Source organism: Patagioenas fasciata, unplaced genomic scaffold (genome assembly GCF_037038585.1).
Source record: "Patagioenas fasciata isolate bPatFas1 unplaced genomic scaffold, bPatFas1.hap1 Unplaced_2, whole genome shotgun sequence".
Lineage (NCBI taxonomy): Eukaryota > Metazoa > Chordata > Aves > Columbiformes > Columbidae > Patagioenas > Patagioenas fasciata.
In genome coordinates, this window is record NW_027288621.1 from 1,566,751 (window position 1) to 1,637,272 (window position 70,522).

Consider the following 70,522-nt stretch of genomic DNA (forward strand, 5'->3'; position numbering starts at 1 on the left):
TTGGTGTAATACACTGAAAACCAGAGCAGAAATGCTGAAATATTCCCATGATATGCATGGTCTCTGCACCAAACCACCATGACTCAGCCTAAGTACATCTGCCGCTTGTTCTTTTGTACTGCTAGCTGATTGTGAAAGTACAGTATAAAAACCATCTTTATGGTAAGATCTTTGTGGTTTAGACTTAGTCTAAGTGTCTCAAGTAGCCGGGGCTTTTGTTTGGGCCTAATCCATAAGGTCTGATGGCTTTCCTCCTCATCTCGATATGAATGTGGTAGAAAATATAAATCAAGGAAATCTCGTTTGGCCTAGCCTTGCCTTGCCTTGCCTTGCCTTATTTCCTTCTCATCCTGTTCTCTGTCCCAGCCTCTCTCACTAACCCCTCGTCTGGCTGCATGTCTCTTCTTTCCTCTCTCCTTTTCTCAAACTCTCCTGCTTCCTGGCTTTCGTCTTTCAATTCCTCCATTTCAGTCCTGCAACCCGGCACTACTTTTTTCTCTTGCCTCCCTTGGGCCTGCTCCCTTGGCTTTCTCCCTCTCTTCCATATCCATCTTCCTGACTTGTCTCTTGGAGACTTTTGGCCACTTTGGACCCAAGTCTGGGCATGTTTTGGAAACTTTTCAGAGGCCTCGCTGGTGACAGGGGGGACAGCAGGCAGTGACAGGCCCGGGGCTGACAGGCTCCCCCTCCCCTAGCGGGCGCTCGGCTGCCACACCCAGCTGACATAGAACCTTTGTCACAATGCTCGCTACCGTGGTGAGGATGCGGGCACTCTGCAGGTGACAGGGACCCAGCAGGACTTGCTGTCAGCTCAGCAATTGCTCAGTTCCCCAAAGAAGTTGAGTTTTGCAAATTGCTGCTTTGCTCTTGAAATGATGTCATCAGGTGGGTGTTTTGGTGTAATACACTGAAAACCAGAGCAGAAATGCTGAAATATTCCCATGATATGCATGGTCTCTGCACCAAACCACTATGACTCAGCCTAAGTATGTCTGCCGCTTGTTCTTTTGTACTGCCAGCTGATTGTGGAAGTACAGTATAAAAACCATCTTTATGGAGAGATCTTTGTGGTTTAGACTTAGTCTAAGTTCTCAAGTAGCCGGGGCTTTTGTTTGGGCCTAGTCCATAAGGTCTCATGGCTTTCCTCTCATCTCAAGATGAATGTGGTAGAAAATATAAATCAAAGAAACGTCCTTTGGCCTAGCCTTGCCTTGCCTTATTTCCTTCTCATCCTGTTCTCTGTCCCAGCCTCTCTCACTAAGCCCTCGTCTGGTTGCATGTCTCTTCTTTCCTCTCTCCTTTTCTCAAACTCTCCTGCTTCCTGGCTTTCGTCTTTCAATTCCTCCATTTCATTCCTGCAGCCCCGCACTACTTTTTCCTCTTGCCTCCCTCTGGCCTGCTCCCTTGGCTTTCTCCCTCTGTTCCATATCCTTCTTCCCGACTTGTCTCTTGGGGACTTTTGGCCACATTGGACCCAAGTCTGGGCATGTTTTGGAAACTTTTCAGAGGCCTCGCTGGTGACAGGGGGGACAGCAGGCAGTGACAGGCCCGGGGCTGACAGGCTCCCCCTCCCCTAGCGGGCGCTCCGCTGCCACACCCAGCTGACATAGAACCTTTGTCACAATGCCCGCTACCGTGGTGAGGATGCGGGCACTCTGCAGGTGACAGGGACCCAGCAGGACTTGCTGTCAGCTCAGCAATTGCTCAGTTCCCCAAAGAAGTTGAATTTTGCAAATTGCTGCTTTGCTCTTGAAATGATGTCATCAGGTGGGTGTTTTTGTGTAATACACTGAAAACCAGAGCAGAAATGCTGAAATATTCCCATGATATGCATGGTCTCTGCAGCAAACCACCATGTCTCAGCCTAAGTATGTCTGTTGCTTGTTCTTTTGTACTGCCAGCTGATTGTGGAATTACAGTATAAAAACCATCTTTATGGAGAGATCTTTCTGGTTTAGGCTTAGTCTAAGTGTCTCAAGTAGCCGGGGCTTTTGTTTGGGCCTAATCCATACGGTCTGATGGCTTTCCTCTCATCTCAAGATGAATGTGGTAGAAAATATAAATCAAAGAAACGTCCTTTGGCCTAGCATTGCCTTGCCTTGCCTTGCCTTATTTCCTTCTCATCCTGTTCTCTGTCCCAGCCTCTCTCACTAAGCCCTCGTCTGGCTGCATGTCTCTTCTTCCCTCTCTCCTTTTCTCAAACTCTCCTGCTTCCTGGCTTTCGTCTTTCAATTCCTCCATTTCAGTCCTGCAGCCCGGCCCTACTGTTTTCTCTTGCCTCCCTTTGGCCTGCTCCCTTGGCTTTCTCCCTCTCTTCCATATCCTTCTTCCCGACTTGTCTCTTGGAGACTTTTGGCCACTTTGGACCCAAGTCTGGGCATGTTTTGGAAACTTTTCAGAGGCCTCGCTGGTGCCAGGGGGGACAGCAGGCAGTGACAGGCCCGGGGCTGACAGGCTCCCCCTCCCCTAGCTGGCGCTCCGCTACCACACCCAGCTGACATAGAACCTTTGTCACAATGCCCGCTACTGTGGTGAGGATGCGGGCACTCTGCAGGTGACAGGGACCCAGCAGGACTTGCTGTCAGCTCAGCAATTGCTCAGTTCCCCAAAGAAGTTGAATTTTGCAAATTGCTGCTTTGCTCTTGAAATGATGTCATCAGGTGTGTGTTTTGGTGTAATACACTGAAAACCAGAGCAGAAATGCTGAAATATTCCCATGATATGCATGGTCTCTGCACCAAACCACCATGACTCAGCCTAAGTATGTCTGCCGCTTGTTCTTTTGTACTGCCAGCTGATTGTGGAAGTACAGTATAAAAACCATCTTTATGGAGAGATCTTTCTGGTTTAGGCTTAGTCTAAGTGTCTCAAGTAGCCGGGGCTTTTGTTTGGGCCTAATCCATAATGTCTGATGGCTTTCCTCTCATCTCAAGATAAATGTGGTAGAAAATATAAATCAAAGAAACGTCCTTTGGCCTAGCCTTGCCTTACCTTGCCTTATTTCCTTCTCATCCTGTTCTCTGTCCCAGCCTCTCTCACTAAGCCCTCGTCTGGCTGCATGTCTCTTCTTCCCTCTCTCCTTTTCTCAAACTCTCCTGCTTCCTGGCTTTCGTCTTTCAATTCCTCCATTTCAGTCCTGCAGTCCGGCCATACTGTTTTCTCTTGCCTCCCTTTGGCCTGCTCCCTTGGCTTTCTCCCTCTCTTCCATATCCTTCTTCCCGACTTGTCTCTTGGAGACTTTTGGCCACTTTGGAGCCAAGTCTGGGCATGTTTTGGAAACTTTTCAGAGGCCTCGCTGGTGACACGGGGGACAGCAGGCAGTGACAGGCCCGGGGCTGACAGGCTCCCCCTCCCCTAGCTGGCGCTCCGCTACCACACCCAGCTGACATAGAACCTTTGTCACAATGCCCGCTACTGTGGTGAGGATGCGGGCACTCTGCAGGTGACAGGGACCCAGCAGGACTTGCTGTCAGCTCAGCAATTGCTCAGTTCCCCAAAGAAGTTGAATTTTGCAAATTGCTGCTTTGCTCTTGAAATGATGTCATCAGGTGGGTGTTTTGGTGTAATACACTGAAAACCAGAGCAGAAATGCTGAAATATTCCCATGATATGCATGGTCTCTGCACCAAACCACCATGACTCAGCCTAAGTATGTCTGCCGCTTGTTCTTTTGTACTGCCAGCTGATTGTGGAAGTACAGTATAAAAACCATCTTTATGGAGAGATCTTTCTGGTTTAGGCTTAGTCTAAGTGTCTCAAGTAGCCGGGGCTTTTGTTTGGGCCTAGTCCATAAGGTCTCATGGCTTTCCTCTCATCTCAAGATGAATGTGGTAGAAAATAAAAATCAAAGAAACGTCCTTTGGCCTAGCCTTGCCTTGCCTTATTTCCTTCTCATCCTGTTCTCTGTCCCAGCCTCTCTCACTAAGCCCTCGTCTGGCTGCATGTCTCTTCTTTCCTCTCTCCTTTTCTCAGACTCTCCTGCTTCCTGGCTTTCCTCTTTCAATTCCTCCATTTCAGTCCTGCAGCCCCGCACTACTTTTTTCTCTTGCCTCCCTTTGGCCTGCTCCCTTGGCTTTCTCCCTCTCTTCCATATCCTTCTTCCCGACTTGTCTCTTGGAGACTTTTGGACACTTTGGAGCCAAGTCTGGGCATGTTTTGGAAACTTTTCAGAGGCCTCGCTGGTGACACGGGGGACAGCAGGCAGTGACAGGCCCGGGGCTGACAGGCTCCCCCTCCCCTAGCGGGCGCTCGGCTGCCACACCCAGCTGACATAGAACCTTTGTCACAATGCCCGCTACTGTGGTGAGGATGCGGGCACTCTGTAGGTGACAGGGACCCAGCAGGACTTGCTGTCAGCTCAGCAATTGCTCAGTTCCCCAAAGAAGTTGAATTTTGCAAATTGCTGCTTTGCTCTTGAAATGATGTCATCAGGTGGGTGTTTTGGTGTAATACACCGAAAACCAGAGCAGAAATGCTGAAATATTCCCATGATATGCATGGTCTCTGCACCAAACCACCATGACTCAGCCTAAGTACATCTGCCGCTTGTTCTTTTGTACTGCCAGCTGATTGTGGAAGTACAGTATAAAAACCATCTTTATGGTAAGATCTTTTTGGTTTAGACTTAGTCTAAGTGTCTCAAGTAGCCGGGGCTTTTGTTTGGGCCTAATCCATAAGGTCTGATGGCTTTCCTCCTCATCTCGATATGAATGTGGTAGAAAATATAAATCAAGGAAATCTCGTTTGGCCTAGCCTTGCCTTGCCTTATTTCCTTCTCATCCTGTTCTCTGTCCCAGCCTCTCTCACTAAGCCCTCGTCTGGCTGCATGTCTCTTCTTTCCTCTCTCCTTTTCTCAAACTCTCCTGCTTCCTGGCTTTCGTCTTTCAATTCCTCCATTTCAGTCCTGCAACCCGGCACTACTTTTTTCTCTTGCCTCCCTTTGGCCTGCTCCCTTGGCTTTCTCCCTCTCTTCCATATCCTTCTTCCTGACTTGTCTCTTGGAGACTTTTGGCCACTTTGGACCCAAGTCTGGGCATGTTTTGGAAACTTTTCAGAGGCCTCGCTGGTGACAGGGGGGACAGCAGGCAGTGACAGGCCCGGGGCTGACAGGCTCCCCCTCCCCTAGCGGGCGCTCGGCTGCCACACCCAGCTGACATAGAACCTTTGTCACAATGCTCGCTACCGTGGTGAGGATGCGGGCACTCTGCAGGTGACAGGGACCCAGCAGGACTTGCTGTCAGCTCAGCAATTGCTCAGTTCCCCAAAGAAGTTGAGTTTTGCAAATTGCTGCTTTGCTCTTGAAAGGATGTCATCAGGTGGGTGTTTTGGTGTAATACACTGAAAACCAGAGCAGAAATGCTGAAATATTCCCATGATATGCATGGTCTCTGCACCAAACCACCATGTCTCAGCCTAAGTATGTCTGCCGCTTGTTCTTTTGTACTGCCAGCTGATTGTGGAAGTACAGTATAAAAACCATCTTTATGGAGAGATCTTTGTGGTTTAGGCTTAGTCTAAGTGTCTCAAGTAGCCGGGGCTTTTGTTTGGGCCTAGCCCATAAGGTCTCATGGCTTTCCTCTCATCTCAAGATGAATGTGGTAGAAAATATAAATCAAAGAAACGTCCTTTGGCCTAGCCTTGCCTTGCCTTATTTCCTTCTCATCCTGTTCTCTGTCCCAGCCTCTCTCACTAAGCCCTCGTCTGGCTGCATGTCTCTTCTTTCCTCTCTCCTTTTCTCAAACTCTCCTGCTTCCTGGCTTTCGTCTTTCAATTCCTCCATTTCATTCCTGCAGCCCCTCACTAGTTTTTCCTCTTGCCTCCCTTGGGCATGCTCCCTTGGCTTTCTCCCTCTCTTCCATATCCTTCTTCCCGACTTGTCTCTTGGAGACTTTTGGCCACATTGGACCCAAGTCTGGGCATGTTTTGGAAACTTTTCAGAGGCCTCGCTGGTGATAGGGGGGACAGCAGGCAGTGACAGGCCCGGGGCTGACAGGCTCCCCCTCCCCTAGCGGGCGCTCCGCTGCCACACCCAGCTGACATAGAACCTTTGTCACAATGCCCGCTACCGTGGTGAGGATGCGGGCACTCTGCAGGTGACAGGGAGCCAGCAGGACTTGCTGTCAGCTCAGCAATTGCTCAGTTCCCCAAAGAAGTTGAATTTTGCAAATTGCTGCTTTGCTCTTGAAATGATGTCATCAGGTGGGTGTTTTGGTGTAATACACTGAAAACCAGAGCAGAAATGCTGAAATATTCCCATGATATGCATGGTCTCTGCACCAAACCACCATGACTCAGCCTAAGTACATCTACCGCTTGTTCTTTTGTACTGCCAGCTGATTGTGAAAGTACAGTATAAAAACCATCTTTATGGTAAGATCTTTGTGATTTAGACTTAGTCTAAGTGTCTCAAGTAGCCGGGGCTTTTGTTTGGGCCTAATCCATAAGGTCTGATGGCTTTCCTCCTCATCTCAAGATGAATGTGGTAGAAAATATAAATCAAGGAAACCTCGTTTGGCCTAGCCTTGCCTTGCCTTGCCTTGCCTTATTTCCTTCTCATCCTGTTCTCTGTCCCAGCCTCTCTCACTAAGCCCTCGTCTGGCTGCATGTCTCTTCTTTCCTCTCTCCTTTTCTCAAACTCTCCTGCTTCCTGGCTTTCGTCTTTCAATTCCTCCATTTCATTCCTGCAGCCCCTCACTACTTTTTCCTCTTGCCTCCCTTGGGCCTGCTCCCTTGGCTTTCTCCCTCTCTTCCATATCCTTCTTCCCGACTTGTCTCTTGGAGACTTTTGGCCACTTTGGACCCAAGTCTGGGCATGTTTTGGAAACTTTTCAGAGGCCTCGCTGGTGACACGGGGGACAGCAGGCAGTGACAGGCCCGGGGCTGACAGGCTCCCCCTCCCCTAGCGGGCGCTCGGCTGCCACACCCAGCTGACATAGAACCTTTGTCACAATGCCCGCTACCGTGGTGAGGATGCGGGCACTCTGCAGGTGACAGGGACCCAGCAGGACTTGCTGTCAGCTCAGCAATTGCTCAGTTCCCCAAAGAAGCTGAATTCTGCAAATTGCTGCTTTTGCTCTTGAAATGATGTCATCAGGTGGGTGTTTTGGTGTAATACACTGAAAACCAGAGCAGAAATGCTGAAATATTCCCATGATAAGCATGGTCTCTGCACCAAACCACCATGTCTCAGCCTAAGTATGTCTGCCGCTTGTTCTTTTGTACTGCCAGCTGATTGTGGAAGTACAGTATAAAAACCATCTTTATGGAGAGATCTTTCTGGTTTAGGCTTAGTCTAAGTGTCTCAAGTAGCCGGGGCTTTTGTTTGGGCCTAATCCAGAACGTCTGATGGCTTTCCTCTCATCTCAAGATGAATGTGGTAGAAAATATAAATCAAAGAAACGTCCTTTGGCCTAGCCTTGCCTTGCCTTGCCTTATTTCCTTCTCATCCTGTTCTCTGTCCCAGCCTCTCTCACTAAGCCCTCGTCTGGCTGCATGTCTCTTCTTTCCTCTCTCCTTTTCTCAAACTCTCCTGCTTCCTGGCTTTCGTCTTTCAATTCCTCCATTTCAGTCCTGCAACCCGGCACTACTTTTTTCTCTTGCCTCCCTTTGGCCTGCTCCCTTGGCTTTCTCCCTCTCTTCCATATCCTTCTTCCTGACTTGTCTCTTGGAGACTTGTGGCCACTTTGGACCCAAGTCTGGGCATGTTTTGGAAACTTTTCAGAGGCCTCGCTGGTGACAGGGGGGACAGCAGGCAGTGACAGGCCCGGGGCTGACAGGCTCCCCCTCCCCTAGCGGGCGCTCGGCTGCCACACCCAGCTGACATAGAACCTTTGTCACAATGCTCGCTACCGTGGTGAGGATGCGGGCACTCTGCAGGTGACAGGGACCCAGCAGGACTTGCTGTCAGCTCAGCAATTGCTCAGTTCCCCAAAGAAGTTGAGTTTTGCAAATTGCTGCTTTGCTCTTGAAATGATGTCATCAGGTGGGTGTTTTGGTGTAATACACTGAAAACCAGAGCAGAAATGCTGAAATATTCCCATGATATGCATGGTCTCTGCACCAAACCACCATGACTCAGCCTAAGTATGTCTGCCGCTTGTTCTTTTGTACTGCCAGCTGATTGTGGAAGTACAGTATAAAAACCATCTTTATGGAGAGATCTTTGTGGTTTAGGCTTAGTCTAAGTGTCTCAAGTAGCCGGGGCTTTTGTTTGGGCCTAGTCCATAAGGTCTCATGGCTTTCCTCTCATCTCAAGATGAATGTGGTAGAAAATATAAATCAAAGAAACGTCCTTTGGCCTAGCCTTGCCTTGCCTTATTTCCTTCTCATCCTGTTCTCTGTCCCAGCCTCTCTCACTAAGCCCTCGTCTGGCTGCATGTCTCTTCTTTCCTCTCTCCTTTTCTCAAACTCTCCTGCTTCCTGGCTTTCGTCTTTCAATTCCTCCATTTCATTCCTGCAGCCCCTCACTACTTTTTCCTCTTGCCTCCCTTGGGCCTGCTCCCTTGGCTTTCTCCCTCTCTTCCATATCCTTCTTCCTGACTTGTCTCTTGGAGACTTTTGGCCACTTTGGACCCAAGTCTGGGCATGTTTTGGAAACTTTTCAGAGGCCTCGCTGGTGACACGGGGGACAGCAGGCAGTGACAGGCCCGGGGCTGACAGGCTTCCCCTCCCCTAGCGAGCGCTCGGCTGCCAGACCCAGCTGACGTAGAACCTTTGTCACAATGCCCGCTACCGTGGTGAGGATGCGGGCACTCTGCAGGTGACAGGGACCCAGCAGGACTTGCTGTCAGCTCAGCAATTGCTCAGTTCCCCAAAGAAGCTGAATTCTGCAAATTGCTGCTTTTGCTCTTGAAATGATGTCATCAGGTGGGTGTTTTGGTGTAATACACTGAAAACCAGAGCAGAAATGCTGAAATATTCCCATGATAAGCATGGTCTCTGCACCAAACCACCATGTCTCAGCCTAAGTATGTCTGCCGCTTGTTCTTTTGTACTGCCAGCTGATTGTGGAAGTACAGTATAAAAACCATCTTTATGGAGAGATCTTTCTGGTTTAGGCTTAGTCTAAGTGTCTCAAGTAGCCGGGGCTTTTGTTTGGGCCTAATCCATAACGTCTGATGGCTTTCCTCTCATCTCAAGATGAATGTGGTAGAAAATATAAATCAAAGAAACGTCCTTTGGCCTAGCCTTGCCTTGCCTTGCCTTATTTCCTTCTCATCCTGTTCTCTGTCCCAGCCTCTCTCACTAAGCCCTCGTCTGGCTGCATGTCTCTTCTTTCCTCTCTCCTTTTCTCAAACTCTCCTGCTTCCTGGCTTTCGTCTTTCAATTCCTCCATTTCATTCCTGCAGCCCGGCACTACTTTTTCCTCTTGTCTCCCTTTGGCCTGCTCTCTTGGCTTTCTCCCTCTCTTCCATATCCTTCTTCCCGACTTGTTTCTTGGAGACTTTTGGCCACTTTGGACCGAAGTCTGGGCATGTTTTGGAAACTTTTCAGAGGCCTCGCTGGTGACAGGGGGGACAGCAGGCAGTGACAGGCCCGGGGCTGACAGGCTCCCCCTCCCCTAGCGGGCGCTCGGCTGCCACACCCAGCTGACATAGAACCTTTGTCACAATGCCCGCTACTGTGGTGAGGATGCGGGCACTCTGTAGGTGACAGGGACCCAGCAGGACTTGCTGTCAGCTCAGCAATTGCTCAGTTCCCCAAAGAAGTTGAATTTTGCAAATTGCTGCTTTGCTCTTGAAATGATGTCATCAGGTGGGTGTTTTGGTGTAATACACCGAAAACCAGAGCAGAAATGCAGAAATATTCCCATGATATGCATGGTCTCTGCACCAAACCACCATGACTCAGCCTAAGTACATCTGCCGCTTGTTCTTTTGTACTGCCAGCTGATTGTGGAAGTACAGTATAAAAACCATCTTTATGGTAAGATCTTTTTGGTTTAGACTTAGTCTAAGTGTCTCAAGTAGCCGGGGCTTTTGTTTGGGCCTAATCCATAAGGTCTGATGGCTTTCCTCGTCATCTCGATATGAATGTGGTAGAAAATATAAATCAAGGAAACCTCGTTTGGCCTAGCCTTGCCTTGCCTTATTTCCTTCTCATCCTGTTCTCTGTCCCAGCCTCTCTCACTAACCCCTCGTCTGGCTGCATGTCTCTTCTTTCCTCTCTCCTTTTCTCAAACTCTCCTGCTTCCTGGCTTTCGTCTTTCAATTCCTCCATTTCAGTCCTGCAACCCGGCACTACTTTTTTCTCTTGCCTCCCTTGGGCCTGCTCCCTTGGCTTTCTCCCTCTCTTCCATATCCTTCTTCCTGACTTGTCTCTTGGAGACTTTTGGCCACTTTGGACCCAAGTCTGGGCATGTTTTGGAAACTTTTCAGAGGCCTCGCTGGTGACAGGGGGGACAGCAGGCAGTGACAGGCCCGGGGCTGACAGGCTCCCCCTCCCCTAGCGGGCGCTCGGCTGCCACACCCAGCTGACATAGAACCTTTGTCACAATGCTCGCTACCGTGGTGAGGATGCGGGCACTCTGCAGGTGACAGGGACCCAGCAGGACTTGCTGTCAGCTCAGCAATTGCTCAGTTCCCCAAAGAAGTTGAGTTTTGCAAATTGCTGCTTTGCTCTTGAAATGATGTCATCAGGTGGGTGTTTTGGTGTAATACACTGAAAACCAGAGCAGAAATGCTGAAATATTCCCATGATATGCATGGTCTCTGCACCAAACCACCATGACTCAGCCTAAGTATGTCTGCCGCTTGTTCTTTTGTACTGCCAGCTGATTGTGGAAGTACAGTATAAAAACCATCTTTATGGAGAGATCTTTGTGGTTTAGGCTTAGTCTAAGTGTCTCAAGTAGCCGGGGCTTTTGTTTGGGCCTAGTCCATAAGGTCTCATGGCTTTCCTCTCATCTCAAGATGAATGTGGTAGAAAATATAAATCAAAGAAACGTCCTTTGGCCTAGCCTTGCCTTGCCTTATTTCCTTCTCATCCTGTTCTCTGTCCCAGCCTCTCTCACTAAGCCCTCGTCTGGCTGCATGTCTCTTCTTTCCTCTCTCCTTTTCTCAGACTCTCCTGCTTCCTGGCTTTCCTCTTTCAATTCCTCCATTTCAGTCCTGCAGCCCCGCACTACTTTTTTCTCTTGCCTCCCTTTGGCCTGCTCCCTTGGCTTTCTCCCTCTCTTCCATATCCTTCTTCCCGACTTGTCTCTTGGAGACTTTTGGCCACTTTGGAGCCAAGTCTGGGCATGTTTTGGAAACTTTACAGAGGCCTCGCTGGTGACACGGGGGACAGCAGGCAGTGACAGGCCCGGGGCTGACAGGCTCCCCCTCCTTTAGTGGGCGCTCCGCTGCCACACCCAGCTGACATAGAACCTTTGTCACAATGCCCGCTACTGTGGTGAGGATGCGGGCACTCTGCAGGTGACAGGGACCCAGCAGGACTTGCTGTCAGCTCAGCAATTGCTCAGTTCCCCAAACAAGTTGAATTTTGCAATTTGCTGCTTTGCTCTTGAAATGATGTCATCAGGTGGGTGTTTTGGTGTAATACACTGAAAACCAGAGCAGAAATGCTGAAATATTCCAATGATATGCATGGTCTCTGCACCAAGCCACCATGACTCAGCCTAAGTACATCTGCCGCTTGTTCTTTTGTACTGCCAGCTGATTGTGAAAGTACAGTATAAAAACCATCTTTATGGTAAGATCTTTGTGGTTTAGACTTAGTCTAAGTGTGTCAAGTAGCCGGGGCTTTTGTTTGGGCCTAATCCATAAGGTCTGATGGCTTTCCTCCTCATCTCAAGATGAATGTGGTAGAAAATATAAATCAGGGAAACCTCGTTTGGCCTAGCCTTGCCTTGCCTTGCCTTGCCTTATTTCCTTCTCATCCTGTTCTCTGTCCCAGCCTCTCTCACTAACCCTTCGTCTGGCTGCATGTCTCTTCTTTCCTCTCTCCTTTTCTCAAACTCTCCTGCTTCCTGGCTTTCGTCTTTCAATTCCTCCATTTCATTCCTGCAGCCCCTCACTAGTTTTTCCTCTTGCCTCCGTTGGGCCTGCTCCCTTGGCTTTCTCCCTCTCTTCCATATCCTTCTTCCCGACTTGTCTCTTGGAGTCTTTTGGACAATTTGGACCCAAGTCTGGGCATGTTTTGGAAACTTTTCAGAGGCCTCGCTGGTGCCAGGGGGGACAGCAGGCAGTGACAGGCCCGGGGCTGACAGGCTAGCCCTCCCCTAGCGGGCGCTCGGCTGCCACACCCAGCTGACATAGAACCTTTGTCACAATGCCCGCTACCGTGGTGAGGATGCGGGCACTCTGCAGGTGACAGGGACCCAGCAGGACTTGCTGTCAGCTCAGCAATTGCTCAGTTCCCCAAAGAAGCTGAATTCTGCAAATTGCTGCTTTTGCTCTTGAAATGATGTCATCAGGTGGGTGTTTTGGTGTAATACACTGAAAACCAGAGCAGAAATGCTGAAATATTCCCATGATATGCATGGTCTCTGCACCAAACCACCATGTCTCAGCCTAAGTATGTCTGCCGCTTGTTCTTTTGTACTGCCAGCTGATTGTGGAAGTACAGTATTAAAACAATCTTTATGGAGAGATCTTTCTGGTTTAGGCTTAGTCTAAGTGTCTCAAGTAGCCGGAGCTTTTGTTTGGGCCTAATCCATAACGTCTGATGGCTTTCCTCTCATCTCAAGATGAATGTGGTAGAAAATATAAATCAAAGAAACGTCCTTTGGCCTAGCCTTGCCTTGCCTTGCCTTATTTCCTTCTCATCCTGTTCTCTGTCCCAGCCTCTCTCACTAAGCCCTCGTCTGGCTGCATGTCTCTTCTTTCCTCTCTCCTTTTCTCAAACTCTCCTGCTTCCTGGCTTTCGTCTTTCAATTCCTCCATTTCAGTCCTGCAGCCCGGCACTACTTTTTTCTCTTGCCTCCCTTTGGCCTGCTCCCTTGGCTTTCTCCCTCTCTTCCATATCCTTCTTCCCGACTTGTCTCTTGGAGACTTTTGGCCACTTTGGACCCAAGTCTGGGCATGTTTTGGAAACTTTTCAGAGGCCTCGCTGCTGACAGGGGGACAGCAGGCAGTGACAGGCCCGGGGCAGACAGGCTCCCCCTCCCCTAGCGGGCGCTCGGCTGCCACACCCAGCTGACATAGAACCTTTGTCACAATGCCCGCTACTGTGGTGAGGATGCGGGCACTCTGTAGGTGACAGGGACCCAGCAGGACTTGCTGTCAGCTCAGCAATTGCTCAGTTCCCCAAAGAAGTTGAATTTTGCAAATTGCTGCTTTGCTCTTGAAATGATGTCATCAGGTGGGTGTTTTGGTGTAATACACCGAAAACCAGAGCAGAAATGCTGAAATATTCCCATGATAAGCATGGTCTCTGCACCAAACCACCATGTCTCAGCCTAAGTATGTCTGCCGCTTGTTCTTTTGTACTGCCAGCTGATTGTGAAAGTACAGTATAAAAACCATCTTTATGGTAAGATCTTTGTGGTTTAGACTTAGTCTAAGTGTGTCAAGTAGCCGGGGCTTTTGTTTGGGCCTAATCCATAAGGTCTGATGGCTTTCCTCCTCATCTCAAGATGAATGTGGTAGAAAATATAAATCAGGGAAACCTCGTTTGGCCTAGCCTTGCCTTGCCTTGCCTTGCCTTATTTCCTTCTCATCCTGTTCTCTGTCCCAGCCTCTCTCACTAAGCCCTCGTCTGGCTGCATGTCTCTTCTTTCCTCTCTCCTTTTCTCAAACTCTCCTGCTTCCTGGCTTTCGTCTTTCAATTCCTCCATTTCATTCCTGCAGCCCTTCACTAGTTTTTCCTCTTGCCTCCGTTGGGCCTGCTCCCTTGGCTTTCTCCCTCTCTTCCATATCCTTCTTCCCGACTTGTCTCTTGGAGTCTTTTGGACAATTTGGACCCAAGTCTGGGCATGTTTTGGAAACTTTTCAGAAGCCTCGCTGGTGACAGGGGGGACAGCAGGCAGTGACAGGCCCGGGGCTGACAGGCTAGCCCTCCCCTAGCGGGCGCTCGGCTGCCACACCCAGCTGACATAGAACCTTTGTCACAATGCCCGCTACCGTGGGGAGGATGCGGGCACTCTGCAGGTGACAGGGACCCAGCAGGACTTGCTGTCAGCTCAGCAATTGCTCAGTTCCCCTAAGAAGCTGAATTCTGCAAATTGCTGCTTTTGCTCTTGAAATGATGTCATCAGGTGGGTGTTTTGGTGTAATACACTGAAAACCAGAGCAGAAATGCTGAAATATTCCCATGATAAGCATGGTCTCTGCACCAAACCACCATGTCTCAGCCTAAGTATGTCTGCCGCTTGTTCTTTTGTACTGCCGGCTGATTGTGGAAGTACAGTATAAAAACCATCTTTATGGAGAGATCTTTCTGGTTTAGGCTTAGTCTAAGTGTCTCAAGTAGCCGGGGCTTTTGTTTGGGCCTAATCCATAACGTCTGATGGCTTTCCTCTCATCTCAAGATGAATGTGGTAGAAAATATAAATCAAAGAAACGTCCTTTGGCCTAGCCTTGCCTTGCCTTGCCTTGCCTTATTTCCTTCTCATCCTGTTCTCTGTCCCAGCCTCTCTCACTAAGCCCTCGTCTGGCTGCATGTCTCTTCTTTCCTCTCTCCTTTTCTCAAACTCTCCTGCTTCCTGGCTTTCCTCTTTCAATTCCTCCATTTCAGTCCTGCAGCCCGGCACTACTTTTTTCTCTTGCCTCCCTTTGGCCTGCTCCCTTGGCTTTCTCCCTCTCTTCCATATCCTTCTTCCCGACTTGTCTCTTGGAGACTTTTGGCCACTTTGGACCCAAGTCTGGGCATGTTTTGGAAACTCTTCAGAGGCCTCGCTGGTGACACGGGGGACAGCAGGCAGTGACAGGCCCGGGGCTGACAGGCTCCCCCTCCCCTAGCGGGCGCTCGGCTGCCACACCCAGCTGACATAGAACCTTTGTCACAATGCCCGCTACCGTGGTGAGGATGCGGGTACTCTGAGGTGACAGGGACCCAGCAGGACTTGCTGTCAGCTCAGCAATTGCTCAGTTCCCCAAAGAAGCTGAATTCTGCAAATTGCTGCTTTTGCTCTTGAAATGATATCATCAGGTGGGTGTTTTGGTGTAATACACTGAAAACCAGAGCAGAAATGCTGAAATATTCCCATGATATGCATGGTCTCTGCACCAAACCACCATGTCTCAGCCTAAGTATGTCTGCCGCTTGTTCTTTTGTACTGCCAGCTGATTGTGGAAGTACAGTATAAAAACCATCTTTATGGAGAGATCTTTCTGGTTTAGGGTAAGTCTAAGTGTCTCAAGTAGCCGGGGCTTTTGTTTGGGCCTAATCCATAAGGTCTGATGGCTTTCCTCCTCATCTCAAGATGAATGTGGTAGAAAATATAAATCAAAGAAACGTCCTTTGGCCTAGCCTTGCCTTGCCTTGCCTTATTTCCTTCTCATCCTGTTCTCTGTCCCAGCCTCTCTCACTAAGCCCTCGTCTGGCTGCATCTCTCTTCTTTCCTCTCTCCTTTTCTCAAACTCTCCTGCTTCCTGGCTTTCGTCTTTCAATTCCTCCATTTCAGTCCTGCAGCGCGGCACTACTTTTTCCTCTTGCCTCCCTTTGGCCTGCTCCATTGGCTTTCTCCCTCTGTTCCATATCCTTCTTCCCGACTTGTCTCTTGGAGACTTTTGGCCACTTTGGAGCCAAGTCTGGGCATGTTTTGGAAACTTTTCAGAGGCCTCGCTGGTGACAGGGGGGACAGCAGGCAGTGACAGGCCCGGGGCTGACAGGCTCCCCCTCCCCTAGCGGGCGCTCGGCTGCCACACCCAGCTGACATAGAACCTTTGTCACAATAACCGCTACCGTGGTGAGGATGCGGGCACTCTGCAGGTGACAGGGACCCAGCAGGACTTGCTGTCAGCTCAGCAATTGCTCAGTTCCCCTAAGAAGCTGAATTCTGCAAATTGCTGCTTTTGCTCTTGAAATGATGTCATCAGGTGGGTGTTTGGGTGTAATACACTGAAAACCAGAGCAGAAATGCTGAAATATTCCCATGATATGCATGGTCTCTGCACCAAACCACCATGTCTCAGCCTAAGTATGTCTGCCGCTTGTTCTTTTGTACTGACAGAAGATTGTGGAAGTACAGTATAAAAACCATCTTTATGGAGAGATCTTTCTGTTTTAGGCTTAGTCTAAGTGTCTCAAGTAGCCGGGGCTTTTGTTTGGGCCTAATCCATATGGTCTGATGGCTTTCCTCTCATCTCAAGATGAATGTGGTAGAAAATATAAATCAAAGAAACGTCCTTTGGCCTAGCCTTGCCTTGCCTTGCCTTATTTCCTTCTCATCCTGTTCTCTGTCCCAGCCTCTCTCACTAAGCCCTCGTCTGGCTGCATGTCTCTTCTTTCCTCTCTCCTTTTCTCAAACTCTCCTGCTTCCTGGCTTTCCTCTTTCAATTCCTCCATTTCAGTCCTGCAGCCCGGCACTACTTTTCTCTCTTGCCTCCCTTTGGCCTGCTCCCTTGGCTTTCTCCCTCTCTTCCATATCCTTTTCCCGACTTGTCTCTTGGAGACTTCTGGCCACTTTGGAGCCAAGTCTGGGCATGTTTTGGAAACTTTTCAGAGGCCTCGCTGGTGACAGGGGGGACAGCAGGCAGTGACAGGCCCGGGGCTGACAGGCTCCCCCTCCCCTAGCGGGCGCTCGGCTGCCACACCCAGCTGACGTAGAACCTTTGTCACAATGCCCGCTACCGTGGTGAGGATGCGGGCACTCTGCAGGTGACAGGGACCCAGCAGGACTTGCTGTCAGCTCAGCAATTGCTCAGTTCCCCAAAGAAGCTGAATTCTGCAAATTGCTGCTTTTGCTCTTGAAATGATGTCATCAGGTGGGTGTTTTGGTGTAATACACTGAAAACCAGAGCAGAAATGCTGAAATATTCCCATGATATGCATGGTCTCTGCACCAATCCACCATGACTCAGCCTAAGTACATCTGCCGCTTGTTCTTTTGTACTGCCAGTTGATTGTGAAAGTACAGTATAAAAACCATCTTTAGGGTAAGATCTTTGTGGTTTAGACTTAGTCTAAGTGTCTCAAGTAGCCGGGGCTTTTGTTTGGGCCTAATCCATAAGGTCTGATGGCTTTCCTCCTCATCTCAAGATGAATGTGGTAGAAAATATAAATCAAGGAAACCTCGTTTGGCCTGGCCTAGCCTTGCCTTGCCTTGCCTTGCCTTATTTCCTTCTCATCCTGTTCTCTGTCCCAGCCTCTCTCACTAAGCCCTCGTCTGGCTGCATGTCTCTTCTTTCCTCTCTCCTTTTCTCAAACTCTCCTGCTTCCTGGCTTTCCTCTTTCAATTCCTCCATTTCAGTCCTGCAGCCCGGCACTACTTTTTTCTCTTGCCTCCCTTTGGCCTGCTCCCTTGGCTTTCTCCCTCTCTTCCATATCCTTCTTCCCGACTTGTCTCTTGGAGACTTTTGGCCACTTTGGACCCAAGTCTGGGCATGTTTTGGAAACTCTTCAGAGGCCTCGCTGGTGACACGGGGGACAGCAGGCAGTGACAGGCCCGGGGCTGACAGGCTCCCCCTCCCCTAGTGGGCGCTCGGCTGCCACACCCAGCTGACATAGAACCTTTGTCACAATGCCCGCTACCGTGGTGAGGATGCGGGTACTCTGAGGTGACAGGGACCCAGCAGGACTTGCTGTCAGCTCAGCAATTGCTCAGTTCCCCAAAGAAGCTGAATTCTGCAAATTGCTGCTTTTGCTCTTGAAATGATATCATCAGGTGGGTGTTTTGGTGTAATACACTGAAAACCAGAGCAGAAATGCTGAAATATTCCCATGATATGCATGGTCTCTGCAGCAAACCACCATGTCTCAGCCTAAGTATGTCTGCCGCTTGTTCTTTTGTACTGCCAGCTGATTGTGGAAGTACAGTATAAAAACCAACTTTATGGAGAGATCTTTCTGGTTTAGGGTAAGTCTAAGTGTCTCAAGTAGCCGGGGCTTTTGTTTGGGCCTAATCCATAAGGTCTGATGGCTTTCCTCCTCATCTCAAGATGAATGTGGTAGAAAATATAAATCAAGGAAACCTCGTTTGGCCTAACCTTGCCTTGCCTTGCCTTATTTCCTTCTCATCCTGTTCTCTGTCCCAGCCTCTCTCACTAAGCCCTCGTCTGGCTGCATCTCTCTTCTTTCCTCTCTCCTTTTCTCAAACTCTCCTGCTTCCTGGCTTTCGTCTTTCAATTCCTCCATTTCAGTCCTGCAGCCCGGCACTACTTTTTTCTCTTGCCTCCCTTTGGCCTGCTCCCTTGGCTTTCTCCCTCTCTTCCATATCCTTCTTCCCGACTTGTCTCTTGGAGACTTTTGGCCACTTTGCACCCAAGTCTGGGCATGTTTTGGAAACTTTTCAGAGGCCTCGCTGGTGACAGGGGGGACAGCAGGCAGTGACAGGCCCGGGGCTGACAGGCTCCCCCTCCCCTAGCGGGCGCTCGGCTGCCACACCCAGCTGACGTAGAACCTTTGTCACAATGCCCGCTACTGTGGTGAGGATGCGGGCACTCTGCAGGTGACAGGGACCCAGCAGGACTTGCTGTCAGCTCAGCAATTGCTCAGTTCCCCAAAGAAGCTGATTTCTGCAAATTGCTGCTTTTGCTCTTGAAATGATGTCATCAGGTGGGTGTTTTGGTGTAATACACTGAAAACCAGAGCAGAAATGCTGAAATATTCCCATGATATGCATGGTCTCTGCACCAAACCACCATGACTCAGACTAAGTACATCTGCCGCTTGTTCTTTTGTACTGCCAGCTGATTGTGAAAGTACAGTATAAAAACCATCTTTATGGTAAGATCTTTGTGGTTTAGACTTAGTCTAAGTGTCTCAAGTAGCCGGGGCTTTTGTTTGGGCCTAATCCATAAGGTCTGATGGCTTTCCTCCTCATCTCAAGATGAATGTGGTAGAAAATATAAATCAAGGAAACCTCGTTTGGCCTGGCCTAGCCTTGCCTTGCCTTGCCTTGCCTTATTTCCTTCTCATCCTGTTCTCTGTCCCAGCCTCTCTCACTAAGCCCTCGTCTGGCTGCATGTCTCTTCTTTCCTCTCTCCTTTTCTCAAACTCTCCTGCTTCCTGGCTTTCGTCTTTCAATTCCTCCATTTCAGTCCTGCAGCCCGGCACTACTTTTTTCTCTTGCCTCCCTTTGGCCTGCTCCCTTGGCTTTCTCCCTCTCTTCCATATCCTTCTTCCCGACTTGTCTCTTGGAGACTTTTGGCCACTTTGGACCCAAGTCTGGGCATGTTTTGGAAACTCTTCAGAGGCCTCGCTGGTGACACGGGGGACAGCAGGCAGTGACAGGCCCGGGGCTGACAGGCTCCCCCTCCCCTAGCGGGCGCTCGGCTGCCACACCCAGCTGACATAGAACCTTTGTCACAATGCCCGCTACCGTGGTGAGGATGCGGGTACTCTGAGGTGACAGGGACCCAGCAGGACTTGCTGTCAGCTCAGCAATTGCTCAGTTCCCCAAAGAAGCTGAATTCTGCAAATTGCTGCTTTTGCTCTTGAAATGATGTCATCAGGTGGGTGTTTTGGTGTAATACACTGAAAACCAGAGCAGAAATGCTGAAATATTCCCATGATATGCATGGTCTCTGCACCAAACCACCATGTCTCAGCCTAAGTATGTCTGCCGCTTGTTCTTTTGTACTGCCAGCTGATTGTGGAAGTACAGTATAAAAAGCATCTTTATGGAGAGATCTTTCTGGTTTAGGCTTAGTCTAAGTGTCTCAAGTAGCCGGGGCTTTTGTTTGGGCCTAATCCATAAGGTCTGATGGCTTTCCTCCTCATCTCAAGATGAATGTGGTAGAAAATATAAATCAAGGAAACCTCGTTTGGCCTAGCCTTGCCTTGCCTTGCCTTATTTCCTTCTCATCCTGTTCTCTGTCCCAGCCTCTCTCACTAAGCCCTCGTCTGGCTGCATGTCTCTTCTTTCCTCTCTCCTTTTCTCAAACTCTCCTGCTTCCTGGCTTTCGTCTTTCAATTCCTCCATTTCAGTCCTGCAGCCCCGTACTACTTTTTCCTCTTGCCTCCCTTTGGCCTGCTCCATTGGCTTTCTCCCTCTGTTCCATATCCTTCTTCCCGACTTGTCTCTTGGAGACTTTTGGCCACTTTGGACCCAAGTCTGGGCATGTTTTGGAAACTTTTCAGAGGCCTCGCTGGTGACAGGGGGGACAGCAGGCAGTGACAGGCCCGGGGCTGACAGGCTCCCCCTCCCCTAGCGGGCGCTCGGCTGCCACACCCAGCTGACGTAGAACCTTTGTCACAATGCCCGCTACCGTGGTGAGGATGCGGGCACTCTGCAGGTGACAGGGACCCAGCAGGACTTGCTGTCAGCTCAGCAATTGCTCAGTTCCCCTAAGAAGCTGAATTCTGCAAATTGCTGCTTTTGCTCTTGAAATGATGTCATCAGGTGGGTGTTTTGGTGTAATACACTGAAAACCAGAGCAGAAATGCTGAAATATTCCCATGATATGCATGGTCTCTGCACCAAACCACCATGTCTCAGCCTAAGTATGTCTGCCGCTTGTTCTTTTGTACTGACAGAAGATTGTGGAAGTACAGTATAAAAACCATCTTTATGGAGAGATCTTTCTGTTTTAGGCTTAGTCTAAGTGTCTCAAGTAGCCGGGGCTTTTGTTTGGGCCTAATCCATAAGGTCTGATGGCTTTCCTCCTCATCTCAAGATGAATGTGGTAGAAAATATAAATCAAGGAAACCTCGTTTGGCCTAGCCTTGCCTTGCCTTGCCTTATTTCCTTCTCATCCTGTTCTCTGTCCCAGCCTCTCTCACTAAGCCCTCGTCTGGCTGCATGTCTCTTCTTTCCTCTCTCCTTTTCTCAAACTCTCCTGCTTCCTGGCTTTCCTCTTTCAATTCCTCCATTTCAGTCCTGCAGCCCGGCACTACTTTTTTCTCTTGCCTCCCTTTGGCCTGCTCCCTTGGCTTTCTCCCTCTCTTCCATATCCTTCTTCCCGACTTGTCTCTTGGAGACTTTTGGCCACTTTGGAGCCAAGTCTGGGCATGTTTTGGAAACTCTTCAGAGGCCTCGCTGGTGACACGGGGGACAGCAGGCAGTGACAGGCCCGGGGCTGACAGGCTCCCCCTCCCCTAGCGGGCGCTCGGCTGCCACACCCAGCTGACATAGAACCTTTGTCACAATGCCCGCTACCGTGGTGAGGATGCGGGTACTCTGAGGTGACAGGGACCCAGCAGGACTTGCTGTCAGCTCAGCAATTGCTCAGTTCCCCAAAGAAGCTGAATTCTGCAAATTGCTGCTTTTGCTCTTGAAATGATATCATCAGGTGGGTGTTTTGGTGTAATACACTGAAAACCAGAGCAGAAATGCTGAAATATTCCCATGATATGCATGGTCTCTGCACCAAACCACCATGTCTCAGCCTAAGTATGTCTGCCGCTTGTTCTTTTGTACTGCCAGCTGATTGTGGAAGTACAGTATAAAAACCATCTTTATGGAGAGATCTTTCTGGTTTAGGCTTAGTCTAAGTGTCTCAAGTAGCCGGGGCTTTTGTTTGGGCCTAATCCATAAGGTCTGATGGCTTTCCTCCTCATCTCAAGATGAATGTGGTAGAAAATATAAATCAAGGAAACCTCGTTTGGCCTAGCCTTGCCTTGCCTTGCCTTATTTCCTTCTCATCCTGTTCTCTGTCCCAGCCTCTCTCACTAAGCCCTCGTCTGGCTGCATGTCTCTTCTTTCCTCTCTCCTTTTCTCAAACTCTCCTGCTTCCTGGCTTTCGTCTTTCAATTCCTCCATTTCAGTCCTGCAGCCCCGCACTACTTTTTCCTCTTGCCTCCCTTTGGCCTGCTCTATTGGCTTTCTCCCTCTGTTCCATATCCTTCTTCCCGACTTATCTCTTGGAGACTTTTGGCCACTTTGCACCCAAGTCTGGGGATGTTTTGGAAACTTTTCAGAGGCCTCGCTGTTGACACGGGGGACAGCAGGCAGTGACAGGCCCGGGGCTGACAGGCTCCCCCTCCCCTAGCGGGCGCTCGGCTGCCACACCCAGCTGACATAGAACCTTTGTCACAATGCCCGCTACCGTGGTGAGGATGCGGGCACTCTGCAGGTGACAGGGACCCAGCAGGACTTGCTGTCAGCTAAGCAATTGCTCAGTTCCCCAAAGAAGCTGAATTCTGCAAATTGCTGCTTTTGCTCTTGAAATGATGTCATCAGGTGGGTGTTTTGGTGTAATACACTGAAAACCAGAGCAGAAATGCTGAAATATTCCCATGATAAGCATGGTCTCTGCACCAAACCACCATGTCTCAGCCTAAGTATGTCTGCTGCTTGTTCTTTTGTACTGCCAGCTGATTGTAGAAGTACAGTATAAAAACCATCTTTATGGAGAGATCTTTCTGTTTTAGGCTTAGTCTAAGTGTCTCAAGTAGCCGGGGCTTTTGTTTGGGCCTAATCCATATGGTCTGATGGCTTTCCTCTCATCTCAAGATGAATGTGGTAGAAAATATAAATCAAAGAAACGTCCTTTGGCCTAGCCTTGCCTTGCCTTGCCTTATTTCCTTCTCATCCTGTTCTCTGTCCCAGCCTCTCTCACTAAGCCCTCGTCTGGCTGCATGTCTCTTCTTTCCTCTCTCCTTTTCTCAAACTCTCCTGCTTCCTGGCTTTCGTCTTTCAATTCCTCCATTTCAGTCCTGCAGCCCGGCACTACTTTTTTCTCTTGCCTCCCTTTGGCCTGCTCCCTTGGCTTTCTCCCTCTGTTCCATATCCTTCTTCCCGACTTGTCTCTTGGAGACTTTTGGCCACTTTGGAGCCAAGTCTGGGCATGTTTTGGAAACTTTTCAGAGGCCTCGCTGGTGACAGGGGGGACAGCAGGCAGTGACAGGCCCGGGGCTGACAGGCTCCCGCTCCCCTAGCGGGCGCTCCGCTGCCACACCCAGCTGACATAGAACCTTTGTCACAATGCCCGCTACTGTGGTGAGGATGCGGGCACTCCGTAGGTGACAGGGACCCAGCAGGACTTGCTGTCAGCTCAGCAATTGCTCAGTTCCCCAAAGAAGTTGAATTTTGCAAATTGCTGCTTTGCTCTTGAAATGATGCCATCAGGTGGGTGTTTTGGTGTAATACACTGAAAACCAGAGCAGAAATGCTGAAATATTCCCATGATATGCATGGTCTCTGCACCAAACCACCATGACTCAGCCTAAGTACATCTGCCGCTTGTTCTTTTGTACTGCCAGCTGATTGTGAAAGTACAGTATAAAAACGATCTTTATGGTAAGATCTTTGTGGTTTAGACTTAGTCTAAGTGTCTCAAGTAGCCGGGGCTTTTGTTTGGGCCTAATCCATAAGGTCTGATGGCTTTCCTCCTCATCACAAGATGAATGTGGTAGAAAATATAAATCAGGGAAACCTCGTTTGGCCTAGCCTTGCCTTGCCTTTCCTTGCCTTATTTCCTTCTCATCCTGTTCTCTGTCCCAGCCTCTCTCACTAAGCCCTCGTCTGGCTGCATGTCTCTTCTTTCCTCTCTCCTTTTCTCAAACTCTCCTGCTTCCTGGCTTTCGTCTTTCAATTCCTCCATTTCATTCCTGCAGCCCCTCACTAGTTTTTCCTCTTGCCTCCCTTGGGCCTGCTCCCTTGGCTTTCTCCCTCTCTTCCATATCCTTCTTCCCGACTTGACTCTTGGAGACTTTTGGCCACTTTGGACCCAAGTCTGGGCATGTTTTGGAAGCTTTTCAGAGGCCTCGTTGGTGACACGGGGGACAGCAGGCAGTGACAGGCCTGGGGCTGACAGGCTCCCCCTCCCCTAGCGGGCGCTCGGCTGCCACACCCAGCTGACATAGAACCTTTGTCACAATACCCGCTACCGTGGTGAGGATGCGGGCACTCTGCAGGTGACAGGGACCCAGCAGGACTTGCTGTCAGCTCAGCAATTGCTCAGTTCCCCAAAGAAGCTGAATTCTGCAAATTGCTGCTTTTGCTCTTGAAATGATGTCATCAGGTGGGTGTTTTGGTGTAATACACTGAAAACCAGAGCAGAAATGCTGAAATATTCCCATGATAAGCATGGTCTCTGCACCAAACCACCATGTCTCAGCCTAAGTATGTCTGCCGCTTGTTCTTTTGTACTGCCAGCTGATTGTGGAAGTACAGTATAAAAACCATCTTTATGGAGAGATCTTTCTGGTTTAGGCTTAGTCTAAGTGTCTCAAGTAGCCGGGGCTTTTGTTTGGGCCTAATCCATAAGGTCTGATGGCTTTCCTCCTCATCTCAAGATGAATGTGGTAGAAAATATAAATCAAGTAAACCTCGTTTGGCCTAGCCTTGCCTTGCCTTGCCTTGCCTTATTTCCTTCTCATCCTGTTCTCTGTCCCAGCCTCTCTCACTAAGCCCTCGTCTGGCTGCATGTCTCTTCTTTCCTCTCTCCTTTTCTCAAACTCTCCTGCTTCCTGGCTTTCGTCTTTCAATTCCTCCATTTCATTCCTGCAGCCCCTCACTAGTTTTTCCTCTTGCCTCCCTTGGGCCTGCTCCCTTGGCTTTCTCCCTCTCTTCCATATCCTTCTTCCCGACTTGCCTCCTGGAGACATTTGGCCACTTTGGACCCAAGTCTGGGCATGTTTTGGAAACTTTTCAGAGGCCTCGCTGGTGACAGGGGGGACAGCAGGCAGTGACAGGCCCGGGGCTGACAGGCTAGCCCTCCCCTAGCGGGCGCTCGGCTGCCACACCCAGCTGACATAGAACCTTTGTCACAATGCCCGCTACCGTGGTGAGGATGCGGGCACTCTGCAGGTGACAGGGACCCAGCAGGACTTGCTGTCAGCTCAGCAATTGCTCAGTTCCCCAAAGAAGCTGAATTCTGCAAATTGCTGCTTTTGCTCTTGAAATGATGTCATCAGGTGGGTGTTTTGGTGTAATACACTGAAAACCAGAGCAGAAATGCTGAAATATTCCCATGATAAGCATGGTCTCTGCACCAAACCACCATGTCTCAGCCTAAGTATGTCTGCCGCTTGTTCTTTTGTACTGCCAGCTGATTGTGGAAGTACAGTATTAAAACAATCTTTATGGAGAGATCTTTCTGGTTTAGGCTTAGTCTAAGTGTCTCAAGTAGCCGGGGCTTTTGTTTGGGCCTAATCCATAACGTCTGATGGCTTTCCTCTCATCTCAAGATGAATGTGGTAGAAAATATAAATCAAAGAAATGTCCTTTGGCCTAGCCTTGCCTTGGCTTATTTCCTTCTCATCCTGTTCTCTGTCCCAGCCTCTCTCACTAAGCCCTCGTCTGGCTGCATGTCTCTTCTTTCCTCTCTCCTTTTCTCAAACTCTCCTGCTTCCTGGCTTTCGTCTTTCAATTCCTCCATTTCAGTCCTGCAGCCCCGCACTACTTTTTTCTCTTGCCTCCCTTTGGCCTGCTCCATTGGCTTTCTCCCTCTCTTCCATATCCTTCTTCCCGACTTGTCTCTTGGAGACATTTGGCCACTTTGGAGCCAAGTCTGGGGATGTTTTGGAAACTTTTCAGAGGCCTCGCTGGTGACAGGGGGGACAGCAGGCAGTGACAGGCCCGGGGCTGACAGGCTCCCCCTCCCCTAGCGGGCGCTCCGCTGCCACACCCAGCTGACATAGAACCTTTGTCACAATGCCCGCTACTGTGGTGAGGATGCTGGCACTCTGTAGGTGACAGGGACCCAGCAGGACTTGCTGTCAGCTCAGCAATTGCTCAGTTCCCCAAAGAAGTTGAATTTTGCAAATTGCTGCTTTGCTCTTGAAATGATGTCATCAGGTGGGTGTTTTGGTGTAATACACTGAAAACCAGAGCAGAAATGCTGAAATATTCCCATGATATGCATGGTCTCTGCACCAATCCACCATGACTCAGCCTAAGTACATCTGCCGCTTGTTCTTTTGTACTGCCAGCTGATTGTGAAAGTACAGTATAAAAACCATCTTTATGGTAAGATCTTTGTGGTTTAGACTTAGTCTAAGTGTCTCAAGTAGCCGGGGCTTTTGTTTGGGCCTAATCCATAAGGTCTGATGGCTTTCCTCCTCATCTCAAGATGAATGTGGTAGAAAATATAAATCAGGGAAACCTCGTTTGGCCTAGCCTTGCCTTGCCTTTCCTTGCCTTATTTCCTTCTCATCCTGTTCTCTGTCCCAGCCTCTCTCACTAAGCCCTCGTCTGGCTGCATGTCTCTTCTTTCCTCTCTCCTTTTCTCAAACTCTCCTGCTTCCTGGCTTTCGTCTTTCAATTCCTCCATTTCATTCCTGCAGCCGCTCACTAGTTTTTCCTCTTGCCTCCCTTGGGCCTGCTCCCTTGGCTTTCTCCCTCTCTTCCATATCCTTCTTCCCGACTTGACTCTTGGAGACTTTTGGCCACTTTGGACCCAAGTCTGGGCATGTTTTGGAAACTTTTCAGAGGCCTCGCTGGTGACAGGGGGGACAGCAGGCAGTGACAGGCCCGGGGCTGACAGGCTCCCCCTCTCCTAGCGGGCGCTCAGCTGCCACACCCAGCTGACATAGAACCTTTGTCACAATGCCCGCTACTGTGGTGAGGATGCGGGCACTCTGCAGGTGACAGGGACCCAGCAGGACTTGCTGTCAGCTCAGCAATTGCTCAGTTCCCCAAAGAAGCTGAATTCTGCAAATTGCTGCTTTGCTCTTGAAATGATGTCATCAGGTGGGTGTTTTGGTGTAATACACTAAAAACCAGAGCAGAAATGCTGAAATATTCCCATGATAAGCATGGTCTCTGCACCAAACCACCATGTCTCAGCCTAAGTATGTCTGCCGCTTGTTCTTTTGTACTGCCAGCTGATTGTGGAAGTACAGTATAAAAACCATCTTTATGGAGAGATCTTTCTGGTTTAGGCTTAGTCTAAGTGTCTCAAGTAGCCGGGGCTTTTGTTTGGGCCTAATCCATAAGGTCTGATGGCTTTCCTCCTCATCTCAAGATGAATGTGGTAGAAAATATAAATCAAGGAAACCTCGTTTGGCCTAGCCTTGCCTTGCCTTGCCTTATTTCCTTCTCATCCTGTTCTCTGTCCCAGCCTCTCTCACTAACCCCTCGTCTGGCTGCATGTCTCTTCTTTCCTCTCTCCTTTTCTCAAACTCTCCTGCTTCCTGGCTTTCGTCTTTCAATTCCTCCATTTCAGTCCTGCAGCCCGGCACTACTTTTTTCTCTTGCCTCCCTTTGGCCTGCTCCCTTGGCTTTCTCCCTCTCTTCCATATCCTTCTTCCCGACTTGTCTCTTGGAGACTTTTGGCCACTTTGGAGCCAAGTCTGGGCATGTTTTTGAAACTTTTCAGGTGCCTCGCTGCTGACAGGGGGACAGCAGGCAGTGACAGGCCCGGGGCTGACAGGCTCCCCCTCCCCTAGCGGGCGCTCGGCTGCCACACCCAGCTGACATAGAACCTTTGTCACAATGCCCGCTACCGTGGTGAGGATGCGGGCACTCTGCAGGTGACAGGGACCCAGCAGGACTTGCTGTCAGCTAAGCAATTGCTCAGTTCCCCAAAGAAGCTGAATTCTGCAAATTGCTGCTTTTGCTCTTGAAATGATGTCATCAGGTGGGTGTTTTGGTGTAATACACTGAAAACCAGAGCAGAAATGCTGAAATATTCCCATGATATGCATGGTCTCTGCACCAATCCACCATGTCTCAGCCTAAGTATGTCTGCCGCTTGTTCTTTTGTACTGCCAGCTGATTGTGGAAGTACAGTATTAAAACAATCTTTATGGAGAGATCTTTCTGGTTTAGGCTTAGTCTAAGTGTCTCAAGTAGCCGGGGCTTTTGTTTGGGCCTAATCCATAACGTCTGATGGCTTTCCTCTCATCTCAAGATGAATGTGGTAGAAAATATAAATCAAAGAAACGTCCTTTGGCCTAGCCTTGCCTTGCCTTGCCTTATTTCCTTCTCATCCTGTTCTCTGTCCCAGCCTCTCTCACTAACCCCTCGTCTGGCTGCATGTCTCTTCTTTCCTCTCTCCTTTTCTCAAACTCTCCTGCTTCCTGGCTTTCGTCTTTCAATTCCTCCATTTCATTCCTGCAGCCCCTCACTAGTTTTTCCTCTTGCCTCCCTTGGGCCTGCTCCCTTGGCTTTCTCCCTCTCTTCCATATCCTTCTTCCCGACTTGTCTCTTGGAGACTTTTGGACACTTTGGACCCAAGTCTGGGCATGTTTTGGAAACTTTTCAGAGGCCTCGCTGGTGACAGGGGGGACAGCAGGCAGTGACAGGCCCGGGGCTGACAGGCTAGCCCTCCCCTAGCGGGCGCTCGGCTGCCACACCCAGCTGACATAGAACCTTTGTCACAATGCCCGCGACCGTGGTGAGGATGCGGGCACTCTGCAGGTGACAGGGACCCAGCAGGACTTGCTGTCAGCTCAGCAATTGCTCAGTTCCCCAAAGAAGCTGAATTCTGCAAATTGCTGCTTTTGCTCTTGAAATGATGTCATCAGGTGGGTGTTTTGGTGTAATACACTGAAAACCAGAGCAGAAATGCTGAAATATTCCCATGATAAGCATGGTCTCTGCACCAAACCACCATGTCTCAGCCTAAGTATGTCTGCCGCTTGTTCTTTTGTACTGCCAGCTGATTGTGGAAGTACAGTATTAAAACAATCTTTATGGAGAGATCTTTCTGGTTTAGGCTTAGTCTAAGTGTCTCAAGTAGCCGGGGCTTTTGTTTGGGCCTAATCCATAACGTCTGATGGCTTTCCTCTCATCTCAAGATGAATGTGGTAGAAAATATAAATCAAAGAAACGTCCTTTGGCCTAGCCTTGCCTTGCCTTGCCTTATTTCCTTCTCATCCTGTTCTCTGTCCCAGCCTCTCTCACTAAGCCCTCGTCTGGCTGCATGTCTCTTCTTTCCTCTCTCCTTTTCTCAAACTCTCCTGCTTCCTGACTTTCGTCTTTCAATTCCTCCATTTCAGTCCTGCAGCCCGGCACTACTTTTTTCTCTTTCCTCCCTTTGGCCTGCTCCCTTGGCTTTCTCCCTCTCTTCCATATCCTTCTTCCCGACTTGTCTCTTGGAGACTTTTGGCCACTTTGGAGCCAAGTCTGGGCATGTTTTGGAAACTTTTCAGAGGCCTCGCTGGTGACAGGGGGGACAGCAGGCAGTGACAGGCCCGGGGCTGACAGTCTCCCCCTCCCCTAGCGGGCGCTCGGCTGCCACACCCAGCTGACATAGAACCTTTGTCACAATGCCCGCTACTGTGGTGAGGATGCGGGCACTCCTTACGTGACAGGGACCCAGCAGGACTTGCTGTCAGCTCAGCAATTGCTCAGTTCCCCTAAGAAGCTGAATTTTGCAAATTGCTGCTTTGCTCTTGAAATGATGTCATCAGGTGGGTGTTTTGGTGTAATACACTGAAAACCAGAGCAGAAATGCTGAAATATTCCCATGATATGCATGGTCTCTGCACCAAACCACCATGACTCAGCCTAAGTACATCTGCCGCTTGTTCTTTTGTACTGCCAGCTGATTGTGAATGTACAGTATAAAAACCATCTTTATGGTAAGATCTTTGTGGTTTAGACTTAGTCTAAGTGTCTCAAGTAGCCGGGGCTTTTGTTTGGGCCTAAAACATATGGTCTGATGGCTTTCCTCCTCATCTCAAGATGAATGTGGTAGAAAATATAAATCAGGGAAACCTCGTTTGGCCTAGCATTGCCTTGCCTTGCCTTGTCTTATTTCCTTCTCATCCTGTTCTCTGTCCCAGCCTCTCTCACTAAGCCCTCGTCTGGCTGCATGTCTCTTCTTTCCTCTCTCCTTTTCTCAAACTCTCCTGCTTCCTGACTTTCGTCTTTCAATTCCTCCATTTCAGTCCTGCAGCCCCTCACTAGTTTTTTCTCTTGCCTCCCTTTGGCCTGCTCCCTTGGCTTTCTCCCTCTCCTCCATATCCTTCTTCCCGACTTGTCTCTTGGAGACTTTTGGCCACTTTGGAGCCAAGTCTGGGCATGTTTTGGAAACTTTTCAGAGGCCTCGCTGGTGACAGGGGGGACAGCAGGCAGTGACAGGCCCGGGGCTGACAGGCTAGCCCTCCCCTAGCGGGCGCTCGGCTGCCACACCCAGCTGACATAGAACCTTTGTCACAATGCCCGCTACCGTGGTGAGGATGCGGGCACTCTGCAGGTGACAGGGACCCAGCAGGACTTGCTGTCAGCTCAGCAATTGCTCAGTTCCCCAAAGAAGCTGAATTCTGCAAATTGCTGCTTTTGCTCTTGAAATGATGTCATCAGGTGGGTGTTTTGGTGTAATACACTGAAAACCAGAGCAGAAATGCTGAAATATTCCCATGATATGCATGGTCTCTGCACCAATCCACCATGTCTCAGCCTAAGTATGTCTGCCGCTTGTTCTTTTGTACTGCCAGCTGATTGTGGAAGTACAGTATTAAAACAATCTTTATGGAGAGATCTTTCTGGTTTAGGCTTAGTCTAAGTGTCTCAAGTAGCCGGGGCTTTTGTTTGGGCCTAATCCATAACGTCTGATGGCTTTCCTCTCATCTCAAGATGAATGTGGTAGAAAATATAAATCAAAGAAACGTCCTTTGGCCTAGCCTTGCCTTGCCTTGCCTTATTTCCTTCTCATCCTGTTCTCTGTCCCAGCCTCTCTCACTAACCCCTCGTCTGGCTGCATGTCTCTTCTTTCCTCTCTCCTTTTCTCAAACTCTCCTGCTTCCTGGCTTTCGTCTTTCAATTCCTCCATTTCATTCCTGCAGCCCCTCACTAGTTTTTCCTCTTGCCTCCCTTGGGCCTGCTCCCTTGGCTTTCTCCCTCTCTTCCATATCCTTCTTCCCGACTTGTCTCTTGGAGACTTTTGGACACTTTGGAGCCAAGTCTGGGCATGTTTTGGAAACTTTTCAGAGGCCTCGCTGGTGACAGGGGGGACAGCAGGCAGTGACAGGCCCGGGGCTGACAGGCTAGCCCTCCCCTAGCGGGCGCTCGGCTGCCACACCCAGCTGACATAGAACCTTTGTCACAATGCCCGCGACCGTGGTGAGGATGCGGGCACTCTGCAGGTGACAGGGACCCAGCAGGACTTGCTGTCAGCTCAGCAATTGCTCAGTTCCTCAAAGAAGCTGAATTCTGCAAATTGCTGCTTTTGCTCTTGAAATGATGTCATCAGGTGGGTGTTTTGGTGTAATACACTGAAAACCAGAGCAGAAATGCTGAAATATTCCCATGATAAGCATGGTCTCTGCACCAAACCACCATGTCTCAGCCTAAGTATGTCTGCCGCTTGTTCTTTTGTACTGCCAGCTGATTGTGGAAGTACAGTATTAAAACAATCTTTATGGAGAGATCTTTCTGGTTTAGGCTTAGTCTAAGTGTCTCAAGTAGCCGGGGCTTTTGTTTGGGCCTAATCCATAACGTCTGATGGCTTTCCTCTCATCTCAAGATGAATGTGGTAGAAAATATAAATCAAAGAAACGTCCTTTGGCCTAGCCTTGCCTTGACTTGCCTTATTTCCTTCTCATCCTGTTCTCTGTCCCAGCCTCTCTCACTAAGCCCTCGTCTGGCTGCATGTCTCTTCTTTCCTCTCTCCTTTTCTCAAACTCTCCTGCTTCCTGACTTTCGTCTTTCAATTCCTCCATTTCAGTCCTGCAGCCCCTCACTAGTTTTTTCTCTTGCCTCCCTTTGGCCTGCTCCCTTGGCTTTCTCCCTCTCCTCCATATCCTTCTTCCCGACTTGTCTCTTGGAGACTTTTGGCCACTTTGGAGCCAAGTCTGGGCATGTTTTGGAAACTTTTCAGAGGCCTCGCTGGTGACAGGGGGGACAGCAGGCAGTGACAGGCCCGGGGCTGACAGGCTAGCCCTCCCCTAGCGGGCGCTCGGCTGCCACACCCAGCTGACATAGAACCTTTGTCACAATGCCCGCTACCGTGGTGAGGATGCGGGCACTCTGCAGGTGACAGGGACCCAGCAGGACTTGCTGTCAGCTCAGCAATTGCTCAGTTCCCCAAAGAAGCTGAATTCTGCAAATTGCTGCTTTTGCTCTTGAAATGATGTCATCAGGTGGGTGTTTTGGTGTAATACACTGAAAACCAGAGCAGAAATGCTGAAATATTCCCATGATATGCATGGTCTCTGCACCAATCCACCATGTCTCAGCCTAAGTATGTCTGCCGCTTGTTCTTTTGTACTGCCAGCTGATTGTGGAAGTACAGTATTAAAACAATCTTTATGGAGAGATCTTTCTGGTTTAGGCTTAGTCTAAGTGTCTCAAGTAGCCGGGGCTTTTGTTTGGGCCTAATCCATAACGTCTGATGGCTTTCCTCTCATCTCAAGATGAATGTGGTAGAAAATATAAATCAAAGAAACGTCCTTTGGCCTAGCCTTGCCTTGCCTTGCCTTATTTCCTTCTCATCCTGTTCTCTGTCCCAGCCTCTCTCACTAACCCCTCGTCTGGCTGCATGTCTCTTCTTTCCTCTCTCCTTTTCTCAAACTCTCCTGCTTCCTGGCTTTCGTCTTTCAATTCCTCCATTTCATTCCTGCAGCCCCTCACTAGTTTTTCCTCTTGCCTCCCTTGGGCCTGCTCCCTTGGCTTTCTCCCTCTCTTCCATATCCTTCTTCCCGACTTGTCTCTTGGAGACTTTTGGACACTTTGGAGCCAAGTCTGGGCATGTTTTGGAAACTTTTCAGAGGCCTCGCTGGTGACAGGGGGGACAGCAGGCAGTGACAGGCCCGGGGCTGACAGGCTAGCCCTCCCCTAGCGGGCGCTCGGCTGCCACACCCAGCTGACATAGAACCTTTGTCACAATGCCCGCGACCGTGGTGAGGATGCGGGCACTCTGCAGGTGACAGGGACCCAGCAGGACTTGCTGTCAGCTCAGCAATTGCTCAGTTCCCCAAAGAAGCTGAATTCTGCAAATTGCTGCTTTTGCTCTTGAAATGATGTCATCAGGTGGGTGTTTTGGTGTAATACACTGAAAACCAGAGCAGAAATGCTGAAATATTCCCATGATAAGCATGGTCTCTGCACCAATCCACCATGTCTCAGCCTAAGTATGTCTGCCGCTTGTTCTTTTGTACTGCCAGCTGATTGTGGAAGTACAGTATTAAAACAATCTTTATGGAGAGATCTTTCTGGTTTAGGCTTAGTCTAAGTGTCTCAAGTAGCCGGGGCTTTTGTTTGGGCCTAATCCATAACGTCTGATGGCTTTCCTCTCATCTCAAGATGAATGTGGTAGAAAATATAAATCAAAGAAACGTCCTTTGGCCTAGCCTTGCCTTGCCTTGCCTTATTTCCTTCTCATCCTGTTCTCTGTCCCAGCCTCTCTCACTAAGCCCTCGTCTGGCTGCATGTCTCTTCTTTCCTCTCTCCTTTTCTCAAACTCTCCTGCTTCCTGACTTTCGTCTTTCAATTCCTCCATTTCAGTCCTGCAGCCCGGCACTACTTTTTTCTCTTTCCTCCCTTTGGCCTGCTCCCTTGGCTTTCTCCCTCTCTTCCATATCCTTCTTCCCGACTTGTCTCTTGGAGACTTTTGGCCACTTTGGAGCCAAGTCTGGGCATGTTTTGGAAACTTTTCAGAGGCCTCGCTGGTGACAGGGGGGACAGCAGGCAGTGACAGGCCCGGGGCTGACAGGCTCCCCCTCCCCTAGCGGGCGCTCGGCTGCCACACCCAGCTGACATAGAACCTTTGTCACAATGCCCGCTACTGTGGTGAGGATGCGGGCACTCCTTAGGTGACAGGGACCCAGCAGGACTTGCTGTCAGCTCAGCAATTGCTCAGTTCCCCTAAGAAGCTGAATTTTGCAAATTGCTGCTTTGCTCTTGAAATGATGTCATCAGGTGGGTGTTTTGGTGTAATACACTGAAAACCAGAGCAGAAATGCTGAAATATTCCCATGATATGCATGGTCTCTGCACCAAACCACCATGACTCAGCCTAAGTACATCTGCCGCTTGTTCTTTTGTACTGCCAGCTGATTGTGAATGTACAGTATAAAAACCATCTTTATGGTAAGATCTTTGTGGTTTAGACTTAGTCTAAGTGTCTCAAGTAGCCGGGGCTTTTGTTTGGGCCTAATCCATATGGTCTGATGGCTTTCCTCCTCATCTCAAGATGAATGTGGTAGAAAATATAAATCAGGGAAACCTCGTTTGGCCTAGCATTGCCTTGCCTTGCCTTGCCTTATTTCCTTCTCATCCTGTTCTCTGTCCCAGCCTCTCTCACTAAGCCCTTGTCTGGCTGCATGTCTCTTCTTTCCTCTCTCCTTTTCTCAAACTCTCCTGCTTCCTGACTTTCGTCTTTCAATTCCTCCATTTCAGTCCTGCAGCCCCTCACTAGTTTTTTCTCTTGCCTCCCTTTGGCCTGCTCCCTTGGCTTTCTCCCTCTCCTCCATATCCTTCTTCCCGACTTGTCTCTTGGAGACTTTTGGCCACTTTGGAGCCAAGTCTGGGCATGTTTTGGAAACTTTTCAGAGGCCTCGCTGGTGACAGGGGGGACAGCAGGCAGTGACAGGCCCGGGGCTGACAGGCTAGCCCTCCCCTAGCGGGCGCTCGGCTGCCACACCCAGCTGACATAGAACCTTTGTCACAATGCCCGCTACCGTGGTGAGGATGCGGGCACTCTGCAGGTGACAGGGACCCAGCAGGACTTGCTGTCAGCTCAGCAATTGCTCAGTTCCCCAAAGAAGCTGAATTCTGCAAATTGCTGCTTTTGCTCTTGAAATGATGTCATCAGGTGGGTGTTTTGGTGTAATACACTGAAAACCAGAGCAGAAATGCTGAAATATTCCCATGATATGCATGGTCTCTGCACCAATCCACCATGTCTCAGCCTAAGTATGTCTGCTGCTTGTTCTTTTGTACTGCCAGCTGATTGTGGAAGTACAGTATTAAAACAATCTTTATGGAGAGATCTTTCTGGTTTAGGCTTAGTCTAAGTGTCTCAAGTAGCCGGGGCTTTTGTTTGGGCCTAATCCATAACGTCTGATGGCTTTCCTCTCATCTCAAGATGAATGTGGTAGAAAATATAAATCAAAGAAACGTCCTTTGGCCTAGCCTTGCCTTGCCTTGCCTTATTTCCTTCTCATCCTGTTCTCTGTCCCAGCCTCTCTCACTAACCCCTCGTCTGGCTGCATGTCTCTTCTTTCCTCTCTCCTTTTCTCAAACTCTCCTGCTTCCTGGCTTTCGTCTTTCAATTCCTCCATTTCATTCCTGCAGCCCCTCACTAGTTTTTCCTCTTGCCTCCCTTGGGCCTGCTCCCTTGGCTTTCTCCCTCTCTTCCATATCCTTCTTCCCGACTTGTCTCTTGGAGACTTTTGGACACTTTGGACCCAAGTCTGGGCATGTTTTGGAAACTTTTCAGAGGCCTCGCTGGTGACAGGGGGGACAGCAGGCAGTGACAGGCCCGGGGCTGACAGGCTAGCCCTCCCCTAGCGGGCGCTCGGCTGCCACACCCAGCTGACATAGAACCTTTGTCACAATGCCCGCGACCGTGGTGAGGATGCGGGCACTCTGCAGGTGACAGGGACCCAGCAGGACTTGCTGTCAGCTCAGCAATTGCTCAGTTCCCCAAAGAAGCTGAATTCTGCAAATTGCTGCTTTTGCTCTTGAAATGATGTCATCAGGTGGGTGTTTTGGTGTAATACACTGAAAACCAGAGCAGAAATGCTGAAATATTCCCATGATAAGCATGGTCTCTGCACCAAACCACCATGTCTCAGCCTAAGTATGTCTGCCGCTTGTTCTTTTGTACTGCCAGCTGATTGTGGAAGTACAGTATTAAAACAATCTTTATGGAGAGATCTTTCTGGTTTAGGCTTAGTCTAAGTGTCTCAAGTAGCCGGGGCTTTTGTTTGGGCCTAATCCATAACGTCTGATGGCTTTCCTCTCATCTCAAGATGAATGTGGTAGAAAATATAAATCAAAGAAACGTCCTTTGGCCTAGCCTTGCCTTGCCTTGCCTTATTTCCTTCTCATCCTGTTCTCTGTCCCAGCCTCTCTCACTAAGCCCTCGTCTGGCTGCATGTCTCTTCTTTCCTCTCTCCTTTTCTCAAACTCTCCTGCTTCCTGACTTTCGTCTTTCAATTCCTCCATTTCAGTCCTGCAGCCCGGCACTACTTTTTTCTCTTTCCTCCCTTTGGCCTGCTCCCTTGGCTTTCTCCCTCTCTTCCATATCCTTCTTCCCGACTTGTCTCTTGGAGACTTTTGGCCACTTTGGAGCCAAGTCTGGGCATGTTTTGGAAACTTTTCAGAGGCCTCGCTGGTGACAGGGGGGACAGCAGGCAGTGACAGGCCCGGGGCTGACAGGCTCCCCCTCCCCTAGCGGGCGCTCGGCTGCCACACCCAGCTGACTTGGAACCTTTGTCACAATGCCCGCTACTGTGGTGAGGATGCGGGCACTCCTTACGTGACAGGGAACCAGCAGGACTTGCTGTCAGCTCAGCAATTGCTCAGTTCCCCTAAGAAGCTGAATTTTGCAAATTGCTGCTTTGCTCTTGAAATGATGTCATCAGGTGGGTGTTTTGGTGTAATACACTGAAAACCAGAGCAGAAATGCTGAAATATTCCCATGATATGCATGGTCTCTGCACCAAACCACCATGACTCAGCCTAAGTACATCTGCCGCTTGTTCTTTTGTACTGCCAGCTGATTGTGAATGTACAGTATAAAAACCATCTTTATGGTAAGATCTTTGTGGTTTAGACTTAGTCTAAGTGTCTCAAGTAGCCGGGGCTTTTGTTTGGGCCTAAAACATATGGTCTGATGGCTTTCCTCCTCATCTCAAGATGAATGTGGTAGAAAATATAAATCAGGGAAACCTCGTTTGGCCTAGCATTGCCTTGCCTTGCCTTGTCTTATTTCCTTCTCATCCTGTTCTCTGTCCCAGCCTCTCTCACTAAGCCCTCGTCTGGCTGCATGTCTCTTCTTTCCTCTCTCCTTTTCTCAAACTCTCCTGCTTCCTGACTTTCGTCTTTCAATTCCTCCATTTCAGTCCTGCAGCCCCTCACTAGTTTTTTCTCTTGCCTCCCTTTGGCCTGCTCCCTTGGCTTTCTCCCTCTCCTCCATATCCTTCTTCCCGACTTGTCTCTTGGAGACTTTTGGCCACTTTGGAGCCAAGTCTGGGCATGTTTTGGAAACTTTTCAGAGGCCTCGCTGGTGACAGGGGGGACAGCAGGCAGTGACAGGCCCGGGGCTGACAGGCTAGCCCTCCCCTAGCGGGCGCTCGGCTGCCACACCCAGCTGACATAGAACCTTTGTCACAATGCCCGCTACCGTGGTGAGGATGCGGGCACTCTGCAGGTGACAGGGACCCAGCAGGACTTGCTGTCAGCTCAGCAATTGCTCAGTTCCCCAAAGAAGCTGAATTCTGCAAATTGCTGCTTTTGCTCTTGAAATGATGTCATCAGGTGGGTGTTTTGGTGTAATACACTGAAAACCAGAGCAGAAATGCTGAAATATTCCCATGATATGCATGGTCTCTGCACCAATCCACCATGTCTCAGCCTAAGTATGTCTGCCGCTTGTTCTTTTGTACTGCCAGCTGATTGTGGAAGTACAGTATTAAAACAATCTTTATGGAGAGATCTTTCTGGTTTAGGCTTAGTCTAAGTGTCTCAAGTAGCCGGGGCTTTTGTTTGGGCCTAATCCATAACGTCTGATGGCTTTCCTCTCATCTCAAGATGAATGTGGTAGAAAATATAAATCAAAGAAACGTCCTTTGGCCTAGCCTTGCCTTGCCTTGCCTTATTTCCTTCTCATCCTGTTCTCTGTCCCAGCCTCTCTCACTAACCCCTCGTCTGGCTGCATGTCTCTTCTTTCCTCTCTCCTTTTCTCAAACTCTCCTGCTTCCTGGCTTTCGTCTTTCAATTCCTCCATTTCAGTCCTGCAGCCCCTCACTAGTTTTTCCTCTTGCCTCCCTTGGGCCTGCTCCCTTGGCTTTCTCCCTCTCTTCCATATCCTTCTTCCCGACTTGCCTCTTGGAGACTTTTGGACACTTTGGAGCCAAGTCTGGGCATGTTTTGGAAACTTTTCAGAGGCCTCGCTGGTGACAGGGGGGACAGCAGGCAGTGACAGGCCCGGGGCTGACAGCCTCCCCCTCCCCTAGCGGGCGCTCGGCTGCCACACCCAGCTGACATAGAACCTTTGTCACAATGCCCGCGACCGTGGTGAGGATGCGGGCACTCTGCAGGTGACAGGGACCCAGCAGGACTTGCTGTCAGCTCAGCAATTGCTCAGTTCCCCAAAGAAGCTGAATTCTGCAAATTGCTGCTTTTGCTCTTGAAATGATGTCATCAGGTGGGTGTTTTGGTGTAATACACTGAAAACCAGAGCAGAAATGCTGAAATATTCCCATGATAAGCATGGTCTCTGCACCAAACCACCATGTCTCAGCCTAAGTATGTCTGCCGCTTGTTCTTTTGTACTGCCAGCTGATTGTGGAAGTACAGTATTAAAACAATCTTTATGGAGAGATCTTTCTGGTTTAGGCTTAGTCTAAGTGTCTCAAGTAGCCGGGGCTTTTGTTTGGGCCTAATCCATAACGTCTGATGGCTTTCCTCTCATCTCAAGATGAATGTGGTAGAAAATATAAATCAAAGAAACGTCCTTTGGCCTAGCCTTGCCTTGCCTTGCCTTATTTCCTTCTCATCCTGTTCTCTGTCCCAGCCTCTCTCACTAAGCCCTCGTCTGGCTGCATGTCTCTTCTTTCCTCTCTCCTTTTCTCAAACTCTCCTGCTTCCTGACTTTCGTCTTTCAATTCCTCCATTTCAGTCCTGCAGCCCGGCACTACTTTTTTCTCTTTCCTCCCTTTGGCCTGCTCCCTTGGCTTTCTCCCTCTCTTCCATATCCTTCTTCCCGACTTGTCTCTTGGAGACTTTTGGCCACTTTGGAGCCAAGTCTGGGCATGTTTTGGAAACTTTTCAGAGGCCTCGCTGGTGACAGGGGGGACAGCAGGCAGTGACAGGCCCGGGGCTGACAGGCTCCCCCTCCCCTAGCGGGCGCTCGGCTGCCACACCCAGCTGACATAGAACCTTTGTCACAATGCCCGCTACTGTGGTGAGGATGCGGGCACTCCTTACGTGACAGGGACCCAGCAGGACTTGCTGTCAGCTCAGCAATTGCTCAGTTCCCCTAAGAAGCTGAATTTTGCAAATTGCTGCTTTGCTCTTGAAATGATGTCATCAGGTGGGTGTTTTGGTGTAATACACTGAAAACCAGAGCAGAAATGCTGAAATATTCCCATGATATGCATGGTCTCTGCACCAAACCACCATGACTCAGCCTAAGTACATCTGCCGCTTGTTCTTTTGTACTGCCAGCTGATTGTGAATGTACAGTATAAAAACCATCTTTATGGTAAGATCTTTGTGGTTTAGACTTAGTCTAAGTGTCTCAAGTAGCCGGGGCTTTTGTTTGGGCCTAATCCATATGGTCTGATGGCTTTCCTCCTCATCTCAAGATGAATGTGGTAGAAAATATAAATCAGGGAAACCTCGTTTGGCCTAGCATTGCCTTGCCTTGCCTTGCCTTATTTCCTTCTCATCCTGTTCTCTGTCCCAGCCTCTCTCACTAAGCCCTTGTCTGGCTGCATGTCTCTTCTTTCCTCTCTCCTTTTCTCAAACTCTCCTGCTTCCTGACTTTCGTCTTTCAATTCCTCCATTTCAGTCCTGCAGCCCCTCACTAGTTTTTTCTCTTGCCTCCCTTTGGCCTGCTCCCTTGGCTTTCTCCCTCTCCTCCATATCCTTCTTCCCGACTTGTCTCTTGGAGACTTTTGGCCACTTTGGAGCCAAGTCTGGGCATGTTTTGGAAACTTTTCAGAGGCCTCGCTGGTGACAGGGGGGACAGCAGGCAGTGACAGGCCCGGGGCTGACAGGCTAGCCCTCCCCTAGCGGGCGCTCGGCTGCCACACCCAGCTGACATAGAACCTTTGTCACAATGCCCGCTACCGTGGTGAGGATGCGGGCACTCTGCAGGTGACAGGGACCCAGCAGGACTTGCTGTCAGCTCAGCAATTGCTCAGTTCCCCAAAGAAGCTGAATTCTGCAAATTGCTGCTTTTGCTCTTGAAATGATGTCATCAGGTGGGTGTTTTGGTGTAATACACTGAAAACCAGAGCAGAAATGCTGAAATATTCCCATGATATGCATGGTTTCTGCACCAATCCACCATGTCTCAGCCTAAGTATGTCTGCCGCTTGTTCTTTTGTACTGCCAGCTGATTGTGGAAGTACAGTATTAAAACAATCTTTATGGAGAGATCTTTCTGGTTTAGGCTTAGTCTAAGTGTCTCAAGTAGCCGGGGCTTTTGTTTGGGCCTAATCCATAACGTCTGATGGCTTTCCTCTCATCTCAAGATGAATGTGGTAGAAAATATAAATCAAAGAAACGTCCTTTGGCCTAGCCTTGCCTTGCCTTGCCTTATTTCCTTCTCATCCTGTTCTCTGTCCCAGCCTCTCTCACTAACCCCTCGTCTGGCTGCATGTCTCTTCTTTCCTCTCTCCTTTTCTCAAACTCTCCTGCTTCCTGGCTTTCGTCTTTCAATTCCTCCATTTCATTCCTGCAGCCCCTCACTAGTTTTTCCTCTTGCCTCCCTTGGGCCTGCTCCCTTGGCTTTCTCCCTCTCTTCCATATCCTTCTTCCCGACTTGTCTCTTGGAGACTTTTGGCCACTTTGGACCCAAGTCTGGGCATGTTTTGGAAACTTTTCAGAGGCCTCGCTGGTGACAGGGGGGACAGCAGGCAGTGACAGGCCCGGGGCTGACAGGCTAGCCCTCCCCTAGCGGGCGCTCGGCTGCCACACCCAGCTGACATAGAACCTTTGTCACAATGCCCGCGACCGTGGTGAGGATGCGGGCACTCTGCAGGTGACAGGGACCCAGCAGGACTTGCTGTCAGCTCAGCAATTGCTCAGTTCCCCAAAGAAGCTGAATTCTGCAAATTGCTGCTTTTGCTCTTGAAATGATGTCATCAGGTGGGTGTTTTGGTGTAATACACTGAAAACCAGAGCAGAAATGCTCAAATATTCCCATGATAAGCATGGTCTCTGCACCAAACCACCATGTCTCAGCCTAAGTATGTCTGCCGCTTGTTCTTTTGTACTGCCAGCTGATTGTGGAAGTACAGTATTAAAACAATCTTTATGGAGAGATCTTTCTGGTTTAGGCTTAGTCTAAGTGTCTCAAGTAGCCGGGGCTTTTGTTTGGGCCTAATCCATAACGTCTGATGGCTTTCCTCTCATCTCAAGATGAATGTGGTAGAAAATATAAATCAGGGAAACCTCGTTTGGCCTAGCCTTGCCTTGCCTTGTCTTATTTCCTTCTCATCCTGTTCTCTGTCCCAGCCTCTCTCACTAAGCCCTCGTCTGGCTGCATGTCTCTTCTTTCCTCTCTCCTTTTCTCAAACTCTCCTGCTTCCTGACTTTCGTCTTTCAATTCCTCCATTTCAGTCCTGCAGCCCGGCACTACTTTTTTCTCTTTCCTCCCTTTGGCCTGCTCCCTTGGCTTTCTCCCTCTCTTCCATATCCTTCTTCCCGACTTGTCTCTTGGAGACTTTTGGCCACTTTGGAGCCAAGTCTGGGCATGTTTTGGAAACTTTTCAGAGGCCTCGCTGGTGACAGGGGGGACAGCAGGCAGTGACAGGCCCGGGGCTGACAGTCTCCCCCTCCCCTAGCGGGCGCTCGGCTGCCACACCCAGCTGACATAGAACCTTTGTCACAATGCCCGCTACTGTGGTGAGGATGCGGGCACTCCTTACGTGACAGGGACCCAGCAGGACTTGCTGTCAGCTCAGCAATTGCTCAGTTCCCCTAAGAAGCTGAATTTTGCAAATTGCTGCTTTGCTCTTGAAATGATGTCATCAGGTGGGTGTTTTGGTGTAATACACTGAAAACCAGAGCAGAAATGCTGAAATATTCCCATGATATGCATGGTCTCTGCACCAAACCACCATGACTCAGCCTAAGTACATCTGCCGCTTGTTCTTTTGTACTGCCAGCTGATTGTGAATGTACAGTATAAAAACCATCTTTATGGTAAGATCTTTGTGGTTTAGACTTAGTCTAAGTGTCTCAAGTAGCCGGGGCTTTTGTTTGGGCCTAAAACATATGGTCTGATGGCTTTCCTCCTCATCTCAAGATGAATGTGGTAGAAAATATAAATCAGGGAAACCTCGTTTGGCCTAGCATTGCCTTGCCTTGCCTTGTCTTATTTCCTTCTCATCCTGTTCTCTGTCCCAGCCTCTCTCACTAAGCCCTCGTCTGGCTGCATGTCTCTTCTTTCCTCTCTCCTTTTCTCAAACTCTCCTGCTTCCTGGCTTTCGTCTTTCAATTCCTCCATTTCATTCCTGCAGCCCCTCACTAGTTTTTCCTCTTGCCTCCCTTGGGCCTGCTCCCTTGGCTTTCTCCCTCTCTTCCATATCCTTCTTCCCGACTTGCCTCTTGGAGACTTTTGGACACTTTGGACCCAAGTCTGGGCATGTTTTGGAAACTTTTCAGAGGCCTCGCTGGTGACAGGGGGGACAGCAGGCAGTGACAGGCCCGGGGCTGACAGGCTAGCCCTCCCCTAGCGGGCGCTCGGCTGCCACACCCAGCTGACATAGAACCTTTGTCACAATGCCCGCGACCGTGGTGAGGATGCGGGCACTCTGCAGGTGACAGGGACCCAGCAGGACTTGCTGTCAGCTCAGCAATTGCTCAGTTCCCCAAAGAAGCTGAATTCTGCAAATTGCTGCTTTTGCTCTTGAAATGATGTCATCAGGTGGGTGTTTTGGTGTAATACACTGAAAACCAGAGCAGAAATGCTGAAATATTCCCATGATAAGCATGGTCTCTGCACCAAACCACCATGTCTCAGCCTAAGTATGTCTGCCGCTTGTTCTTTTGTACTGCCAGCTGATTGTGGAAGTACAGTATTAAAACAATCTTTATGGAGAGATCTTTCTGGTTTAGGCTTAGTCTAAGTGTCTCAAGTAGCCGGGGCTTTTGTTTGGGCCTAATCCATAACGTCTGATGGCTTTCCTCTCATCTCAAGATGAATGTGGTAGAAAATATAAATCAAAGAAACGTCCTTTGGCCTAGCCTTGCCTTGCCTTGCCTTATTTCCTTCTCATCCTGTTCTCTGTCCCAGCCTCTCTCACTAAGCCCTCGTCTGGCTGCATGTCTCTTCTTTCCTCTCTCCTTTTCTCAAACTCTCCTGCTTCCTGACTTTCGTCTTTCAATTCCTCCATTTCAGTCCTGCAGCCCCTCACTAGTTTTTTCTCTTGCCTCCCTTTGGCCTGCTCCCTTGGCTTTCTCCCTCTCTTCCATATCCTTCTTCCCGACTTGTCTCTTGGAGACTTTTGGACACTTTGGACCCAAGTCTGGGCATGTTTTAGAAACTTTTCAGAGGCCTCGCTGGTGACAGGGGGGACAGCAGGCAGTGACAGGCCCGGGGCTGACAGGCTAGCCCTCCCCTAGCGGGCGCTCGGCTGCCACACCCAGCTGACATAGAACCTTTGTCACAATGCCCGCTACTGTGGTGAGGATGCGGGCACTCTGTAGGTGACAGGGACCCAGCAGGACTTGCTGTCAGCTCAGCAATTGATCAGTTCCCCAAAGAAGTTGAATTTTGCAAATTGCTGCTTTGCTCTTGAAATGATGTCATCAGGTGGGTGTTTTGGTGTAATACACTGAAAACCAGAGCAGAAATGCTGAAATATTCCCATGATATGCATGGTCTCTGCACCAAACCACCATGTCTCAGCCTAAGTATGTCTGCCGCTTGTTCTTTTGTACTGCCAGCTGATTGTGAAAGTACAGTATAAAAACCATCTTTATGGTAAGATCTTTGTGGTTTAGACTTAGTCTAAGTGTCTCAAGTAGCCGGGGCTTTTGTTTGGGCCTAATCCATATGGTCTGATGGCTTTCCTCTCATCTCAAGATGAATGTGGTAGAAAATATAAATCATAGAAACGTCCTTTGGCCTAGCATTGCCTTGCCTTGCCTTATTTCCTTCTCATCCTGTTCTCTGTCCCAGCCTCTCTCACTAAGCCCTCGTCTGGCTGCATGTCTCTTCTTTCCTCTCTCCTTTTCTCAAACTCTCCTGCTTCCTGGCTTTCGTCTTTCAATTCCTTTATTTCATTCCTGCAGCCCCTCACTAGTTTTTCCTCTTGCCTCCCTTGGGCCTGCTCCCTTGGCTTTCTCCCTCTCTTCCATATCCTTCTTCCCGACTTGCTTCTTGGAGACTTTTGGCCACTTTGGAGCCAAGTCTGGGCATGTTTTGGAAACTTTTCAGAGGCCTCGCTGGTGACAGGGGGGACAGCAGGCAGTGACAGGCCCGGGGCTGACAGGCTCCCCCTCCCCTAGCGGGCGCTCGGCTGCCACACCCAGCTGACATAGAACCTTTGTCACAATGCCCGCTACTGTGGTGAGAATGCGGGCACTCTGCAGGTGACAGGGACCCAGCAGGACTTGCTGTCAGCTCAGCAATTGATCAGTTCCCCAAAGAAGTTGAATTTTGCAAATTGCTGCTTTGCTCTTGAAATGATGTCATCAGGTGGGTGTTTTGGTGTAATACACTGAAAACCAGAGCAGAAATGCTGAAATATTCCCATGATATGCATGGTCTCTGCACCAAACCACCATGTCTCAGCCTAAGTATGTCTGCCGCTTGTTCTTTTGTACTGCCAGCTGATTGTGAAAGTACAGTATAAAAACCATCTTTATGGTAAGATCTTTGTGGTTTAGACTTAGTCTAAGTGTCTCAAGTAGCCGGGGCTTTTGTTTGGGCCTAATCCATATGGTCTGATGGCTTTCCTCTCATCTCAAGATGAATGTGGTAGAAAATATAAATCATAGAAACGTCCTTTGGCCTAGCATTGCCTTGCCTTGCCTTATTTCCTTCTCATCCTGTTCTCTGTCCCAGCCTCTCTCACTAAGCCCTCGTCTGGCTGCATGTCTCTTCTTTCCTCTCTCCTTTTCTCAAACTCTCCTGCTTCCTGGCTTTCGTCTTTCAATTCCTTTATTTCATTCCTGCAGCCCCTCACTAGTTTTTCCTCTTGCCTCCCTTGGGCCTGCTCCCTTGGCTTTCTCCCTCTCTTCCATATCCTTCTTCCCGACTTGCTTCTTGGAGACTTTTGGCCACTTTGGAGCCAAGTCTGGGCATGTTTTGGAAACTTTTCAGAGGCCTCGCTGGTGACAGGGGGGACAGCAGGCAGTGACAGGCCCGGGGCTGACAGGCTCCCCCTCCCCTAGCGGGCGCTCGGCTGCCACACCCAGCTGACATAGAACCTTTGTCACAATGCCCGCTACTATGGTGAGAATGCGGGCACTCTGCAGGTGACAGGGACCCAGCAGGACTTGCTGTCAGCTCAGCAATTGCTCAGTTCCCCAAAGAAGCTGAATTCTGCAAATTGCTGCTTTTGCTCTTGAAATGATGTCATCAGGTGGGTGTTTTGGTGTAATACACTGAAAACCAGAGCAGAAATGCTCAAATATTCCCATGATAAGCATGGTCTCTGCACCAAACCACCATGTCTCAGCCTAAGTATGTCTGCCGCTTGTTCTTTTGTACTGCCAGCTGATTGTGGAAGTACAGTATAAAAACCATCTTTATGGAGAGATCTTTGTGGTTTAGACTTAGTCTAAGTGTCTCAAGTAGCTGGGGCTTTTGTTTGGGCCTAATCCATAAGGTCTGATGGCTTTCCTCCTCATCTCAAGATGAATGTGGTAGAAAATATAAATCAAAGAAACGTCCTTTGGCCCAGCGTTGCCTTGCCTTGCCTTGCCTTATTTCCTTCTCATCCTGTTCTCTGTCCCAGCCTCTCTCACTAAGCCCTCGTCTGGCTGCATGTCTCTTCTTTCCTCTCTCCTTTTCTCAAACTCTCCTGCTTCCTGGCTTTCGTCTTTCAATTCCTCCATTTCAGTCCTGCAGCCCCTCACTAGTTTTTCCTCCTGCCTCCCTTGGGCCTGCTCCCTTGGCTTTCTCCCTCTCTTCCATATCCTTCTTCCCGACTTGCCTCTTGGAGACTTTTGGACACTTTGGACCCAAGTCTGGGCATGTTTTGGAAACTTTTCAGAGGCCTCGCTGGTGACAGGGGGGACAGCAGGCAGTGACAGGCCCGGGGCTGACAGGCTCCCCCTCCCCTAGCGGGCGCTCCGCTGCCACACCCAGCTGACATAGAACCTTTGTCACAATGCCCGCTACTGTGGTGAGGATGCGGGCACTCCTTAGGTGACAGGGACCCAGCAGGACTTGCTGTCAGCTCAGCAATTGCTCAGTTCCCCAAAGAAGTTGAATTTTGCAAATTGCTGCTTTGCTCTTGAAATGATGTCATCAGGTGGGTGTTTTGGTGTAATACACTGAAAAACAGAGCAGAAATGCTGAAATATTCCCATGATATGCATGGTCTCTGCACCAAACCACCATGACTCAGCCTAAGTATGTCTGCCGCTTGTTCTTTTGTACTGCCAGCTGATTGTGGAAGTACAGTATTAAAACAATCTTTATGGAGAGATCTTTCTGGTTTAGGCTTAGTCTAAGTGTCTCAAGTAGCCGGGGCTTTTGTTTGGGCCTAATCCATAACGTCTGATGGCTTTCCTCTCATCTCAAGATGAATGTGGTAGAAAATATAAATCAAAGAAACGTCCTTTGGCCTAGCCTTGCCTTGCCTTGCCTTGCCTTATTTCCTTCTCATCCTGTTCTCTGTCCCAGCCTCTCTCACTAAGCCCTCGTCTGGCTGCATGTCTCTTCTTTCCTCTCTCCTTTTCTCAAACTCTCCTGCTTCCTGACTTTCGTCTTTCAATTCCTCCATTTCAGTCCTGCAGCCCGGCACTACTTTTTTCTCTTTCCTCCCTTTGGCCTGCTCCCTTGGCTTTCTCCCTCTCTTCCATATCCTTCTTCCCGACTTGTCTCTTGGAGACTTTTGGCCACTTTGGAGCCAAGTCTGGGCATGTTTTGGAACCTTTTCAGAGGCCTCGCTGGTGACAGGGGGGACAGCAGGCAGTGACAGGCCCGGGGCTGACAGGCTCCCCCTCCCCTAGCGGGCGCTCCGCAGCCACACCCAGCTGACATAGAACCTTTGTCACAATGCCCGCTACTGTGGTGAGGATGCGGGCACTCCTTAGGTGACAGGGACCCAGCAGGACTTGCTGTCAGCTCAGCAATTGCTCAGTTCCCCAAAGAAGTTGAATTTTGCAAATTGCTGCTTTGCTCTTGAAATGATGTCATCAGGTGGGTGTTTTGGTGTAATACACTGAAAACCAGAGCAGAAATGCTGAAATATTCCCATGATATGCATGGTCTCTGCACCAAACCACCATGTCTCAGCCTAAGTATGTCTGCTGCTTGTTCTTTTGTACTGCCAGCTGATTGTGAAAGTACAGTATAAAAACCATCTTTATGGTAAGATCTTTGTGGTTTAGACTTAGTCTAAGTGTCTCAAGTAGCCGGGGCTTTTGTTTGGGCCTAATCCATAAGGTCTGATGGCTTTCCTCCTCATCTCAAGATGAAGATGGTAGAAAATATAAATCAGGGAAACCTCGTTTGGCCTAGCCTTGCCTTGCCTTGCCTTATTTCCTTCTCATCCTGTTCTCTGTCCCAGCCTCTCTCACTAACCCCTCGTCTGGCTGCATGTCTCTTCTTTCCTCTCTCCTTTTCTCAAACTCTCCTGCTTTCTGGCTTTCGTCTTTCAATTCCTCCATTTCATTCCTGCAGCCCCTCACTAGTTTTTCCTCTTGCCTCCCTTGGGCCTGCTCCCTTGGCTTTCTCCCTCTCTTCCATATCCTTCTTCCCGACTTGCCTCTTGGAGACTTTTGGACACTTTGGACCCAAGTCTGGGCATGTTTTGGAAACTTTTCAGAGGCCTCGCTGGTGACAGGGGGGACAGCAGGCAGTGACAGGCCCGGGGCTGACAGGCTAGCCCTCCCCTAGCGGGCGCTCGGCTGCCACACCCAGCTGACATAGAACCTTTGTCACAATGCCCGCTACCGTGGTGAGGATGCGGGCACTCTGCAGGTGACAGGGACCCAGCAGGACTTGCTGTCAGCTCAGCAATTGCTCAGTTCCCCAAAGAAGCTGAATTCTGCAAATTGCTGCTTTTGCTCTTGAAATGATGTCATCAGGTGGGTGTTTTGGTGTAATACACTGAAAACCAGAGCAGAAATGCTGAAATATTCCCATGATATGCATGGTCTCTGCACCAAACCACCATGTCTCAGCCTAAGTATGTCTGCCGCTTGTTCTTTTGTACTGCCAGCTGATTGTGGAAGTACAGTGTTAAAACAATCTTTATGGAGAGATCTTTCTGGTTTAGGCTTAGTCTAAGTGTCTCAAGTAGCCGGGGCTTTTGTTTGGGCCTAATCCATAACGTCTGATGGCTTTCCTCTCATCTCAAGATGAATGTGGTAGAAAATATAAATCAAAGAAACGTCCTTTGGCCTAGCCTTGCCTTGCCTTGCCTTATTTCCTTCTCATCCTGTTCTCTGTCCCAGCCTCTCTCACTAAGCCCTCGTCTGGCTGCATGTCTCTTCTTTCCTCTCTCCTTTTCTCAAACTCTCCTGCTTCCTGACTTTCGTCTTTCAATTCCTCCATTTCAGTCCTGCAGCCCCTCACTAGTTTTTTCTCTTGCCTCCCTTTGGCCTGCTCCCTTGGCTTTCTCCCTCTCTTCCATATCCTTCTTCCCGACTTGTCTCTTGGAGACTTTTGGCCACTTTGGAGCCAAGTCTGGGCATGTTTTGGAAACTTTTCAGAGGCCTCGCTGATGACAGGGGGGACAGCAGGCAGTGACAGGCCCGGGGCTGACAGGCTAGCCCTCCCCTAGCGGGCGCTCGGCTGCCACACCCAGCTGACATAGAACCTTTGTCACAATGCCCGCTACCGTGGTGAGGATGCGGGCACTCTGCAGGTGACAGGGACCCAGCAGGACTTGCTGTCAGCTCAGCAATTGCTCAGTTCCCCAAAGAAGCTGAATTCTGCAAATTGCTGCTTTTGCTCTTGAAATGATGTCATCAGGTGGGTGTTTTGGTGTAATACACTGAAAACCAGAGCAGAAATGCTGAAATATTCCCATGATAAGCATGGTCTCTGCACCAAACCACCATGTCTCAGCCTAAGTATGTCTGCCGCTTGTTCTTTTGTACTGCCAGCTGATTGTGGAAGTACAGTATTAAAACAATCTTTATGGAGAGATCTTTCTGGTTTAGGCTTAGTCTAAGTGTCTCAAGTAGCCGGGGCTTTTGTTTGGGCCTAATCCATAACGTCTGATGGCTTTCCTCTCATCTCAAGATGAATGTGGTAGAAAATATAAATCAAAGAAACGTCCTTTGGCCTAGCCTTGCCTTGCCTTGCCTTATTTCCTTCTCATCCTGTTCTCTGTCCCAGCCTCTCTCACTAAGCCCTCGTCTGGCTGCATGTCTCTTCTTTCCTCTCTCCTTTTCTCAAACTCTCCTGCTTCCTGACTTTCGTCTTTCAATTCCTCCATTTCAGTCCTGCAGCCCCTCACTACTTTTTTCTCTTGCCTCCCTTTGGCCTGCTCCCTTGGCTTTCTCCCTCTCTTCCATATCCTTCTTCCCGACTTGTCTCTTGGAGACTTTTGGCCACTTTGGAGCCAAGTCTGGGCATGTTTTGGAAACTTTTCAGAGGCCTCGCTGGTGACAGGGGGGACAGCAGGCAGTGACAGGCCCGGGGCTGACAGGCTAGCCCTCCCCTAGCAGGCGCTCGGCTGCCACACCCAGCTGACATAGAACCTTTGTCACAATGCCCGCTACCGTGGTGAGGATGCGGGCACTCTGCAGGTGACAGGGACCCAGCAGGACTTGCTGTCAGCTCAGCAATTGCTCAGTTCCCCAAAGAAGCTGAATTCTGCAAATTGCTGCTTTTGCTCTTGAAATGATGTCATCAGGTGGGTGTTTTGGTGTAATACACTGAAAACCAGAGCAGAAATGCTGAAATATTCCCATGATATGCATGGTCTCTGCACCAAACCACCATGTCTCAGCCTAAGTATGTCTGCCGCTTGTTCTTTTGTACTGCCAGCTGATTGTGGAAGTACAGTATTAAAACAATCTTTATGGAGAGATCTTTCTGGTTTAGGCTTAGTCTAAGTGTCTCAAGTAGCCGGGGCTTTTGTTTGGGCCTAATCCATAACGTCTGATGGCTTTCCTCTCATCTCAAGATGAATGTGGTAGAAAATATAAATCAAAGAAACGTCCTTTGGCCTAGCCTTGCCTTGCCTTGCCTTATTTCCTTCTCATCCTGTTCTCTGTCCCAGCCTCTCTCACTAAGCCCTCGTCTGGCTGCATGTCTCTTCTTTCCTCTCTCCTTTTCTCAAACTCTCCTGCTTCCTGACTTTCGTCTTTCAATTCCTCCATTTCAGTCCTGCAGCCCCTCACTAGTTTTTTCTCTTGCCTCCCTTTGGCCTGCTCCCTTGGCTTTCTCCCTCTCTTCCATATCCTTCTTCCCGACTTGTCTCTTGGAGACTTTTGGCCACTTTGGAGCCAAGTCTGGGCATGTTTTGGAAACTTTTCAGAGGCCTCGCTGGTGACAGGGGGGACAGCAGGCAGTGACAGGCCCGGGGCTGACAGGCTAGCCCTCCCCTAGCAGGCGCTCGGCTGCCACACCCAGCTGACATAGAACCTTTGTCACAATGCCCGCTACCGTGGTGAGGATGCGGGCACTCTGCAGGTGACAGGGACCCAGCAGGACTTGCTGTCAGCTCAGCAATTGCTCAGTTCCCCAAAGAAGCTGAATTCTGCAAATTGCTGCTTTTGCTCTTGAAATGATGTCATCAGGTGGGTGTTTTGGTGTAATACACTGAAAACCAGAGCAGAAATGCTGAACTATTCCCATGATATGCATGGTCTCTGCACCAAACCACCATGTCTCAGCCTAAGTATGTCTGCCGCTTGTTCTTTTGTACTGCCAGCTGATTGTGGAAGTACAGTATTAAAACAATCTTTATGGAGAGATCTTTCTGGTTTAGGCTTAGTCTAAGTGTCTCAAGTAGCCGGGGCTTTTGTTTGGGCCTAATCCATAACGTCTGATGGCTTTCCTCTCATCTCAAGATGAATGTGGTAGAAAATATAAATCAAAGAAACGTCCTTTGGCCTAGCCTTGCCTTGCCTTGCCTTATTTCCTTCTCATCCTGTTCTCTGTCCCAGCCTCTCTCACTAAGCCCTCGTCTGGCTGCATGTCTCTTCTTTCCTCTCTCCTTTTCTCAAACTCTCCTGCTTCCTGGCTTTCGTCTTTCAATTCCTCCATTTCAGTCCTGCAGCCCCGCACTACTTTTTTCTCTTGTCTCCCTTTGGCCTGCTCCCTTGGCTTTCTCCCTCTCTTCCATATCCTTCTTCCCGACTTGTCTCTTGGAGACTTTTGGCCACTTTGGAGCCAAGTCTGGGCATGTTTTGGAAACTTTTCAGAGGCCTCGCTGGTGACACGGGGGACAGCAGGCAGTGACAGGCCCGGGGCTGACAGGCTCCCCCTCCCCTAGCGGGCGCTCCGCTGCCACACCCAGCTGACATAGAACCTTTGTCACAATGCCCGCTACTGTGGTGAGGATGCGGGCACTCTGCAGGTGACAGGGACCCAGCAGGACTTGCTGTCAGTTCAGCAATTGCTCAGTTCCCCAAAGAAGTTGAATTTTGCAAATTGCTGCTTTGCTCTTGAAATGATGCCATCAGGTGGGTGTTTTGGTGTAATACACTGAAAACCAGAGCAGAAATGCTGAAATATTCCCATGATATGCATGGTCTCTGCACCAAACCACCATGTCTCAGCCTAAGTATGTCTGCCGCTTGTTCTTTTGTACTGCCAGCTGATTGTGAAAGTACAGTATAAAAACCATCTTTATGGTAAGATCTTTGTGGTTTAGACTTAGTCTAAGTGTCTCAAGTAGCCGGGGCTTTTGTTTGGGCCTAATCCATATGGTCTGATGGTTTTCCTCTCATCTCAAGATGAATGTGGTAGAAAATATAAATCAAAGAAACGTCCTTTGGCCTAGCCTTGCCTTGCCTTGCCTTGCCTTATTTCCTTCTCATCCTGTTCTCTGTCCCAGCCTCTCTCACTAAGCCCTCGTCTGGCTGCATGTCTCTTCTTTCCTCTCTCCTTTTCTCAAACTCTCCTGCTTCCTGGCTTTCGTCTTTCAATTCCTCCATTTCAGTCCTGCAGCCCGGCACTACTTTTTTCTCTTTCCTCCCTTTGGCCTGCTCCCTTGGCTTTCTCCCTCTCTTCCATATCCTTCTTCCCGACTTGTCTCTTGGAGACTTTTGGCCACTTTGGAGCCAAGTCTGGGCATGTTTTGGAAACTTTTCAGAGGCCTCGCTGGTGACAGGGGAGACAGCAGGCAGTGACAGGCCCGGGGCTGACACTGCCAGCCCTCCCCTAGCGGGCGCTCGGCTGCCACACCCAGCTGACATAGAACCTTTGTCACAATGCCCGCTACCGTGGTGAGGATGCGGGCACTCTGCAGGTGACAGGGACCCAGCAGGACTTGCTGTCAGCTCAGCAATTGCTCAGTTCCCCAAAAAAGCTGAATTCTGCAAATTGCTGCTTTTGCTCTTGAAATGATGTCATCAGGTGGGTGTTTTGGTGTAATACACTGAAAACCAGAGCAGAAATGCTGAAATATTCCCATGATAAGCATGGTCTCTGCACCAAACCACCATGTCTCAGCCTAAGTATGTCTGCCGCTTGTTCTTTTGTACTGCCAGCTGATTGTGGAAGTACAGTATTAAAACAATCTTTATGGAGAGATCTTTCTGGTTTAGGCTTAGTCTAAGTGTCTCAAGTAGCCGGGGCTTTTGTTTGGGCCTAATCCATAACGTCTGATGGCTTTCCTCTCATCTCAAGATGAATGTGGTAGAAAATATAAATCAAAGAAACGTCCTTTGGCCTAGCCTTGCCTTGCCTTGCCTTATTTCCTTCTCATCCTGTTCTCTGTCCCAGCCTCTCTCACTAAGCCCTCGTCTGGCTGCATGTCTCTTCTTTCCTCTCTCCTTTTCTCAAACTCTCCTGCTTCCTGACTTTCGTCTTTCAATTCCTCCATTTCAGTCCTGCAGCCCCTCACTAGTTTTTTCTCTTGCCTCCCTTTGGCCTGCTCCCTTGGCTTTCTCCCTCTCTTCCATATCCTTCTTCCCGACTTGTCTCTTGGAGACTTTTGGACACTTTGGACCCAAGTCTGGGCATGTTTTAGAAACTTTTCAGAGGCCTCACTGGTGACAGGGGGGACAGCAGGCAGTGACAGGCCCGGGGCTGACAGGCTAGCCCTCCCCTAGCGGGCGCTCGGCTGCCACACCCAGCTGACATAGAACCTTTGTCACAATGCCCGCTACTGTGGTGAGGATGCGGGCACTCTGTAGGTGACAGGGACCCAGCAGGACTTGCTGTCAGCTCAGCAATTGATCAGTTCCCCAAAGAAGTTGAATTTTGCAAATTGCTGCTTTGCTCTTGAAATGATGTCATCAGGTGGGTGTTTTGGTGTAATACACTGAAAACCAGAGCAGAAATGCTGAAATATTCCCATGATATGCATGGTCTCTGCACCAAACCACCATGTCTCAGCCTAAGTATGTCTGCCGCTTGTTCTTTTGTACTGCCAGCTGATTGTGAAAGTACAGTATAAAAACCATCTTTATGGTAAGATCTTTGTGGTTTAGACTTAGTCTAAGTGTCTCAAGTAGCCGGGGCTTTTGTTTGGGCCTAATCCATATGGTCTGATGGTTTTCCTCTCATCTCAAGATGAATGTGGTAGAAAATATAAATCAAAGAAACGTCCTTTGGCCTAGCCTTGCCTTGCCTTGCCTTGCCTTATTTCCTTCTCATCCTGTTCTCTGTCCCAGCCTCTCTCACTAAGCCCTCGTCTGGCTGCATGTCTCTTCTTTCCTCTCTCCTTTTCTCAAACTCTCCTGCTTCCTGGCTTTCGTCTTTCAATTCCTCCATTTCAGTCCTGCAGCCCGGCACTACTTTTTTCTCTTTCCTCCCTTTGGCCTGCTCCCTTGGCTTTCTCCCTCTCTTCCATATCCTTCTTCCCGACTTGTCTCTTGGAGACTTTTGGCCACTTTGGAGCCAAGTCTGGGCATGTTTTGGAAACTTTTCAGAGGCCTCGCTGGTGACAGGGGGGACAGCAGGCAGTGACAGGCCCGGGGCTGACAGGCTAGCCCTCCCCTAGCGGGCGCTCGGCTGCCACACCCAGCTGACATAGAACCTTTGTCACAATGCCCGCTACCGTGGTGAGGATGCGGGCACTCTGCAGGTGACAGGGACCCAGCAGGACTTGCTGTCAGCTCAGCAATTGCTCAGTTCCCCAAAGAAGCTGAATTCTGCAAATTGCTGCTTTTGCTCTTGAAATGATGTCATCAGGTGGGTGTTTTGGTGTAATACACTGAAAACCAGAGCAGAAATGCTGAAATATTCCCATGATAAGCATGGTCTCTGCACCAAACCACCATGTCTCAGCCTAAGTATGTCTGCCGCTTGTTCTTTTGTACTGCCAGCTGATTGTGGAAGTACAGTATTAAAACAATCTTTATGGAGAGATCTTTCTGGTTTAGGCTTAGTCTAAGTGTCTCAAGTAGCCGGGGCTTTTGTTTGGGCCTAATCCATAACGTCTGATGGCTTTCCTCTCATCTCAAGATGAATGTGGTAGAAAATATAAATCAAAGAAACGTCCTTTGGCCTAGCCTTGCCTTGCCTTGCCTTATTTCCTTCTCATCCTGTTCTCTGTCCCAGCCTCTCTCACTAAGCCCTCGTCTGGCTGCATGTCTCTTCTTTCCTCTCTCCTTTTCTCAAACTCTCCTGCTTCCTGACTTTCGTCTTTCAATTCCTCCATTTCAGTCCTGCAGCCCCTCACTAGTTTTTTCTCTTGCCTCCCTTTGGCCTGCTCCCTTGGCTTTCTCCCTCTCTTCCATATCCTTCTTCCCGACTTGTCTCTTGGAGACTTTTGGACACTTTGGACCCAAGTCTGGGCATGTTTTAGAAACTTTTCAGAGGCCTCACTGGTGACAGGGGGGACAGCAGGCAGTGACAGGCCCGGGGCTGACAGGCTAGCCCTCCCCTAGCGGGCGCTCGGCTGCCACACCCAGCTGACATAGAACCTTTGTCACAATGCCCGCTACTGTGGTGAGGATGCGGGCACTCTGTAGGTGACAGGGACCCAGCAGGACTTGCTGTCAGCTCAGCAATTGATCAGTTCCCCAAAGAAGTTGAATTTTGCAAATTGCTGCTTTGCTCTTGAAATGATGTCATCAGGTGGGTGTTTTGGTGTAATACACTGAAAACCAGAGCAGAAATGCTGAAATATTCCCATGATATGCATGGTCTCTGCACCAAACCACCATGTCTCAGCCTAAGTATGTCTGCCGCTTGTTCTTTTGTACTGCCAGCTGATTGTGAAAGTACAGTATAAAAACCATCTTTATGGTAAGATCTTTGTGGTTTAGACTTAGTCTAAGTGTCTCAAGTAGCCGGGGCTTTTGTTTGGGCCTAATCCATATGGTCTGATGGCTTTCCTCTCATCTCAAGATGAATGTGGTAGAAAATATAAATCATAGAAACGTCCTTTGGCCTAGCATTGCCTTGCCTTGCCTTATTTCCTTCTCATCCTGTTCTCTGTCCCAGCCTCTCTCACTAAGCCCTCGTCTGGCTGCATGTCTCTTCTTTCCTCTCTCCTTTTCTCAAACTCTCCTGCTTCCTGGCTTTCGTCTTTCAATTCCTTTATTTCATTCCTGCAGCCCCTCACTAGTTTTTCCTCTTGCCTCCCTTGGGCCTGCTCCCTTGGCTTTCTCCCTCTCTTCCATATCCTTCTTCGCGACTTGCTTCTTGGAGACTTTTGGCCACTTTGGAGCCAAGTCTGGGCATGTTTTGGAAACTTTTCAGAGGCCTCGCTGGTGACAGGGGGGACAGCAGGCAGTGACAGGCCCGGGGCTGACAGGCTCCCCCTCCCCTAGCGGGCGCTCGGCTGCCACACCCAGCTGACATAGAACCTTTGTCACAATGCCCGCTACTGTGGTGAGAATGCGGGCACTCTGCAGGTGACAGGGACCCAGCAGGACTTGCTGTCAGCTCAGCAATTGCTCAGTTCCCCAAAGAAGCTGAATTCTGCAAATTGCTGCTTTTGCTCTTGAAATGATGTCATCAGGTGGGTGTTTTGGTGTAATACACTGAAAACCAGAGCAGAAATGCTCAAATATTCCCATGATAAGCATGGTCTCTGCACCAAACCACCATGTCTCAGCCTAAGTATGTCTGCCGCTTGTTCTTTTGTACTGCCAGCTGATTGTGGAAGTACAGTACAAAAACCATCTTTATGGAGAGATCTTTGTGGTTTAGACTTAGTCTAAGTGTCTCAAGTAGCCGGGGCTTTTGTTTGGGCCTAATCCATAAGGTCTGATGGCTTTCCTCCTCATCTCAAGATGAATGTGGTAGAAAATATAAATCAAAGAAACGTCCTTTGGCCTAGCCTTGCCTTGCCTTGCCTTGCCTTATTTCCTTCTCATCCTGTTCTCTCTCCCAGCCTCTCTCACTAAGCCCTCGTCTGGCTGCATGTCTCTTCTTTCCTCTCTCCTTTTCTCAAACTCTCCTGCTTCCTGGCTTTCGTCTTTCAATTCCTCCATTTCAGTCCTGCAGCCCCTCACTAGTTTTTCCTCCTGCCTCCCTTGGGCCTGCTCCCTTGGCTTTCTCCCTCTCTTCCATATCCTTCTTCCCGACTTGCCTCTTGGAGACTTTTGGACACTTTGGACCCAAGTCTGGGCATGTTTTGGAAACTTTTCAGAGGCCTCGCTGGTGACAGGGGGGACAGCAGGCAGTGACAGGCCCGGGGCTGACAGGCTCCCCCTCCCCTAGCGGGCGCTCCGCTGCCACACCCAGCTGACATAGAACCTTTGTCACAATGCCCGCTACTGTGGTGAGGATGCGGGCACTCCTTAGGTGACAGGGACCCAGCAGGACTTGCTGTCAGTTCAGCAATTGCTCAGTTCCCCAAAGAAGTTGAATTTTGCAAATTGCTGCTTTGCTCTTGAAATGATGTCATCAGGTGGGTGTTTTGGTGTAATACACTGAAAAACAGAGCAGAAATGCTGAAATATTCCCATGATATGCATGGTCTCTGCACCAAACCACCATGACTCAGCCTAAGTATGTCTGCCGCTTGTTCTTTTGTACTGCCAGCTGATTGTGGAAGTACAGTATTAAAACAATCTTTATGGAGAGATCTTTCTGGTTTAGGCTTAGTCTAAGTGTCTCAAGTAGCCGGGGCTTTTGTTTGGGCCTAATCCATAACGTCTGATGGCTTTCCTCTCATCTCAAGATGAATGTGGTAGAAAATATAAATCAAAGAAACGTCCTTTGGCCTAGCCTTGCCTTGCCTTGCCTTGCCTTATTTCCTTCTCATCCTGTTCTCTGTCCCAGCCTCTCTCACTAAGCCCTCGTCTGGCTGCATGTCTCTTCTTTCCTCTCTCCTTTTCTCAAACTCTCCTGCTTCCTGACTTTCGTCTTTCAATTCCTCCATTTCAGTCCTGCAGCCCCTCACTAGTTTTTTCTCTTGCCTCCCTTTGGCCTGCTCCCTTGGCTTTCTCCCTCTCTTCCATATCCTTCTTCCCGACTTGTCTCTTGGAGACTTTTGGACACTTTGGACCCAAGTCTGGGGATGTTTTAGAAACTTTTCAGAGGCCTCACTGGTGACAGGGGGGACAGCAGGCAGTGACAGGCCCGGGGCTGACAGGCTAGCCCTCCCCTAGCGGGCGCTCGGCTGCCACACCCAGCTGACATAGAACCTTTGTCACAATGCCCGCTACTGTGGTGAGGATGCGGGCACTCTGTAGGTGACAGGGACCCAGCAGGACTTGCTGTCAGCTCAGCAATTGATCAGTTCCCCAAAGAAGTTGAATTTTGCAAATTGCTGCTTTGCTCTTGAAATGATGTCATCAGGTGGGTGTTTTGGTGTAATACACTGAAAACCAGAGCAGAAATGCTGAAATATTCCCATGATATGCATGGTCTCTGCACCAAACCACCATGTCTCAGCCTAAGTATGTCTGCCGCTTGTTCTTTTGTACTGCCAGCTGATTGTGAAAGTACAGTATAAAAACCATCTTTATGGTAAGATCTTTGTGGTTTAGACTTAGTCTAAGTGTCTCAAGTAGCCGGGGCTTTTGTTTGGGCCTAATCCATATGGTCTGATGGCTTTCCTCTCATCTCAAGATGAATGTGGTAGAAAATATAAATCATAGAAACGTCCTTTGGCCTAGCATTGCCTTGCCTTGCCTTATTTCCTTCTCATCCTGTTCTCTGTCCCAGCCTCTCTCACTAAGCCCTCGTCTGGCTGCATGTCTCTTCTTTCCTCTCTCCTTTTCTCAAACTCTCCTGCTTCCTGGCTTTCGTCTTTCAATTCCTTTATTTCATTCCTGCAGCCCCTCACTAGTTTTTCCTCTTGCCTCCCTTGGGCCTGCTCCCTTGGCTTTCTCCCTCTCTTCCATATCCTTCTTCGCGACTTGCTTCTTGGAGACTTTTGGCCACTTTGGAGCCAAGTCTGGGCATGTTTTGGAAACTTTTCAGAGGCCTCGCTGGTGACAGGGGGGACAGCAGGCAGTGACAGGCCCGGGGCTGACAGGCTCCCCCTCCCCTAGCGGGCGCTCGGCTGCCACACCCAGCTGACATAGAACCTTTGTCACAATGCCCGCTACTGTGGTGAGAATGCGGGCACTCTGCAGGTGACAGGGACCCAGCAGGACTTGCTGTCAGCTCAGCAATTGCTCAGTTCCCCAAAGAAGCTGAATTCTGCAAATTGCTGCTTTTGCTCTTGAAATGATGTCATCAGGTGGGTGTTTTGGTGTAATACACTGAAAACCAGAGCAGAAATGCTCAAATATTCCCATGATAAGCATGGTCTCTGCACCAAACCACCATGTCTCAGCCTAAGTATGTCTGCCGCTTGTTCTTTTGTACTGCCAGCTGATTGTGGAAGTACAGTACAAAAACCATCTTTATGGAGAGATCTTTGTGGTTTAGACTTAGTCTAAGTGTCTCAAGTAGCCGGGGCTTTTGTTTGGGCCTAATCCATAAGGTCTGATGGCTTTCCTCCTCATCTCAAGATGAATGTGGTAGAAAATATAAATCAAAGAAACGTCCTTTGGCCTAGCCTTGCCTTGCCTTGCCTTGCCTTATTTCCTTCTCATCCTGTTCTCTCTCCCAGCCTCTCTCACTAAGCCCTCGTCTGGCTGCATGTCTCTTCTTTCCTCTCTCCTTTTCTCAAACTCTCCTGCTTCCTGGCTTTCGTCTTTCAATTCCTCCATTTCAGTCCTGCAGCCCCTCACTAGTTTTTCCTCCTGCCTCCCTTGGGCCTGCTCCCTTGGCTTTCTCCCTCTCTTCCATATCCTTCTTCCCGACTTGCCTCTTGGAGACTTTTGGACACTTTGGACCCAAGTCTGGGCATGTTTTGGAAACTTTTCAGAGGCCTCGCTGGTGACAGGGGGGACAGCAGGCAGTGACAGGCCCGGGGCTGACAGGCTCCCCCTCCCCTAGCGGGCGCTCCGCTGCCACACCCAGCTGACATAGAACCTTTGTCACAATGCCCGCTACTGTGGTGAGGATGCGGGCACTCCTTAGGTGACAGGGACCCAGCAGGACTTGCTGTCAGTTCAGCAATTGCTCAGTTCCCCAAAGAAGTTGAATTTTGCAAATTGCTGCTTTGCTCTTGAAATGATGTCATCAGGTGGGTGTTTTGGTGTAATACACTGAAAAACAGAGCAGAAATGCTGAAATATTCCCATGATATGCATGGTCTCTGCACCAAACCACCATGACTCAGCCTAAGTATGTCTGCCGCTTGTTCTTTTGTACTGCCAGCTGATTGTGGAAGTACAGTATTAAAACAATCTTTATGGAGAGATCTTTCTGGTTTAGGCTTAGTCTAAGTGTCTCAAGTAGCCGGGGCTTTTGTTTGGGCCTAATCCATAACGTCTGATGGCTTTCCTCTCATCTCAAGATGAATGTGGTAGAAAATATAAATCAAAGAAACGTCCTTTGGCCTAGCCTTGCCTTGCCTTGCCTTGCCTTATTTCCTTCTCATCCTGTTCTCTGTCCCAGCCTCTCTCACTAAGCCCTCGTCTGGCTGCATGTCTCTTCTTTCCTCTCTCCTTTTCTCAAACTCTCCTGCTTCCTGACTTTCGTCTTTCAATTCCTCCATTTCAGTCCTGCAGCCCGGCACTACTTTTTTCTCTTTCCTCCCTTTGGCCTGCTCCCTTGGCTTTCTCCCTCTCTTCCATATCCTTCTTCCCGACTTGTCTCTTGGAGACTTTTGGCCACTTTGGAGCCAAGTCTGGGCATGTTTTGGAACCTTTTCAGAGGCCTCGCTGGTGACAGGGGGGACAGCAGGCAGTGACAGGCCCGGGGCTGACAGGCTCCCCCTCCCCTAGCGGGCGCTCCGCAGCCACACCCAGCTGACATAGAACCTTTGTCACAATGCCCGCTACTGTGGTGAGGATGCGGGCACTCCTTAGGTGACAGGGACCCAGCAGGACTTGCTGTCAGCTCAGCAATTGCTCAGTTCCCCAAAGAAGTTGAATTTTGCAAATTGCTGCTTTGCTCTTGAAATGATGTCATCAGGTGGGTGTTTTGGTGTAATACACTGAAAACCAGAGCAGAAATGCTGAAATATTCCCATGATATGCATGGTCTCTGCACCAAACCACCATGTCTCAGCCTAAGTATGTCTGCTGCTTGTTCTTTTGTACTGCCAGCTGATTGTGAAAGTACAGTATAAAAACCATCTTTATGGTAAGATCTTTGTGGTTTAGACTTAGTCTAAGTGTCTCAAGTAGCCGGGGCTTTTGTTTGGGCCTAATCCATAAGGTCTGATGGCTTTCCTCCTCATCTCAAGATGAAGATGGTAGAAAATATAAATCAGGGAAACCTCGTTTGGCCTAGCCTTGCCTTGCCTTGCCTTATTTCCTTCTCATCCTGTTCTCTGTCCCAGCCTCTCTCACTAAGCCCTCGTCTGGCTGCATGTCTCTTCTTTCCTCTCTCCTTTTCTCAAACTCTCCTGCTTCCTGGCTTTCGTCTTTCAATTCCTCCATTTCAGTCCTGCAGCCCGGCACTACTTTTTTCTCTTTCCTCCCTTTGGCCTGCTCCCTTGGCTTTCTCCCTCTCTTCCATATCCTTCTTCCCGACTTGCCTCTTGGAGACTTTTGGACACTTTGGACCCAAGTCTGGGCATGTTTTGGAAACTTTTCAGAGGCCTCGCTGGTGACAGGGGGGACAGCAGGCAGTGACAGGCCCGGGGCTGACAGGCTAGCCCTCCCCTAGCGGGCGCTCGGCTGCCACACCCAGCTGACATAGAACCTTTGTCACAATGCCCGCTACCGTGGTGAGGATGCGGGCACTCTGCAGGTGACAGGGACCCAGCAGGACTTGCTGTCAGCTCAGCAATTGCTCAGTTCCCCAAAGAAGCTGAATTCTGCAAATTGCTGCTTTTGCTCTTGAAATGATGTCATCAGGTGGGTGTTTTGGTGTAATACACTGAAAACCAGAGCAGAAATGCTGAAATATTCCCATGATAAGCATGGTCTCTGCACCAAACCACCATGTCTCAGCCTAAGTATGTCTGCCGCTTGTTCTTTTGTACTGCCAGCTGATTGTGGAAGTACAGTATTAAAACAATCTTTATGGAGAGATCTTTGTGGTTTAGGCTTAGTCTAAGTGTCTCAAGTAGCCGGGGCTTTTGTTTGGGCCTAATCCATAACGTCTGATGGCTTTCCTCTCATCTCAAGATGAATGTGGTAGAAAATATAAATCAAAGAAACGTCCTTTGGCCTAGCCTTGCCTTGCCTTGCCTTATTTCCTTCTCATCCTGTTCTCTGTCCCAGCCTCTCTCACTAAGCCCTCGTCTGGCTGCATGTCTCTTCTTTCCTCTCTCCTTTTCTCAAACTCTCCTGCTTCCTGACTTTCGTCTTTCAATTCCTCCATTTCAGTCCTGCAGCCCCTCACTAGTTTTTTCTCTTGCCTCCCTTTGGCCTGCTCCCTTGGCTTTCTCCCTCTCTTCCATATCCTTCTTCCCGACTTGTCTCTTGGAGACTTTTGGCCACTTTGGAGCCAAGTCTGGGCATGTTTTGGAAACTTTTCAGAGGCCTCGCTGGTGACAGGGGGGACAGCAGGCAGTGACAGGCCCGGGGCTGACAGGCTAGCCCTCCCCTAGCGGGCGCTCGGCTGCCACACCCAGCTGACCTAGAACCTTTGTCACAATGCCCGCTACCGTGGTGAGGATGCGGGCACTCTGCAGGTGACAGGGACCCAGCAGGACTTGCTGTCAGCTCAGCAATTGCTCAGTTCCCCAAAGAAGCTGAATTCTGCAAATTGCTGCTTTTGCTCTTGAAATGATGTCATCAGGTGGGTGTTTTGGTGTAATACACTGAAAACCAGAGCAGAAATGCTGAAATATTCCCATGATAAGCATGGTCTCTGCACCAAACCACCATGTCTCAGCCTAAGTATGTCTGCCGCTTGTTCTTTTGTACTGCCAGCTGATTGTGGAAGTACAGTATTAAAACAATCTTTATGGAGAGATCTTTCTGGTTTAGGCTTAGTCTAAGTGTCTCAAGTAGCCGGGGCTTTTGTTTGGGCCTAATCCATAACGTCTGATGGCTTTCCTCTCATCTCAAGATGAATGTGGTAGAAAATATAAATCAAAGAAACGTCCTTTGGCCTAGCCTTGCCTTGCCTTGCCTTATTTCCTTCTCATCCTGTTCTCTGTCCCAGCCTCTCTCACTAAGCCCTCGTCTGGCTGCATGTCTCTTCTTTCCTCTCTCCTTTTCTCAAACTCTCCTGCTTCCTGACTTTCGTCTTTCAATTCCTCCATTTCAGTCCTGCAGCCCCTCACTACTTTTTTCTCTTGCCTCCCTTTGGCCTGCTCCCTTGGCTTTCTCCCTCTCTTCCATATCCTTCTTCCCGACTTGTCTGTTGGAGACTTTTGGCCACTTTGGAGCCAAGTCTGGGCATGTTTTGGAAACTTTTCAGAGGCCTCGCTGGTGACAGGGGGGACAGCAGGCAGTGACAGGCCCGGGGCTGACAGGCTAGCCCTCCCCTAGCAGGCGCTCGGCTGCCACACCCAGCTGACATAGAACCTTTGTCACAATGCCCGCTACCGTGGTGAGGATGCGGGCACTCTGCAGGTGACAGGGACCCAGCAGGACTTGCTGTCAGCTCAGCAATTGCTCAGTTCCCCAAAGAAGCTGAATTCTGCAAATTGCTGCTTTTGCTCTTGAAATGATGTCATCAGGTGGGTGTTTTGGTGTAATACACTGAAAACCAGAGCAGAAATGCTGAAATATTCCCATGATATGCATGGTCTCTGCACCAAACCACCATGTCTCAGCCTCAGTATGTCTGCCGCTTGTTCTTTTGTACTGCCAGCTGATTGTGGAAGTACAGTATTAAAACAATCTTTATGGAGAGATCTTTCTGGTTTAGGCTTAGTCTAAGTGTCTCAAGTAGCCGGGGCTTTTGTTTGGGCCTAATCCATAACGTCTGATGGCTTTCCTCTCATCTCAAGATGAATGTGGTAGAAAATATAAATCAAAGAAACGTCCTTTGGCCTAGCCTTGCCTTGCCTTGCCTTATTTCCTTCTCATCCTGTTCTCTGTCCCAGCCTCTCTCACTAAGCCCTCGTCTGGCTGCATGTCTCTTCTTTCCTCTCTCCTTTTCTCAAACTCTCCTGCTTCCTGGCTTTCGTCTTTCAATTCCTCCATTTCAGTCCTGCAGCCCGGCACTACTTTTTTCTCTTTCCTCCCTTTGGCCTGCTCCCTTGGCTTTCTCCCTCTCTTCCATATCCTTCTTCCCGACTTGTCTCTTGGAGACTTTTGGCCACTTTGGAGCCAAGTCTGGGCATGTTTTGGAAAATTTTCAGAGGCCTCGCTGGTGACAGGGGGGACAGCAGGCAGTGACAGGCCCGGGGCTGACAGGCTAGCCCTCCCCTAGCGGGCGCTCGGCTGCCACACCCAGCTGACATAGAACCTTTGTCACAATGCCCGCTACCGTGGTGAGGATGCGGGCACTCTGCAGGTGACAGGGACCCAGCAGGACTTGCTGTCAGCTCAGCAATTGCTCAGTTCCCCAAAGAAGCTGAATTCTGCAAATTGCTGCTTTTGCTCTTGAAATGATGTCATCAGGTGGGTGTTTTGGTGTAATACACTGAAAACCAGAGCAGAAATGCTGAAATATTCCCATGATAAGCATGGTCTCTGCACCAAACCACCATGTCTCAGCCTAAGTATGTCTGCCGCTTGTTCTTTTGTACTGCCAGCTGATTGTGGATGTACAGTATTAAAACAATCTTTATGGAGAGATCTTTCTGGTTTAGGCTTAGTCTAAGTGTCTCAAGTAGCCGGGGCTTTTGTTTGGGCCTAATCCATAACGTCTGATGGCTTTCCTCCTCATCTCAAGATGAATGTGGTAGAAAATATAAATCAAGGAAACCTCGTTTGGCCTGGCCTAACCTTGCCTTGCCTTGCCTTGCCTTGCCTTATTTCCTTCTCATCCTGTTCTCTGTCCCAGCCTCTCTCACTAAGCCCTCGTCTGGCTGCATGTCTCTTCTTTCCTCTCTCCTTTTCTCAAACTCTCCTGCTTCCTGGCTTTCGTCTTTCAATTCCTCCATTTCAGTCCTGCAGCCCCGCACTACTTTTTCCTCTTGCCTCCCTTGGGCCTGCTCCCTTGGCTTTCTCCCTCTCTTCCATATCCTTCTTCCCGACTTGTCTCTTGGAGACTTTTGGCCACTTTGGACCCATGTCTGGGCATGGTTTGGAAACTTTTCAGAGGCCTCGCTGGTGACACGGGGGACAGCAGGCAGTGACAGGCCCGGGGCTGACAGGCTCCCCCTCCCCTAGCGGGCGCTCGGCTGCCACACCCAGCTGACATAGAACCTTTGTCACAATGCCCGCTACCGTGGTGAGGATGCGGGCACTCTGCAGGTGACAGGGACCCAGCAGGACTTGCTGTCAGCTCAGCAATTGCTCAGTTCCCCAAAGAAGCTGAATTCTGCAAATTGCTGCTTTTGCTCTTGAAATGATGTCATCAGGTGGGTGTTTTGGTGTAATACACTGAAAACCAGAGCAGAAATGCTGAAATATTCCCATGATATGCATGGTCTCTGCACCAAACCACCATGTCTCAGCCTCAGTATGTCTGCCGCTTGTTCTTTTGTACTGCCAGTTGATTGTGGAAGTACAGTATAAAAACCATCTTTATGGAGAGATCTTTGTGGTTTAGGCTTAGTCTAAGTGTCTCAAGTAGCCGGGGCTTTTGTTTGGGCCTAATCCATAACGTCTGATGGCTTTCGTCTCATCTCAAGATGAATGTGGTAGAAAATATAAATCAAAGAAACGTCCTTTGGCCTAGCCTTGCCTTGCCTTGCCTTATTTCCTTCTCATCCTGTTCTCTGTCCCAGCCTCTCTCACTAAGCCCTCGTCTGGCTGCATGTCTCTTCTTTCCTCTCTCCTTTTCTCAAACTCTCCTGCTTCCTGGCTTTCGTCTTTCAATTCCTCCATTTCAGTCCTGCAGCCCGGCACTACTTTTTTCTCTTGCCTCCCTTTGGCCTGCTCCCTTGGCTTTCTCCCTCTCTTCCATATCCTTCTTCCCGACTTGTCTGTTGGAGACTTTTGGCCACTTTGGACCCAAGTCTGGGCATGTTTTAGAAACTTTTCAGAGGCCTCGCTGGTGACAGGGGGGACAGCAGGCAGTGACAGGCCCGGGGCTGACAGGCTCCCCCTCCCCTAGCGGGCGCTCGGCTGCCACACCCAGCTGACGTAGAACCTTTGTCACAATGCCCGCTACCGTGGTGAGGATGCGGGCACTCTGCAGGTGACAGGGACCCAGCAGGACTTGCTGTCAGCTCAGCAATTGCTCAGTTCCCCAAAGAAGCTGAATTCTGCAAATTGCTGCTTTGCTCTTGAAATGATGTCATCAGGTGGGTGTTTTGGTGTAATACACTGAAAACCAGAGCAGAAATGCTGAAATATTCCCATGATATGCATGGTCTCTGCACCAAACCACCATGACTCAGCCTAAGTACATCTGCCGCTTGTTCTTTTGTACTGCCAGCTGATTGTGAAAGTACAGTATAAAAACCATCTTTAGGGTAAGATCTTTGTGGTTTAGACTTAGTCTAAGTGTCTCAAGTAGCCGGGGCTTTTGTTTGGGCCTAATCTATAAGGTCTGATGGCTTTCCTCTCATCTCAAGATGAATGTGGTAGAAAATATAAATCAAAGAAACGTCTTTGGCCTAGCCTTGCCTTGCCTTGCCTTATTTCCTTCTCATCCTGTTTTCTGTCCCAGCCTCTCTCACTAACCCCTCGTCTGGCTGCATGTCTCTTCTTTCCTCTCTCCTTTTCTCAAACTATCCTGCTTCCTGGCTTTCGTCTTTCAATTCCTCCATTTCATTCCTACAGCCCCTCACTAGTTTTTCCTCTTGCCTCCCTTGGGCCTGCTCCCTTGGCTTTCTCCCTCTCTTCCATATCCTTCTTCCCGACTTGACTCTTGGAGACTTTTGGCCACTTTGGACCCAAGTCTGGGCATGTTTTGGAAACTTTTCAGAGGCCTCGCTGTTGACACGGGGGACAGCAGGCAGTGACAGTCCTGGGGCTGACAGGCTCCCCCTCCCCTAGCGGGCGCTCCGCTGCCACACCCAGCTGACATAGAACCTTTGTCACAATAACCGCTACCGTGGTGAGGATGCGGGCACTCTGCAGGTGACAGGGACCCAGCAGGACTTGCTGTCAGCTCAGCAATTGCTCAGTTCCCCAAAGAAGCTGAATTCTGCAAATTGCTTCTTTTGCTCTTGAAATGATGTCATCAGGTGGGTGTTTTGGTGTAATACACTGAAAACCAGAGCAGAAATGCTGAAATATTCCCATGATAAGCATGGTCTCTGCACCAAACCACCATGTCTCAGCCTAAGTATGTCTGCCGCTTGTTCTTTTGTACTGCCAGCTGATTGTGGAAGTACAGTATAAAAACCATCTTTATGGAGAGATCTTTCTGGTTTAGGCTTAGTCTAAGTGTCTCAAGTAGCCGGGGCTTTTGTTTGGACCTAATCCATAAGGTCTGATGGCTTTCCTCTCATCTCAAGATGAATGTGGTAGAAAATATAAATCAAAGAAACGTCCTTTGGCCTAGCCTTGCCTTGCCTTGCCTTGCCTTATTTCCTTCTCATCCTGTTCTCTGTCCCAGCCTCTCTCACTAAGCCCTCGTCTGGCTGCATGTCTCTTCTTTCCTCTCTCCTTTTCTCAAACTCTCCTGCTTCCTGGCTTTCGTCTTTCAATTCCTCCATTTCAGTCCTGCAGCCCCCTCACTAGTTTTTCCTCTTGCCTCCCTTGGGCCTGCTCCCTTGGCTTTCTCCCTCTCTTCCATATCCTTCTTCCCGACTTGTCTCTTGGAGACTTTTGGCCACTTTGGACCCAAGTCTGGGCATGTTTTGGAAACTTTTCAGAGGCCTCGCTGGTGACAGGGGGGACAGCAGGCAGTGACAGGCCCGGGGCTGACAGGCTCCCCCTCCCCTAGCGGGCGCTCGGCTGCCACAACCAGCTGACGTAGAACCTTTGTCACAATGCCCGCTACTGTGGTGAGGATGCGGGCACTCTGCAGGTGGCAGGGACCCAGCAGGACTTGCTGTCAGCTCAGCAATTGCTCAGTTCCCCAAAGAAGCTGAATTCTGCAACTTGCTGCTTTTGCTCTTGAAATGATGTCATCAGGTGGGTGTTTTGGTGTAATACACTGAAAACCAGAGCAGAAATGCTGAAATATTCCCATGATATGCATGGTCTCTGCACCAAACCACCATGTCTCAGCCTCAGTATGTCTGCCGCTTGTTCTTTTGTACTGCCAGCTGATTGTGGAAGTACAGTATAAAAACCATCTTTATGGAGAGATCTTTCTGGTTTAGGCTTAGTCTAAGTGTCTCAAGTAGCCGGGGCTTTTGTTTGGACCTAATCCATAAGGTCTGATGGCTTTCCTCTCATCTCAAGATGAATGTGGTAGAAAATATAAATCAAAGAAACGTCCTTTGGCCTAGCCTTGCCTTGCCTTGCCTTGCCTTATTTCCTTCTCATCCTGTTCTCTGTCCCAGCCTCTCTCACTAAGCCCTCGTCTGGCTGCATGTCTCTTCTTTCCTCTCTCCTTTTCTCAAACTCTCCTGCTTCCTGCCTTTCGTCTTTCAGTTCCTTCATTTCAGTCCTGCAGCCCAGCACTACTTTTTCCTCTTGCCTCCCTTTGTCCTGCTCCCTTGGCTTTCTCCCTCTATTCCATATCCTTCTTCACGACTTGTCTCTTGGAGACTTTTGGCCACTTTGGAGCCAAGTCTGGGGATGTTTTGGAAACTTTTCAGAGGCCTCGCTGGTGACAGGGGGGACAGCAGGCAGTGACAGGCCCGGGGCTGACAGGCTCCCCCTCCCCTAGCGGGCGCTCGGCTGCCACACCCAGCTGACGTAGAACCTTTGTCACAATGCCCACTACTGTGGTGAGGATGCGGGCACTCCGCAGGTGGCAGGGACCCAGCAGGACTTGCTGTCAGCTCAGCAATTGCTCAGTTCCCCAAAGAAGCTGAATTCTGCAACTTGCTGCTTTTGCTCTTGAAATGATGTCATCAGGTGGGTGTTTTGGTGTAATACACTGAAAACCAGAGCAGAAATGCTGAAATATTCCCATGATATGCATGGTCTCTGCACCAAACCACCATGACTCAGCCTAAGTACATCTGCCGCTTGTTCTTTTGTACTGCCAGCTGATTCTGAAAGTACAGTATAAAAACCATCTTTATGGAGATATCTTTGTGGTTTAGACTTATTCTAAGTGTCTCAAGTAGCCGGGGCTTTTGTTTGGGCCTAATCCATAAGGTCTGATGGCTTTCCTCCTCATCTCAAGATGAATGTGGTAGAAAATATAAACCAAGGAAACGTACTTTGGCCTAGCCTTGCCTTGCCTTGCCTTATTTCCTTCTCATCCTGTTCTCTGTCCCAGCCTCTCTCACTAAGCCCTCGTCTGGCTACATGTCTCTTCTTTCCTCTCTCCTTTTCTCAAACCCTCCTGCTTCCTGGATTTCCTCTTTCAATTCCTCCATTTCAGTCCTGCAGCCTGGCACTACTTTTTTCTCTTGCCTCCCTTTGGCCTGCTCCCTTGGCTTTCTCCCTCTGTTCCATATCCTTCTTCCCGACTTGTCTGTTGGAGACTTTTGGCCACTTTGGACCCAAGTCTGGGCATGTTTTAGAAACTTTTCAGAGGCCTCGCTGCTGACAGGGGGGACAGCAGGCAGTGAAAGGCCCGGGGCTGACAGGCTCCCTCTCCCCTAGCGGGCGCTCGGCTGCCACACCCAGCTGACATAGAACCTTTGTCACAATGCCCGCTACTGTGGTGAGGATGCGGGCACTCTGCAGGTGGCAGGGACCCAGCAGGACTTGCTGTCAGCTCAGCAATTGCTCAGTTCCCCTAAGAAGCTGAATTCTGCAATTTGCTGCTTTTGCTCTTGAAATGATGTCATCAGGTGGGTGTTTTGGTGTAATACACTGAAAACCAGAGCAGAAATGCTGAAATATTCCCATGATATGCATGGTCTCTGCACCAAACCACCATGACTCAGCCTCAGTATGTCTGCCGCTTGTTCTTTTGTACTGCCAGCTGATTGTGGAAGTACAGTATAAAAACCATCTTTATGGAGAGATCTTTCTGGTTTAGGCTTAGTCTAAGTGTCTCAAGTAGCCGGGGCTTTTGTTTGGACCTAATCCATAAGGTCTGATGGCTTTCCTCTCATCTCAAGATGAATGTGGTAGAAAATATAAATCAAAGAAACGTCCTTTAGCCTAGCCTTGCCTTGCCTTGCCTTATTTCCTTCTCATCCTGTTCTCTGTCCCAGCCTCTCTCACTAAGCCCTCGTCTGGTTGCATGTCTCTTCTTTCCTCTCTCCTTTTCTCAAACTCTCCTGCTTCCTGCCTTTCGTCTTTCAGTTCCTCCATTTCAGTCCTGCAGTCCAGCACTACTTTTTCCTCTTGCCTCCCTTTGTCCTGCTCCCTTGGCTTTCTCCCTCTATTCCATATCCTTCTTCACGACTTGTCTGTTGGAGACTTTTGGCCACTTTGGACTCAAGTCTGGGCATGTTTTGGAAACTTTTCAGAGGCCTCGCTGGTGACACGGGGGACAGCAGGCAGTGACAGGCCCGGGGCTGACAGGCTCCCCCTCCCCTAGCGGGCGCTCGGCTGCCACACCCAGCTGACGTAGAACCTTTGTCACAATGCCCGCTACTGTGGTGAGGATGCGGGCACTCTGCAGGTGGCAGGGACCCAGCAGGACTTGCTGTCAGCTCAGCAATTGCTCAGTTCCCCAAAGAAGCTGAATTCTGCAACTTGCTGCTTTTGCTCTTGAAATGATGTCATCAGGTGGGTGTTTTGGTGTAATACACTGAAAACCAGAGCAGAAATGCTGAAATATTCCCATGATATGCATGGTCTCTGCACCAAACCACCATGACTCAGCCTAAGTACATCTGCCGCTTGTTCTTTTGTACTGCCAGCTGATTGTGAAAGTACAGTATAAAAACCATCTTTATGGAGATATCTTTGTGGTTTAGACTT